General features: G+C 39.8%; 5 protein-coding genes and 1 long non-coding RNA gene across 11 annotated transcripts in view; 4 read left to right on the top strand and 2 right to left on the bottom strand.

The window, feature by feature from the left end:
* Nucleotides 1-2255, top strand: part of LOC117958504 — an 11453-nt gene extending 9198 nt beyond the window's left edge. The window contains exon 4 of the long non-coding RNA XR_004659743.1: nt 2187-2255. This is a non-coding gene — a long non-coding RNA (uncharacterized LOC117958504). The remainder of the gene's footprint in view (nt 1-2186) is intronic.
* A 1595-nt stretch (nt 2256-3850) lies between these two features.
* On the bottom strand, nt 3851-24425 carry fus (FUS RNA binding protein). 2 transcript variants are annotated; one of them, XM_034894461.1, is made up of 15 exons: nt 24244-24425; nt 22097-22121; nt 21590-21759; nt 21297-21480; nt 19351-19574; nt 17833-18034; nt 13555-13589; nt 9927-9962; nt 9662-9771; nt 8014-8143; nt 7261-7362; nt 7003-7156; nt 6605-6702; nt 5993-6128; nt 3851-5499 (listed from the first exon to the last, which is right to left on the bottom strand). In XM_034894461.1, the coding sequence occupies exons 1-15, from the start codon at nt 24254-24256 to the stop codon at nt 5460-5462; spliced, it is 1659 nt and encodes a 552-aa protein (XP_034750352.1). In that variant the 5' UTR covers nt 24257-24425; the 3' UTR covers nt 3851-5459. The 2 variants fall into 2 exon arrangements, with proteins under 2 accessions (XP_034750352.1, XP_034750353.1); XM_034894462.1 differs by lacking the exon at nt 5993-6128.
* Nucleotides 24426-24973: 548 nt separating this feature from the next.
* On the top strand, nt 24974-29997 carry LOC117958704. Its single transcript, XM_034895270.1, has 5 exons — nt 24974-25359; nt 27375-27546; nt 27627-27797; nt 28156-28348; nt 29252-29997. Exons 2-5 carry the CDS (start codon nt 27397-27399, stop codon nt 29362-29364), a joined length of 627 nt encoding a protein of 208 aa, XP_034751161.1. The 5' UTR covers nt 24974-25359; nt 27375-27396; the 3' UTR covers nt 29365-29997.
* Nucleotides 29998-31977: 1980 nt separating this feature from the next.
* arl6ip1 (ADP-ribosylation factor-like 6 interacting protein 1) lies at nt 31978-39327 on the bottom strand. Its single transcript, XM_034894960.1, has 6 exons — nt 39082-39327; nt 38076-38209; nt 37611-37730; nt 34464-34581; nt 33802-33886; nt 31978-32473 (listed from the first exon to the last, which is right to left on the bottom strand). Exons 1-6 carry the CDS (start codon nt 39232-39234, stop codon nt 32355-32357), a joined length of 729 nt encoding a protein of 242 aa, XP_034750851.1. The 5' UTR covers nt 39235-39327; the 3' UTR covers nt 31978-32354.
* A 2169-nt stretch (nt 39328-41496) lies between these two features.
* Nucleotides 41497-55378, top strand: srrm2 (serine/arginine repetitive matrix 2). 5 transcript variants are annotated; one of them, XM_034893562.1, is made up of 15 exons: nt 41497-41738; nt 42838-43089; nt 43464-43559; nt 44198-44383; nt 44964-45047; nt 45138-45206; nt 45286-45312; nt 46403-46519; nt 46713-46851; nt 48060-48217; nt 48554-50125; nt 50837-51523; nt 51686-51760; nt 53688-53795; nt 54864-55378. In XM_034893562.1, exons 2-15 carry the CDS (start codon nt 42842-42844, stop codon nt 54922-54924), a joined length of 3627 nt encoding a protein of 1208 aa, XP_034749453.1. In that variant the 5' UTR covers nt 41497-41738; nt 42838-42841; the 3' UTR covers nt 54925-55378. The 5 variants fall into 5 exon arrangements, with proteins under 5 accessions (XP_034749453.1, XP_034749452.1, XP_034749450.1 ...); XM_034893561.1 differs by having other exon boundaries at nt 48060-48397; nt 48446-50125; XM_034893559.1 differs by having other exon boundaries at nt 45141-45206; nt 48060-50125.
* Nucleotides 55379-56867: 1489 nt separating this feature from the next.
* si:dkey-16l2.16 (ras-related protein Rab-35) lies at nt 56868-68242 on the top strand. The gene is made up of 7 exons (XM_034893563.1): nt 56868-57110; nt 59066-60020; nt 62188-62238; nt 63222-63345; nt 63446-63570; nt 65206-65330; nt 66847-68242. Exons 2-7 carry the CDS (start codon nt 59966-59968, stop codon nt 66994-66996), a joined length of 630 nt encoding a protein of 209 aa, XP_034749454.1. The 5' UTR covers nt 56868-57110; nt 59066-59965; the 3' UTR covers nt 66997-68242.
* The last annotated feature ends 2714 nt before the right edge of the window (nt 68243-70956 follow it).

Genomic DNA, 70956 nt, shown 5'->3' with positions numbered 1-70956 from the left:
AGATGGAGCCTGACCATGAAGGGCTTTGTAGGTGAGACGAAGGATTTTAAATTCTATTCTAAATTTTACAGGAAGCCAATGCAGAGAAGCTAAAACAGGAGAAATGTGATCTCTTTTCCTGGTTCCTGTCAGAACACGTGCCGCAGCATTCTGGATCAGCTGAAGAGTCCTTCAACATCAGAAAAATGTACTTGAATACAGTGACAAAGTATTTGTATTTTGTTACTTCCAATCTTTGTAAATGATTAACGATAAACAGAAAGAGTTAAAAGAGTAGAAGAGCAGAACATTTTCCAGAGAAGTGTTCCTCACAGATTATTAAGGCCCTACATGAACATTCTGATCTACCATAAAAAAATAAAAAAAAATCACAAGAACAAACACACACCAGACTGCGTCAGCTATAGTGATGTGTACCTAATAAACTGGCAACTGAGTGTAAATGACAATTAATTAATCTGCTTATTCATTATTACTTGTTTTGGTAAGGACGAGAATAATTTGATAACAAGACTAAAGGAGTGTATTTATTTATCAGAATCATTTATTTGTCATCATAAATGATTCTGATGAATGAATGCAAAAATAATAATCTAAAATTGGCCATCATAATGTCGATGCCGTTTGAGAAATGATGGTTGATACTATCAACCCACCAATTTATCAGTCGGGCCCTTATGTATTTAGTCAACAAAAAACAGTCAATGGTGACATTTAGTTTCAGACATGACAGAAACAAACAAAACATAAATGACATGTGGAATGACTTAAGAAAATGCTGTGTTACTATTTTCAGTGATGCCAGGTATTACAGTATATTACAGATATTTGGTCACAAACAACTGTAACACACATACTGGATAATCATCCAGTCTTTTGTTTTCTCCATGTTAATTTTCCTGCAGCTGCTGCACACATCTTAAACGCACGCAACCACTGTCAAGCTACTTTTTCAGTAAACAGGGTGGATAAAAATAGTTTTTGGGATCATTTGGGGCAATTTAACCTGATGGAAGGTTAGGCTACTCCTCCTTTAATTAGTATGATGGAGACTCAGGATGCTGAGTTCAGGGGCTCGATATGCAGTGACCGACCAACAAATGTCCTTTTAGATGAGGATGAGGCAGGTTATAATTCAGTCATAGTAAAAGAAAAAACGAGTTCCTTTAAGTGAATACTTTCTATATGTAACGTAACAATGGGAAGATCATTTTTTAAATTATTGTTGCATGGTTTTGAATTAATATAAATATATACTAATGAAATAGAAGACCAGAGGTACCTTGAACACCTGAACACCACTAGACAAACCCCAAAAGGCTGATAAGTATTATGCTACATTTAGTGAGTTGTTAATTTTTGTCTAGGTGCAGGCGTATTTGTGAGCTAGCTTTGTGTATTATGTAAAGACGGTGAAAGACAAGAAATCCAGTTATACTTTATTTTAAGGTATTTACATAAGACTGACATGACACTGTCATTAACGTTTGTGACTGTAAGGTTTAGCCCCATAGTGGAAGAAAGAGGAATGGACTCTGGAGTTTTCCACCTGGTGACTTGATTTATTTCTTCAGTAGTCACAAGGTAATGCAGCATTGCCAGAATGAATTATTGAAAAAACAATAATTAAAATAAACAAAACATGAAAACTAAATACTAACTATTGAAATTACTATCACCAACTAATATCAAACAAAATAAGTTAATTGGAAATCAATCAAACCCTATTGTGTTAATTCAGCATTCCCAAACCTTTATGGCTACATGACTACACGCTATATCAACAATAACATCAAAAATGAAATGTTACATGCTGAACAAGTTCTCCCAACAAAACTGTAGACATTCTGTACACCCCTCTGGACTGGCTGACACTTGGGCCATTCCAGATCTTCCCCTCTATAAATTACTCCATAATCTATCACTTCCTGTTTGCCAATCCAACCCCTGCTTGCAATGAGACAGGTGAATGAAACTAAAATAAATTACTTGAACTGAATTATGTATGTGTTGCTTTTATCCAAACATAATTCTTAGTCATTTGACAAGTACTGAAATAAAATGACAAACCCATTGCTACTGCTCACAATAACCATTCCCATTTTTTGGACATAGAAAGGTTAGCTTAGCATGATACCACATGCTACCCCAGCTTTACATGAAGGCATGGGCTAGCCCCATGACAGTGACATAATGCTTCTTCAAGTAAGTGTCATTCGGTTCTGTCATGACAAGTTAGGGGTAGGGTGAAGGTTAGGGTTTGTGTCATGACTGTGTCATGTGTTCATAACTGTGTCATGTCAATATGTTGAACACTTGAAGTGTTACAGAATATCCTCTTCCAATTGAATTAAAATTATTATTTTTTTAATTAAAAAAAAAACAACTTAATTTTGCTCTGTTTGGGCTTTTTAGTGTCAGTCAAATCTAGCAACAGTCTAGGCAGCGCAGCTAAACTAAACTTCAGATATAGGCGTATGATGGTGCATTCTCTGGACTGAACATGCTCCACCTTAATCAGGCTTGAATACACACACAATACTTGTCAGCAGGACAGATTCATTGTTGGTTTGTGTCTTTTGAGTTTGATGATAATTTAATTTAATAATAACTACTGAGAAACTGAAACACCAGTCAGTTGAGCCAAAACGCCCTGAATCATTATTTTTTTATAGAAAGTTTTAAAAAAAACAATCATTGGGAGAGAAAGGTTCCTACATTTTCTTCTTGTGGCAATTAGAAGAGCTTGAAGATGCTAGAAAAGGTCATTATTATGGTCATTATTATATAAGGAAATAAATATAATATAAATAAAATATTTACTAGTAAGTGTTGTGGAATGCTGAAGAGGAAATGCCTTTGAAATCAGTCTTTCAACAAGACAGTGACCCAAAACACACCAGTAAGCGAGCAAAGTCTTGGTTCCAGATGAACCAGACTGTTATGGAGCGGCCGGCCCAACGCCCGGACCTCAGTCCCATAGAATACTTGTGGGGTGACGTCATAAATGCTGTTTCTGAGGCAAAACCCGGTAATGCAGAGGAATTGGGAAATGTAGTTAATTTGTCCTGGGCTGGAATACCTGTTCACAGGTGTCAGAAGATGTGAAGCAGTTCTCAAAAGACATTGTTCAGTTTATACAGTAAATGTTTGAGTTTGAAAAGAAAAATGCAAATACTGCTATTTTTTTTTTAACAGCCTAATATTCCTTTTTCTTCACTTTCTGTAAAGGTAGAACACAAACTTGATCAATTTTGGTCATGTTTTGATTTTGAATTGAATGTGCAGTGTTCCCAACGCATTGATATTATGGAATCAAAAGCTATTCTAAGGCTTTTGAGCATTATTTACTTTTTTTTTTTCAAACACACTATTATTCTGAACACAACGGTAGCTAGTTGTTGTACCAGAATCAAAACACCTTTTAAATGTGACCCTGTACCTAAAAGAGATTTAGGACACATTCGTTGTCAGGGCAGCAGCTGTACTCAATCAATCAGTCTCTTCTTTGACTGTGCCAAGTTTTAAACAAGAGAGGTAGCCAAACTAAAAGTTAACGCCTCAGATCATAAAAATGCAGGCAAGATTAAAGACGTTATACAAATTAAATCATTAAAGTTGTTAGGAACATGTTTGACATCTCAACAAATCAAGATACTCAACCTTTCTTAGTATTACGAGGACTTGTCTATTACTGAGAAACAATATTCATAGTCAAGCTTTCACTGTCGGCCTGTTGCCTCGTCTTTATGTCTGTAGGTTCTGGCCTCTAAGCGCCATTACAAATTTCCTGTACAAACAGATGTTTAAAACCTGCATGAATCAGTAAAAACCACAGATGCATTGTTTGATTTTAAGAAACTCCTTCATTTGAAAACCAGCACATGTACAATACAAAAACACATAAATAATAATAAATACACTAGTTGAGTTCTGTCTCAACAAAAACATGTTAAATACAACTGCAGAGACATGATGCCTTAAGATCTTTTTCCATGACATACTTAAACTATTTAAAACCAGAGTGTACAGTGTTACTAAATGTTGGCATCTTGTATAGTATTGGTATTCAATGTGACAGTTGCAATGAGTAATTAGTTTTCGACAAGTGCCTGAAGACACCGCCTGTAAAAAGAAACCTTATTTCCTTATTGGGTTTTCTTGACTGTAAACCAGCACCAGCTTCATTTGTTTACACGGCTAACATGCAAGCATGCAGCCACAGTAACAGCTACAAATTAATAACAAGCTATCAGACAGGTTTTAAGTGAACACAAAAACATGTATAAAACAAAGTTATAATCATCCATTATTTTTAATGTGTCCCTCTATGTTAAAAGCCACATTTACTTTTGTTTCCATTTCCAAACTACCACAACCACTTCAATCTTCTAGATTTTAGATGATAAATTAGTGAATGTTTATATTCACAAAATGTACTATAGTTTATAGGATACAGGCGCCAGATTTGTTTAATTCTGCAAGCGCTGCAGGTCTTGAGAAAGTAATAATAATGTTGACACATTTATTATTTTAAAATGTTAGGAATTCCCTTTAAAACGTTAATGAATCCACAACAAAGAGAAGAATTTCCCAAACATTTCTTTAAAATCTGAGACTGAAATAAGATCTGAAACATAATCTCCTTGCACATGTAGTAAGCAGTTTAGATAATATGGTTAAACTTGTCTGAAAACTTGTTTAAAAGCTGGGGTAGGCAGCAAAAAAAAAAACCTCAGCCCTACTTGTGCAGCTTCCCCCCCTACCTTTGTCCTCACATTGCAGGGATAAAGCCTGTCCCTCCCCGCTCACTATCTCCACTATTGGAGTTTCCTCCACAACGTTGTGGAGATAGCAAGACTAACTTCATCCGGTTGAATGTTGTTATCTAGCAACAATTCTATGAGAATTACTGTACTGATTTCTTTGTAAAGCCCTTTGATATGACATAATGTGTTCTAGGTTATACAGTAGCTAGCTAAAAAAACATTAGCTTAAGTTAGCTGCAGCTGTGGGCCTTTGACTACGGTTACCAGGATGCTGAACTATTAGCGACTCTCTTTTAGACTTCTTTTCTTCCATGGGTTAAATATTTCTAAAGCCTGAAAACAAAGCATAGAAGTCCAGTTTTTCACAATACACTTGTATTACAAAAATGAAGAAAAAATGTTGTAGCGGTTTGCCCAATGACGCACAAAAATACGTCCTACCCCAGATTTAAGTCGTAGGGATGTGTGCAATGAGATTGAAATCTGAGCAGAAGAAGGAACTGTGGATGGACGTCAACGAGTCACATGAACAAGAGCCAACACAAAAACAGGGATATTCACAATTTTCTACACACTGAATGTAAAGGGTCAAAGTTAACAGAGTAAAATAAAAGGTGGAAGGACAGGGGACACACAATGGTCTTTCTACTGGAGGTGGGACAGTAGAGACTTTGTCCTATGGAGGATGATCTAGTAGGGGCGGCCCCGCCGCTCCTGTCTGTGGTCACCCCTGTAAATAGATTACATTATCAGCCTCAGACCAATGAACAACAACTACAGGGTGGACAGGGGTGTGTGTGTGTGTGTGTGTGTGTGTGTGTGTGTGTGTGTGTGTGTGTGTGTGTGTGTACACAGAGTACAGGCTTTTTATACACATAACAAATGCAAAAACTTTGGATAACATGGGCCTCTAAACCTCCTCCCTGATGGCAAGATCTGGCACTTAGCGTGTTAACAGGGAATTTGGCACTGAAAAGACATTGACTTTGGTAGACACCCAGTTCTTTTGTCTGTTTTAGACCAATGTGGACAGGATTAACAATTACACCCACCTAAAACTGTTTAATTATGCAAATGGTCAAGGGAGTATAAAAAACACCCATCCTTTATAATATTGTGTGTGTTGCCAAAGTATAGCTTATATGTGGGAAACACTGTATTATGTGCCTTTGATGTGGAAACAGTTTTAATAAAAGAGAGTCGTTTGTTTGAGTGTATCTGACCTTGCGTCCATCTTTCCAGGGCCGTATCCTCCGCGGTCGCCCCCGCGGCTCCCTCTGAAGCCCCCGCGGTCGCCGCCTCGTCCCCTGAAGCCGCCCCTCTCAAACCCACCTCTGCGCTCTCCTCCTCCATAACCTCCTGACACCAGAACAAGCAATTTGTTGACAATGTATTAACTGCTAACCAAAAGTATCACTTTTACTATGTCTGACCACCAAAGAAAAAGTTTACACGGCAGACAAAAGTGTCGGCAATCTGACCCGGAGGGTTAACTGGCAGTGAGTGAATGAGTCTAAAGGAAAAACAAAGTAACATGAGTCCTGTTCAAAGGATATGCACTTTGTAATTAATCAATTACAAATCCAATCATTTATATCATAGAAAGTGTGGTAAACTGTTTTTATAGGGACTATATCTGCGGTAGAAAGTAGTTCCAATGAAAACTGGACAAATGGACCAAAACTATCTGTGAGTAAGTTATAAAAAAAACAAAAAAATGATTCTTTGTAATTTGGGTGAAAAAAAACGTTAATGAAAAACCTTCTGTTCAAGTTTACATCATAAAAACTATTCACTTCCAATAACAGACAATGTAAAAACTGAGGAAGTCTAACCTCTTTCCATTGGGGACATCCCACCAGCATCCTCAGGTTTTGGGGCCTTGCACTGGTTACACTCATTACGCCATGAGAAGTTCAAGTTGCCACAGTTGCTGAAGAGAAAAGTGCAGAAAGGACAGAAAACAATAAACAACCCCAAAATAAAAGTGATCGTTAGACTTTTCTCATGCATTCTTAATGGTCTTTGCATTTACATTTAAATTATATTTTTGCTTACAGCTTCAAACTAAAACAGTATTTGTATGAAGCTGTAATATGAACTATGAACACAATAAAATAGCTGAGATTTCACCAAGATCCTCAAACAAAAGGACAATACTTTTTAAAAATTATTTTGTAATATAAAATGTTTCTATCCAGATCCCTCATGAACAGATAGATCCTGAACTTACGGATTTGAACACTTCCAGTCTCCTGCTCTCTGTTGTCCTCCACCTCCCCCATTGCCCCCATTTCCTCCGTTGCCTCCATTGCCCCCATTGCCTCCATTGCCTCCTGGGAAACCTCCCCCACGACCACCTCCAAATCCTCCACGACCCATTGGCCCTACATGGAGCACAGAAAAAACCCACAAGATCTTCTGTCAGAGTAACAGTGAAGCCTTCCCAGCCATGATCAGGTGTTCATTCCCTTAAAAAAAACAGACTCACCTCCTCGTCCTCCTCGGCCTCCCCTCATGCCACCTCGGCCTCCAAAGTCGGCTCTACGGGTGGCAAAAGACACCTTGATAGGATTTCCATTGAAGTCCTTACCTGTCAAAGAAAAACAGACCGACATCATTCTTATGACATCTGAGTCAAGAAATGGGCATGCTTTAAATCCCAAAATGAATAAAAGACAAGCCCAGAATTAAAGCTATACTGCGTAGTTTCTGTCTCCCCCATGAGGAATTCTACAGCAAAACTGTTGGCGCGTCCACATGATAAAAGCCTTCTGCACACCACCCCCACCCCTCCTGCATGCAGTTGCTAGTAGCAAAGGAGGACACAGACGATTAATAAAACATGATGGACTCTTCAGAAGAGTTAGTTATCTTCACTTGAGTTTCTGCGAGGGAAAGTTGCCAGACGGCACAATCTTCTGAACATAGTGATACTGAGAAATACAGAGAGAGTTATGTGGAGCTGATAGTCTCAATTAACTTTGTAGCAACTCATCTGGTAATGGTTCAAATGTAACGGGCGTTCGTAAAGAAAGATTTCAACCCGCTCTAGCTGCATAGTCCACTTCTCTGCTGTCTAGCTCTAGACTCCCTATGTTCCACACTCTCATTTTAAAATCAAAGTACTGCTGAATACACTTCCTCCATTACATTCCTAACTGCAACCTCATTAAAAATATAATGCTGCCCTGTCTTACTTATTTAAGCGGTCAAAGATTAAACATTAAAAGTTATAAGTCACCATCAAACCAATCAATGGCAGCCTTAGCTGAAGGGGGGTCATCGAAGGACACGGTGGCTTCCCCCTTCAGCTTCCCTGTTTCTCGGTCTGTGTACAGGTTGATCATTGGCAGGCCAGTCTTCTTGTTGATCTAAGAGCATAAACGAGATAGGGACAATGCAGTTACTTAATTAGGTCATATGCTGGGGAGAAACAAATACTAATCTAGTTGCATAAAGGTGTTGAATTTGAGCTGATACTGTTATGTATGCAATTGTATAAAAATCTAAATTTCCCATCAAGCTTTGAAGTTGAATTTGATCAGTTTCAAGCTTTCTGAGACACGACATTCCCACTCAAGTTACAAAGCAACCAAATACATGTTGCACTAATTCATCAGCCTCCATTTCAGATTTAATGATTAAATCTGTGCTTGTGTTTCCCACTTTCCTGGAAGCAGTCTCAGTCTAATTCAGGGGTTCTTAATGTTTTTTTAAACCAAGGACCCCTTAGCTGAAAGAGACTTGAAGAGCTTGGACCCCCCACTACAAATATTGTATTAAACTGAGCTGTTTATTAAACTGGGTGGATGGATGGACATTCATACTTTAAACATGTATATTTTTAGACATTTTAATTAAAAAGGATCCCACCAGGGGGCTCTCTTACCAGGTTCCAAGGGTTTTTACTGAGCTGGTGAAGAAGCCTTCTCTTACTTAGCTCTATGGTCTTGGAATAACTTGCAAAAGTTGTGTGATGCTTGTTTGTTTGTTTTAACTATAATCTATTTCTGTTTAAATTGTAACTGGTGAGCTGTCTCGGCCACGTCTCCCTTGGAAAAGAGATTTTCAATCTCAAGAACCTCCTTGGTAACCTGGTTAACCAGGTTAACCAGGTTTTACCAGGTTAACCAGGTATTTAGGTCAAAGTGACCCATTTCCGTGTACAGTTTTAGTACCTGAAAATCAATGGCCTTGCCTTATTTTCTGTGATAAACATGTATCCTGACTAAATTCAGAAACTTATTCTGGATATGACCACTTATGTTTTTTCCAAGATAAGAATGATAACATAGTGGGTTTTAACATGAATTATAACCTTATGACAAAAAGCAAGTTACACTTCCATTTTTAATTGTGTTCTAGTAGAGACTGATTGCGTTCCTTAAACATATGTGTTATCGCAATTGTTTGAAATTGAGATAAAGCCAATAATTGTTAATAGATTATGAAGTAAAATCTTATTTCAGAATTGTTTTAAATAACCTATATAAGTCACAGGTCAATTTGACCCGAGGGATACGAGAGGATCCAGAAAGTGAAGACAATACATGGGTTAAATAAAGGTTAAATTAAAACAAAAAAATTAAAAAGGAAAAACATAAAATTAGAAAACAATAATTTGGTGGCCCCACTGAGCTTAGGAGCTTGTAAGGTTGCGGACCCCTATTTAAGATCCATTTCTAAGAATTCTTTTATTTTTGTTCTGTTCTTCATATTTGTCCCAAGCCAACAACAAATGTGGGTAAAACATTTCTAATTTTGAAATGACCTAATTCCATTCGATCCCAAGAACAAGGCTCCAATATCATTTACGACACTGAAGGATCACCCTACCTCATTCTACTGTACTGTTACTATAATATACACTTTACACTAACATACACTACCTTAATGATCCCAATCTGCTTAAAAAAGTCTGCCACTGATTCAACGGTGTAGTCGTCTCCCAGGCCTTGAACGAAGATAGTGTTATTATCAGAGTTATCCTGGTCTTGCACTGTTGGAAGATAACGGGAAGAAAATCAACAAGAGGCAAACAGGGAACTGATGTCTCACCCGGATGTCACAAGATGGTGAGAGATGTGATGTCATGATGGTTATAATATGTCCGGTGTGGAGTTATAATTTAAAGAAAAAAAAGAAAGAACTTACTGAAGCTGGGTCCTCCATGTCTCGGCTCTCTTGGTCCTTGAGAGGGCAAAAAACTGAAATTAATTTTTGGAAATGGATAAACGAGACATACATAAACAACTCACAGTGTAACTTCTCTCATTGTTCCCACCAAATAAAGCATCTAGCCACTTGGTATGTAGGGCTATGCTCTAAGAGGCTTACCAAAGAACATGTATAGCATATTTGTCATAAACAAAACAAACTTTTTACCACCCTGTCTCTCAACCGTGTCATTATAACATACCCTCTTTAAACATTAACACTTAAACAGATAAGAAGTCTTATGAACAAGTGCACAAAACAAGATTTTGCAGTTGATTTTGTGCATCAGAATAACCACCATACCTGTAACAGCATTGCATTTCATTGGTTGGGTTGTATGTTGAGTAAACAAGTACAGCCTTGTGTAACTCTCTGACACGGCCTGTCACAGTTCGGGCTATTGAATTTCATGTTTAAAACAAGTCAAACCTTTGTGTTGATGCATTTCTTGACAAACTATGAATACTTTTCTTTCACACAGACATTACCAACTTTTGCAACCAAGTCCAACATATTGCAACACAATGCCCTTATTGAGTGTTGACCTTAAGGTCATTTTGCATTCTCTCATTCATTCCTTTGTCTACCACCTTTTTTTTCCCCACAGCTTCACAGAGGATTCTTGGAAATTGCCCAAAACATACATCTTCAGAGTAAGAACACCATGTTTGTGATTTAGAGAAGTATTTAATCTATACACATTTTACCTATTCAGAAAACCGACTTCCAACGTTAAAGTTTTCAGAGGTTAATTGAAACACCTTAAGACGTTCTTTGGTGTGCAAAGTCCTGTCACTTTTTAGAAGATGGTCTGAAGTCTGCGTCATTGGCAGCTTGATTTACCAGAGTATCTGAAACTAAGATGTTCCTTCTTTAGAATAAACTTTGCATTGTATTAAGAAGCCAAAGCCAAACCCCTTCCGTCAACAACTTTTGAACCACTTCAAATCTGATAAGAAGTGACCGTGAAACCAGGCGAACACAGAGGTTACCAAACTCATGTTTAAGTACATTGACCAAACTTGGCACTACTTGTGGATGTCTCATTATGTAAAAAAAAAAAAAAAAAAAAACTCCATTTCAAAAGCTTCCACACCTTGATCATGATAGCGCCAAGTCACCATGACTAATGTGTTCAGGTATCAGCGTCAACAGCGAAACTAAGATTTCAAGTCTCAATTTCACTTGAGACTGAGTGATTGGTAAATGTATTCCATGTAGTCAACCGTACATTAAGTATACAAACAATGAGATGCTTTCAAATTAGATTGTGTGGATTCTATTTTTTAAATCAACATTCTATTTATGTGTTGATAACAATGGCACCTTTCACCCATAATTTGTGTGCATTACACAGCAACTAAAAACCTAGAGTAGTTGCTGTAAGGTGTTTTTACTCTTACAAGCAATATGTCTTTGTTTCTGTGGGTTATGTTGTAGCTTTTTATTGTTGTTTTGTGAGATTCATATTATTATTTAAGGTAAGATCATCTTAAGTGGGGGGACCTAGAAACCTATAGAGAGTGGTGGACCCTAGGATCTACACTCACCACTTTTGAGGACTTGTACACCAGAAGGGGCAGAACCACAGCTAGTAGGATTATAAACAATCTGCACCACCCAAGCAACAAACTATTCCAGCTCCTGCACTCAGTTAAACTCCTGTGTATCCAAGACAGAGTCAGAGAACCTCTTTTTCTCAGACCAGGACAATGAACTCTGACCTCTGGAAACCCTCGGCCTCGTCTGGCACATTGACCTTTGAACATTTGCATATTTGTTCTTGAGCATATAAAACATTTCATGGCATACTTTGCCTCACAACTGTGCCATACTGTGTCTACAGTTCACATTTTATCCATTGAGGAAACTGCCCAGTCCACCTAGACACGTGTCAAATATGCACATATTTTATACTAAATTAAATGTAGCATTTTATAGTTGAAATTTTGTTTTTACTATTCACTACAAAAATATAAAAACAAAACAGACAAACAGCTTAATAAACTTCACTGGTGCAATTTAAAATTCCAACGGCGCAGAATTTTTTTCCATCACTGGGCCCTTCTGCACTTCAACTACATAATAATTATTAGTACATAATCCACGTAGTATAATCTTATTTATACTAAAACTCTTCCACTTAATTCTAGATTAGAATAGCAAGTGCAATCCGTGGGATCTGGGAGAGACACTTTTTGTTCTATTGTCTATTATTTCACAATCTCTGACACATGCTTCTCCTTCAGACGTCTGCAGAATGTCAGATTTTTTATTTAGGTCTGAGAAATACATACCTCAGTACCATTTTACAGACCTACCTCAGTATTTTGTTAGATGCTTACCAACAGTGTGGGAGGGCGTGTTAAAGGTGCCTCTTTGATAGCTGTAGGGTTGTTTGTATTTGCTTTGACATTGTTACTTGCACTTAGTTTGACATGAAATTAAGTGTATTATGTTTGTTCTTTTGCTCTTTTTTGTTATTGATCTTGTTGTGTTTTTAGTGTGTTGGAAGCCCATGTGGACTGGGTTCCATTTGGTGACTTTGACAAATTACTACTACTACAGTATATTCCTTAAACATTGAAATTAAAACATGCAAAATCCACTGCCTTTGGTAAACATTGTATTTTTTGATGGTGAAGCACATTGTGTTATCACCAATAACATAACTATTGTAAATGTCAACGGCACTAATGCAACTGCATCCACTCTGCTGCTTTATATTAAAAGAAATCATAAATTAAAAAAAGCAACTTCAAGCTGGATAATGTAAATACAAAGTATCTCTGTCCCCACCACAGACCTGAGAGTGAGCCTGAAGTTCACCAAACCAAGTCCAAGCTTTAATACCAACTGTATAACTCTTCTATTGTTCCAAATGAATGACCAAATTACTGAGAAACCAGACCTTCCTTCCATTTACAGCACAACGTGTACTGTATCAAGTTACTGTTGCCTGACGACTTTCCACAGTTGTGCAATTAAATGAAGAAAAAAAAGAAATAGTTAAACCGAAACTTCCCCTTGTTGATAAGTCACACTACCCCATCAAACACTGCAGGTTTCCATAAGACCCAAACCCTGTGAATCTTCCAACACCAACATAGAGCAGAGGAGGAAGAACTTCATGTAAAGCTATAAAGTGACTCCCTCCGCTGGACACTTTCATTCATCGAGTAAGAGTACACTCACAGTACCTGAGATTATTATCTACACCTAAGCACACTGAGTGTTCTTACCTGCCAGGCTGTGCTATGGAACATTATTCATCACACTACCTTGTGTAGCATATTGCTTAGTTGAAATAACATAAAAGTCTTAATAAGTTTGACAACCCTGGTCATATTTATGTTTTTTAACATCAGTATGCTATTGTATATTCTGTTTATGTGTTTCTGTATTAATCAGATTAGTAGTATAAATTGTACATCTCTAAAGTACTTAGATTATTTCAAAAACCACACACCTGCTTCATGCTTTAAGTGTACTGACCTTCCCTCCTTTTACCTTTGACTCTTCAAACTCAACAAACCTTTTAGGTGTTTTACTTGTTGTCACTTACCACCAAACTTATTGAATCCTCCACGATCGCCCATTCTGATGAGGAGGAAGAGAGAAACGACACGCATTGAAGACTGGTGCTGACAGCGATTGCTCTCAACGGGTTGTGGATAACCTTCACTCTCCCAGTCTCTCACTTAAACCCACCCCTCTTCAGTTGGCACTTGTCCTACTGGACCCCCACTTAACCTTGTCCGGGATCTCTTGAATATACACCTTGAGGACAAGAGGCCAGTTTAAAGACCTTGTCATTCTATGTTCACAAGCAGCGGAAATTTGCCAGTTTTACCCTGAAGTCCTATCAAGTCTAAGTGACTTGTATGCACCCGTTTTATTTCATCATATAACTTGGTTTTGTAACAATTAACCAACCCAAACATTAACACTGTTGACCCCTGGATGAGTTTTTTTTTAGGTCTCTGGCCACCTTTACTCTTTACACAAATTGCAGCATCTCCAAAACAGCTGTTCTTTGAGGCTTTTCCTATGATGATTTCCTCTACCTACAAGAATACTCTGCCTGCACTGCCTGTAGAGTTCCCCCTTTTTGCAATTTCCCAAATAATGGCTTAAGAGCAGAAAGCCAGCCTGGAGAGAAGGTAAAAGCCTAGGAGAAGATTCAAAGATTGATTAAAGCAGAGTATGACACAGTGGGGGCTGTTAGGGAAAGTGGTGATAACAGGTGAGTAAGGCAGGTGATGGTAATGTATTTTTGTGTGAGTGTGTGTGTGTGTGTGTGTGTGTGTGTGTGTGTGTGTGTGTGTGTGTGTGTGTAAAGACCATATTTTACGTGCCATTTTTGCAGACAAAACAAGACTGGCTTTGGACTTCACAGAGCGTCAAATCTTACGGGCCAACTTACAATATGTAGAGGAAAAACCTAAAATGTCAAAATAATCGCTGTTTTGTTGTGAGCAAATTTGTCTTTCTTAAAGTTCTGCGTCTGCAGTTAGAGTACACTGCCTTTTATTAAAAATTACAGACATTTCATTATACCAAGATGTCACATCTAGTGTGGTAGGACACAAGCGCTAGTCCCTTTTATGTACTCACACTTACATGTTCCTCCATTCTCAAATCTTAAACCAAGATCACTCAAAAAAACATTTTAACCTCCTCAAATATGAAAAGATAAAAATATGTCATTATTTACCTATGCTTTTGTTGAACAACACTGGAGGATATGAGACAAAATCTACCTAATTTCGTGACATGGAATTCTATTCTATTAGTGCCTATTAGTGTGATACTGCAGTGGGGATTACGTTCCAGATATTGTAATGGTGGGGAAGGAGATTGAGATATAGTCTCTGATAGGTAACACAATTTACAATGAAATGTCAAATTAACTTCTCAATGAGTGACAAAAAAATACATGAAATATAGTGCAACCTCTATAACAAAAACATCAACTTACCAATCCAGATCCTGCTCCATAGCTTCTCTATTTTTGTTAAAAAAAAAGTGATTTGATTCTCTTCTGTACTTGTGTAAAAAAGCCATAACTTATATCTTATATCTTTCTTAAGTTTGTCCAAAAAATCCAGTTTAGAGAGTAGTGACAAGCAACTTTGCTAATTGGAAACTAGCTTGTGTTGCATTTCTGGGCTACGTACAAACAGCCACCACAAATTCCTTCTCAACTCAATGCTAATTTTCCCCTTTTTGTGTTTAACAGAAATTCCTCCAAGCAAAAATGGCAGTTTTAAAGAGGTACATTGACTTTGGTATTTCTGTTTATAACCTGAATTTTGTGTAATGTGGAGTGGAGTGTGATCATACCATAATTTCTGTATTAATGATGGAAAGTTTTGGACCAGAAATGTTGTCTTTTTAAAAGAAAATAATTTGGATTAGCCTACTGGTAGTGGAATAGTCTTCAGAGTCTGCTGAACAATTGTATGGTTTTTATAATCATGAAAAAATGAAAGGCAACAAGACCATAAAGATTTTGTATTGGATTAGGCACCACCACCATTTTAAAAGTATCAATTTAGCACCAGTATCGGGAAGAGGAAAAAAATGATACCCCATCCAAATCTCAATGGGTTCAGGGTGCCTCCCAACCTGTGATCAGATCACTCAGGACAGATTACAAAACAAGTTGAAAATGAAGCCGGACAAACAAACCTAAAATCTGCTAGCCACGGTCAGCCAGACCCAACAGCAATTTATCCTGGTTCATGTTGTAGCACTTTCATTCGAGGATCCATAGAAAACTCATTATATGAGCCACTGGCATGTGCTTCCTTGCTTTTGGTGGTAATAATAATGTAGTCATTAACATTAAAATATGTTTTCTGACCAGCATTCAGCCACAAGGACCTTAAATCCAAACCCCTGTTTGATATGATGTCAACTCTGAATTTCACCCAGTTTACAAGCGCAGCTCATCATTTTAAACGCTAATTTTTGTGGGCAATCATGTTTGTTTTTTTGTGATCAAATGTTTTTATTTTTATATATTTGTACAATTTACTTTTGTGAGCTCTGGCCATTTTATGTTTTCTGATCAAACACATCGGAGGTGCTTTACAATGATGTGGTTTAAATGAATCGTTAACTTTATAGCAAACTGAAAAAAGAAAGAAAAATCCCAACATTAATTACTGAAGGTTGTGCTTCACACATTCACACACACACACGCCAAATTAAATGTATGAGCAGTGCACAGTGGAGCACAGTTCATTGTATGAACATCAGTTATTTTATTTTAGTTACACTGTATATATTTTATTGTAAAAATGTTCATTTTAATATTCAGACATTGATTTCTATCATAACCACAGCATCGCAGCAATGATTGGTTTGTGTTGGGTACCATACCACCAAACCTAAGCCCTATTCTGAGTTTTTTGAAGCAATATTAGTGATTTAAAACAAAATGGATCTGTTAGAGGACACTCTGGGAAGATAAACACTCTTCTTAGCGCATGCACTCTCCGTGTGCATGCACGCAGCGATCACTGTGCTAGAGAATTCACACAATTAATCATATTTGTCATTTAAATGCTCTTGTGTTTTAACATGCTAACTAAATACATATTAAGTAAATAACAGAGTAAAAAGAAATGCCAATCTGAGTAAATCACTCAGTGGGAATAAGAATGTATTCCCAAGCAGCCTATTGCTGATCCACCCTACAAAAGCATGACACATTGTTTCTCCCTCTGTCACTGTACAGTGGCAGCTTTAATTAAGAAGTATCAGGGTTGATATTAGAGCCCAACCGATTAAGGATTTTCAAGGCTGATATCGATACAAATATTTGGTGATTAAAAAATCCGATATATATTGGTTTTTTTAAATCCAGAAATGTGTAACAAGAAAAACAGATTTCCCTAAAATTTGTTATTTGTAGTTATTTATGAGTCCTCATTAAAATGATATGATAATGCAGTTTTAAAATAAACTTGTTCGATTTATTGTCACAACAGAACAGAGGAACATCAAAACATATTAAAGTTCTGAGAAATGAAATTTTTAAAAAATACAAAATTAAGATATGAAACTGTTTTGAACAAAAACACATCAACACCAAAAAAATTTAAAGAGTTGCCAACAGGGACATTGTAGAGTGCCATCTGGTGGACAAATGCCAACACTCATTACATGGTTGAAGGGGGTTTAGTCCGTTTTTATTTTATTTTTTAAATATGAAATTATCGGCCATAATAAATGCTGATACCAATAGTTTGGAAAATATAATGTCGGCACGTTGATATATTGGTCTGGCTCTAATCGATCTTAGCAATTTTTGCCCTAGTAGCATTTGAAGCATTTTATTATATTATTGTAGTTTTTTTCCCAGAGCTGCAGCACAGGACTTTGACTGTATCTGTCCTCAGTTTAACTCAGTGAGGGGCTATGAAACACAGATGAACTTTTAATCAGATATTTTTTCACCTAAGAGTGGTGCATGTATGGCATACAGATCTGAGAACACACCAAGATCCTTGCAGTTGTCACTGCAGACTCAAAACGTACCAATTGCTTTGTAGCAATTTAAGAATCCCTTAGACTCAATTTCCTTAAAAGTAAGTGGTAGGGAAAATTTATCACAGCACCTCTCAATTGCTTTAGCATGTAGCTACAACAGCACTGGAACAGCACTCTCTCTATCATTTTATAGTCCTTAACATAGTTCCACATGTATTCCCAGAAGAGGAAACATTTACATGCATCACAGTAGATTCAGATTGCTTTCATGAGTCCAGGTGACCTACTACACTAGACAGGACTGACAAGATGGGCACTAGATGATTTTTTAAACACTCACCCCATGCCTCCTCTTCCTCTTGGACCACCTCGGCCACCTCGGTCAAAACCACGATCATATCCGCCACCACCGCGACCTCCAAATCCACCCCCGCGTCCCCTGCCACCGCGGCCATCCTGACCTCCATAACCTCCATCGGGACCAGCGTACCCTCCACCACCTCCCCCTCCTCCGCTCATCGGTGGGCTTTCGTCTCCATATCCTGAGAGAGTTGAGACAATCAGACTTCAACAGATTTAACCGTTTGAGTGCACATCACACACTCTAAATGTCAACACTGTATTTAGGGCTGCACAATTAATCGAATTTTAATCACGATCACGAGTTTGACTTCCCACGATCAAATTTGCGTGATCGAGCGATTATTTTCTTATTTTTTTAAAGCGTCATTTCATAGAACGCTCCGTTTTCTTTTGCATAGCGCATCTACTGCTTCGTAAACCCCTGTCTGGTCATGTGCCAGTCAGTTGTTCCCTGCATCGCGCAGCTTAGTTTCTAGATGTAGACAGTCACAGAGGACAGAGTAACGGGAGGAAAATTCAACAGATAGCAGTTGGTTATACATCGGTCTCAAGGTTTACCAGTTTACCAGTAAACGCAACATTTTGTCCCGTCTATGTTGTTACAACAGCAGTGACCAGCGCAAGTCGCTGCTAGTTAGCGTCTGTTAGCTGTTAGCTTCTCTAGGACGCACCGGTGCTAATGTCCTCGCATCCACTGCAATGTAGTTATATTGATATGGTTTACTTTTGAGTTACACGACACATTTCTTCTGTAAAGCCGTGCCTGGGTCTCTCCTCTTTCTTGTCTTACTCTCCGCACAGCCCCGCCACACAGCGCCGGTCTACACTTCTGACATTTGTACACAGTTTTAATTGTTATTAACACAGCTGGATATTGTTAAGTATGAGGGGCAAACCTGTATTTGTACCAGTGTTGCCACGGGTAACTCTGCTATCGTGGCAGCCATGGTGAAGAACACAGAAGAAGTTATTGAATGCAACTTACTTCAGTTGGTAGAGTAATAGCGTGTGAGATGGAGCTTGTTGGACTTGCAAGAGATGTGACACATGGCCAGAATATCATAGTTCATAAAAATGCAGCGCAGCAACGATACAGACATTTCATACACACAACGTGTGTATCCGCCATTCGATCCGTGCTGGACCCCTTCATAATGAGTCAGCTGTCTCTCTGCGAGTACGTCCATCGCACTCGAAAAACTTAAAATCAACAAATAATCGTGAGAATTATCGTGATCACAATATTGATCAAAATGATTGCGATTATCATTTTGGCCATAATCATGCAGCCCTATCTGTATCCAATTCCCTCAAGAAAACTTTGGCTATGGGACACTCTGGACACAGTGTATGTAGAGGTGAATGGAATGTGTGCTCAAACTACTGAAAGAAATGACATTTGAAAAACTCAACAGCAATGTGTTTTCACAACAATCACCCACAGACGTCACTGTAAACTGTAGTTAAAAATAGTTAAAATAAACCTATCCCTTACCTCCACCTTGACCATACTGGCTCTGCTGACTGTAGCTCTGCGGCGGGGGCGAGTTGTAGCTCGGAGGCTGGTTGTAGTGTCCTCCTCCATGTTGGGATGATTGTTGGTGGCTCCCGCTGCCCCCATAGCCACCAGTCTGACCTTCACTGTTGCCGTAACCGCCTCCACTCTGTCCACCACTCGGTGGCTGGTTGTAGCCAGAGGCCTGCGGGTTACCTTCATAGCTGTTGAAGGTTGGGAGAAAAGAGGCATTAAAAAGCAAGAAAACACATCCACCAAAGCTACACAACTGTGGCACCAAAGCTTGCTGAAGTAGAAACTTAAACTGGTGCTTACTAGGGCTGTAACGATACACCAAACCCAGGGATCGGTACGTGTCAAGATTTTTGACCCACAAATCGATACAAACCTCGATTCTTTTTTTTTTCTACCATATGGCATTGTTTTGTCATTGATTACATCCCACTTTGCAACACAGTTATACAAAAGATACCTTATTTATTGACATTGATGGATTTCAATATGGATGGATCCAATACCAAAGATTCTTTTGTACCTTAAAATAACGTTTTCTAAAATCGTTTCAGTGGTTCATTAACTCGTTTGATTGAGACATAAGAATAATGGTAATGGTAACGATAACGGACAATTCCGCTCCCAACCTGTAAAGGGAACGAAGGGGAAAAGTGCTTTGGTGCCATCTGTATAAGTGCTGGTTGACAAGTAGCTATCTAATGTAATGTTTTGACCACGGTTCACAACATTGGGCTAAAACACAAATTCATCATTGACGTTAACTATATAGATAGACGACTAATCTAATGGTAATTTAGCTAGCTAGCACACCCCTGTATTCTGCCTCAGTCTCCCGGTGCTGCCTTCAGTCGGGATGAGAGCTGACAACAGCCCCGGGGACACATCCACAGTCAGCCCCCAGCCAGCTAGCAACCATCCACCATCATTACAGCCCCGGCCCAGGGACACATCCACAGTCAGCCCCCATCAGCTAGCAACCTTCCACTATCCTTACAGTCCCGGCCCAGGGACACATCCACAGTCAGCCCCCAGCCAGCTAGCAACCTTCCACTATCCTTACAGCCCCGGCCCGGGGACACATCCACAGTCAGCCCCCAGCCAGCTAGCAACCATCCACTATCATTACAGCCCCGGCCCAGGGACACATCCACAGTCAGCCCCCAGCCAGCTAGCAACCTTCCACTATCCTTACAGTCCCGGCCCAGGGACACATCCACAGTCAGCCCCCAGCCAGCTAGCAACCATCCACTATCCTTACAGCCCCGGCACAGGGACACATCCACAGTCAGCCCCAGCCAGCTAGATGCCATCCCAGTTAGCACTTAACTCCGGTGCAAAGGACGCTAACGGCAGTTTACTGAACCGTCGGGAAACAGACCCAGGCACCCGAGCCAGAACAGCATTTAAACCGTTACACCTCCGATAGCGTTACCTGTACCCCCCTTTCACTTTTGGCCGTCTGTACAGTTAGCTAAACTTACCAGACAAAACAGGGATAAGGCTACAAAAGGACTAATATTACTTTAAAGATGAAGTAGCATTGGATCTCGATGAGAAGGATAACTGTGGGAGTTGGAAGGGGTGTGTCACGATTCTGCCTTCTCACTTTGCGACACAGGTTTGTGGAGCTCACCAAACACCTGCATAGTTATGGTTTGAGCTCTATTTACAAAGATACATCTTTCTATCAGTTTCACAGAAATATCAGACTATTGTGGACCTGTAAACGTACATGTCAGAAAGGATGTTTTGACTGTGAGCTGTCTAAGCTGCAGCATAACTGCATATTGAACAGGGTTTTAATATGGTGATTTCTATGCTTAACCCACGATGAAGAGGATGCTTCCTGCACAAATTAGGCAGAAGTCTATAAAAATAGAGTGAAGACGCAAAAGCTGATGAAGACTTACCCTGCGGAGGATGAAGAAGGAGGCTGCTGCTGGCTATACCCAGAGAAGGATGACTGCTGGTTGTAGCTCATGTTGGAGGGCGGGTTGCTATTATAGCCTCCAGGGCTATAGGATTGACTATAACCACCACCACCACCACTACCACTACCACCACCACCCTGGTTAGAGGGTGGAGAACTATATCCTACAGAGAGAAAAGAGGAGACTGAATCAATGGATAGAATGGAGTTAAAGTTGACTACACCATGATGTGTGACTGCTAAAATGTGTGGTTTTGGAGAGTCTTCCTCTACCTGACTGGGATTGACCATAGCTGCCAAATCCTCCCTGATTGTAAGAGCCGGGGCTGTTGTCAGAGCTCTGGTTGTAGCCCCCGTAGCCCTGCTGGCTGTAGCTCTGTCCAGAAGACTGGCCATAACCCTGGTTAGCAGCACCACCTCCACCTCCGCCATAGGACCCATAGCTGAAATAGGTTAAAAACAGACACATCCAACATTAACACAGCGCTTAAAAAATGTAATTCAATCATAGTATGAAGCATTTTTCCATAATTTTCCAAGTATGTACAGATGAGATTTCCTAAATTATTTTGTTAAGTGCAGCGTTTCCTCTTACTTTTCTTGGTTTAACCCATATTTTCAACCTCATTGTCAGCTCCCCAAAATGATATGTGTTTCTAGTATAGGTGTTTGTATGAGAATGAATGGAGCTCTTGATAGATCATAAAAGAGTATTATTAATAAATCTGGTCCCAATCCCAAGGTTGAGTAACTCTAGTTTATGATTGAGACATTACTTACCCCTGGCCAGATGTTTGGGAATAATCTACGGAACAAAGAAAATCGAGTGTTATCAAAACAAAGATTTTAACAGTATATATCTGATATTACTGATCCAAATGCTACAAAGCATCTTTCACATTGAAATCCCCCCTCAATAACAGTGCATTAAAGATAGTACAAATAAATCAGTGTGATGCTGGTTTCTGGTTTGGCAAATATTTTGGGCTGCCGTCTAACCTAACAGAAATAATATAACATGTTGTTATGCCCATTATTAAAACAATAGCATTATCTTCTAACACATAACTACTAGGGGTAGGAAAAATAATTGATTGCTAGATGCATCATGATTCTCTCTAGAACGATTCTGATAAGTTAAAATGATTTAAAAAATATGTTTCTTTTTTTATATGTTTTTTTTCAATATGTTGATTTTTGTTTAAAGGTTACAGTGTCCAGACAAGTCAAAATCAGAAAACAGAGTGACTGAAACAGGATGGGATAATGGACAACAACTTAGAATTTAGGCAAGAGTGCAGAAAAACATATGGCCAAAAGAAAAAACTAAATAAAGTTTCTCATAATCCCATGCAGTGGCTTGCATAAATTTACACACCCATTGAAAAATCCAACCTTTTCTTTGTGAATGAATAATGTATGGAAAATAAATAAATGTTCTTCCTTTAAATAGAGGGAGCATAAGTATACACAACCCTATGTTAAATTCCCAGAGGCAGGCACATTTTTATTTTTAAAGGCCAGCTATTTCACAGGTCTAGGATACTATGCCTCCTGATAAAGGCCAAGGGAACCCTAAACACATAAAGGCTGTTCATCTACTTTATCCCTTTACATCTGACTACCTTGTGTTTCATGTTCTAAGAAGCCAGTTCTCCAATTTTAAACATGACTGAGCCTCTGACATAGAAGATCGCTGTGAGAAAAGGTGACTTTCACATGGAAGTTTAAGGCTTAAGCATGGAAGGACTACAAAATAAAAAAAACAGTAGACAAAACATTTCATTTAAACTTGTGTGTGACAAATACTGCACATGTCAAAATCTAACAAACTCAGATTTATATGTATATATTTTTTAAATCATGCATGGGATTGTACATAAAAGAATTGTTGCACAGACATGTATCAATATTGGGTTTAGAATGAACCAGTGTAATAGAGTAGCTGAAGCGTATAGAAGATTTGAACTGTTAAACAAGCAGCTTTTAAAAACATGTCATTTGTTGTGGGGGGATTTTATTAAAAAGAAAAAGACATGTATTAAGTATAAACAAACATCTAACAAGTGTTGTACGTTTACTCAAGGTTGGCTACTACTTTTAATTGTAAGAGTATTTTCTGCTACTTTATACATTTACTCCACTACATCTCAGAGGTTAACATTGTATTTTATACTCGACTACATTTGTCTGAAAGTTTAGTTACTTTACAAATATGTGATATTGTAGAATATGATCCATTGCGCAACAGCAACAAATGCAAAACACACATTAATGCAGCAGTAACATTTTACTGCACAATGATAATACTTTTATAATTTTACTTAACTAAGTAGCGTTAGGGACTTTTACTTGTAGGAGTATTTTTACAGTGTGATATTAGTACTTGTATTGTAGTAGCTAAAGGATCTAAGCATCATGCTAATACCATTACGCCTAGGTTAGTAGCGTCTACACTGCCATAATGAAGAAGAAGAAGAAGAAAAGGAAGAAGTGCATCTTGCTCTACAGGTTTTTAAACCATGGGCACAAGGGAAATAAATAGCTGGCTAAAAGCAAGGAGCTAAACAGCTAGATATGCTCAGCTAAAGGGTAGCTAGCTAGATTTAAGGTTAGCTACAACATGTAGCTAGCTAGTCATGTCAGTGTTAGCTAGTTAGCCTTCTTCCGATCGGAGAAGCGATGAGATGAGGTCCTTTGATATTCTAACCGAGTAATCTCAGAATCAAAACGTCTTTAAGCAGTGACGTTCATTTAAAAAGATATAATTAGAAGCTTTCTAGCTCAAGACACCAACATTTACCACAAACCGGCGTCTTGTCGCTAGCTAGCTAGCTAACGTTACAAACGTTAGCTTGTTAACCTTCACTTTTTAAAACATCGATAACGTTGACGGTATTCAAGCACAAAAGAGAAGGTTTTCTTACCGTTAGACGCCATTTCGACGAACGAGAAACACCCTAACCTTCAATACAGCCAAAGAAACAGTGTGTTGTTAACCGAACCCAGGAGGAGGAGGGTGACCAAGAGATGAATATTGATGCACTAACGTCGTTGGTTTCCCATTCACAGTCCAACTCTGAATTTCCTGCTGCGACTGCAGGGGGGCGAGAAGCAGCATCAAGCAAACAAATAAAATAGAATATTATTTAATTTGTATCATTTGTAATATAAAAATAATATAACTAGGCAAGCAAATGTATTTATATGGCGCCATTCTATCTATATATCCATCCATGTACATATATACAGCATATGTGTGTGTGTGTATATATATATATATATATATATATATATATATATATATACTGTATATATATATTTTATATATATTAAATACATATTTAAATATATATATATATAATAATAATATATAAGAAGTTATAAACTAAGTAAACTACTTAAAGAAACTAAGAAAGATATAAAAAAAAGTAGCCTTTATGTATCAAAAGTACACTTTATGCAGAATCACCGGTGTCAGTGTTACACACTTATATTATTGGATTATTGTTATTGGATTGTTATTGATGCATTAACATTTATCTTGCTTGTTGTGGAATTCATTATAGATCCTTTATAATACCGGTATACTATTGGTTACTTATTCATTGACAATGCATCATATTTTATAATCTAATCATTTTTATGTTCAATCTTAATCTCAGAAACTAGTTATTATATCTGGTAATTTTCCTCTGTAATATGGTGGAGCAGAAGTATTAGTAACAGAAAATGAATCTACGCAAGGACAGTATGTGTCCCTCAAAATTGTAAAGTAAATTAGTAAATGTATTTAGTTATTTTTTACCACTGTTAATGATTAGCCTGCCTACATAAAGATTTTCCAATAAGAAAAAAACAATGCAGTCTTTCAGAATGACAATGTTTTTGAGGGTATGACTGATTAACAACCATTTTAAAATTAAACTTGGGCTCATTTATAATGTGTATGTGTGAATGGTGTAAATTGACACTACAGCAGCTTCCTTGTTTTCTTGTCACCATGACAGCAATGTTCCCACAGACGCAGCCTGACTTATCTGGTAAGTAACAACACAGCAGATGGTAAAGGTATTATCATTGATTCACCTAATTTCTTAATTGTTCTCTTTATTTTTTGGACGGTTAGACATTTCAACAGAGATTTTATTTTGACTCTCAAATGTTGCATTCGAAGAAAGGCACTGATCTCTGTCATTTGATTTCTATTGATTCATATTGGTAAAGCTTTGATTATACATATTAGCTACATTAAATTAGATAAATTAAATGTCAGCATTTTGCTCAGTAGTCAATGATTAAATGCAAAATATTTAGAGACACCTATAGGATCTCCACCTTTGTGCTTAACTTAAGATTGATCACAGAAACAGTGAATGAACTGCATCTACATGTTTAAGATCTACAGTTAAAACCAGAAGTTTGCATACACTATATAAAAAGACACATGTGTTTTTTCCTCACTGTCTGTTATGAAATCAAACAATCACTATCCCTGGTTTATGTCCGTTAGGATTACCAAAATTGTTTATATTTGCTAAATGCCAGAATAATGAGAGAAGGATTTATTTAGACTATTTTTTATGACTTTCGTCAAAGTCCGAAGTATACATACATTTCATTAGTAGTTGGTACCATTGCTTTTAAACTGTATGACTGGGGTCAAACATTTTGGATATCCTTCCACAAGTTTCTCACAATAGTTGAATAGAATTTAGAAGTGAAGGCAGGAATTTTGGCCCATTCCTCCTGACAGAACTGGTGTAACTGAGCCAAGTTTGTAGGCCGCCTTGCTCGCACATGTCTTTTCAGCTCTTCCCATGAACTTTCAATAGGATTGAGATCAGGGCTTTGTGATGGCCTCTGGAAGACATTGACTTTGTTATCTCATTTGGAATATCCATTTGCCCCCCACCTTTAACTTCCTGGCTGATGTCTTGAGATGTTTCTTCAGTATTTCCACATAATGTTCTTTCCTCCTTATGCCATCTGTTTTGTGTAGTGCACCAGTCCCTCCTGCAGCAAAAAGACCCCATAACATGCTGCCACCCCCGTATTTCACAGTTGGGAAGTTCTCAGGCTTGCAAGCTTCCCCCTTTTGTCCTTCAAACGCAACAATGGTCAATATGGCCAAACAGTTTGATTTTAGTCTCGTCAGACCACAGGACATGTCTCCAAAAATGAAAGTCTTTGTCCCTGTGCGCATTTGTGTAACTATAGTCTGTCTTTTTTATGTTTCTCTTGGAGTAATGGCTTCTTCCTGGCAGAGTGGCCTTTAAGCTCATTTTGGTACATGGTACACTGTGGATAATGACACACTCTTACCAGCTTCAGCCAGCATCTTCACAAGGTCTTTTGCTTTTGTTCTTGGTTGATATGCACATTTCGGACCAAAGCACAGAACCCGTTTCCTTCCTGAGCGGTATGATGGCTGGACTTTCCCATGGTGTTTATGCTTGCTTATAATTGTTTGAACAGTTGAACGTGGCACCTCCAGGCATCGGGAACTTGCACCCAGGGATGGACCAGACATGTGCAAGTCCACAATGACCCATTTCCCATGATGTTACACAAAGAAGCAGTGTGTTTCATGTATGTCTTAAAGAAACACCCTCAGGTGTGTCTCTAATTAACTCAAATGTTGTCAATAAACCAGAAGCTTCCAAAAGACATGACATCATCATCTGGGCTTTCTGAAATTGTTGAAAGGCATAGTAATCTTAGTGTATAAGTAAACTTCTGACTTTGAAGAAAGGAATACAAAAATAGTCTAAATAAATCCTTCTCTCATTAATCTGGCATTTAGCAAATGTAAATAATGTTGGTAATCTAACAAACATAAACCAGGAAAAGTGAAATGTGTCTTTTTATATAGTGTATGCAAACTTCTGATTTCAACAGTATGAGATACAATGTATGTATATGTCTCTCTCGCTCTTGCACTCTCTCACTCTCTGTTACTGAGATTCCAGTAGGAACTGTGCACCCATTCCCTTATCTACTGTATTAGAGACCATAGTAGACATATTATTAGAGTCTATGATTCAGATAAGCTCAGAAGCTTTGGCCGAGGTGTCAGCATGAACAGTCTGATGAACGGTGACCTGAGGTTGGCCCATCACGATGGGCAGTGTCGAAGGAAAGCCAAGAACTCCAGAGTAAGACATCTGCATCAGAGCAACTTAATCTTGGGTGACACAGCACCCTGCTACACCACGACCCACAACCAGGTACAGCCCACTGCTAATAACTGACAGATTAATACATTTTCAGTAGTCTTTTCAACTTTTTGTTTCTTCATGTTTGTCAGAGTTATTCTGGAAGGTCGGCTGATGGACGTCCTCGGATCTTCCATCTGAGAGAGCCCAGCTTCCCATCACAGCATCGGACCCAGCTGGATCTTAGTAACACCTCCACACCGCTGCAGTGTGCGCTGCAGTCACACACTAAAGACGTGCACAGGCACAAACACATCCTGCTGGTAAGGTTACAGTGAAATACAAAACTGCAAACAAACACATCACAATCACTTCAGGCATAACCTTTCATGTATCTTTATGGTTTCTGACAGCTTGGGGTTGTTTGAAGGTGGTATGTAGGTTCTTTATATATGCAAATATTTACATGATTCTATTAGACATTTCATAATCTGATTATTTCTGATTATGTGGCATTTTTTAATTTATTTGTCTTTTGTTGTTTGTCTGTAAGACATTGTTGAGGACACTCTTAAAATTGTATTTGTATTTTTATATGATTAAATACATGTTAAGTATTGGCTCTGGTGCTCCATGCTGCAAACAAGATATGCATCAATCCAAGCCACCATCTTGCTTCAGAGAACCGACCCAAAGGTGGAAAACTGGGCTAGGTATCGCAGTGGCCAGGCCGTCAGAGAAATAACCAACCCACAGGATCCATTTGATTCCTGGACCACCTACAAAGCAGGGTACACACCCCCAGTAACTGACGTCTCACCACAACTGGCTGGTGGCAGACCAACACATTGGCACCAACACAACATACTGACAGGTAGGGTGAACTCTTGCATAAATGTACATGTCAATTTTGATCAACAGTTTATGTAATCCCTCTCAGCCAGCTACATCAGAATACAAATCAAATTGCTCTTGACTCCTAGTCTGTGTCGGGTCTGTGTAATGCTCCTAATCAACTAATTCATTTCACATGAGTTTGTGATGAAGCAGTGTATATCCTTAGCATTCCTCCTCATGGATCGCTCGGGTTCTGCAGGAAATTCCGCCAGATGCATGTATTTCCAGTTTCCTCCTGCTTTCTTTGTGTTGGGATTTTAAATTTGGTGGATTTCTAAAGGACTATGGTTAACTGCCCCTCAGATCTCTGCAGGGAAAATCCAGACAGCTAGCTAGACTATCAGTCCAATCTGAGTTTTGTCATGGACAACTATTTTGCAGCAGCTCTGTGCAGAGTTTTGCACCGTCCATTACGATTCTGATTGGTTTAAAGAAATGCCATAAACCAGAGCACATTTTCCTCCCATCCTGAATGCTGTGTGGAGTAGCCAGACTCATTGCATGCTTTGGGGAGGCTTTGGGGAGGTTTTGTGCAAAGCGAGACTAGTTAGTTATTAAGTACCTAGATCCTTGTATTTTTCTAGTTCAGCAAATGACACACTCTCATCTGGTCATTGGATCCAAGAGAACAGAATATTTATGGCTTTTCCTTAAAAGATCACATTTAACTAAAACAGAATGTGATATATCACATACTCCTGGTGTTACATGGTGTATCCCTCTTGTTGAGTGGACTAAAATAATTAATGTTTGCGTGCAAATCAATCATATCTACCTCTGTTATTCTACAAGGCAGTGGAACAGTATTGTTTGGACCTAATGCTTCTGTTTGATCGTATTAAGGTTGTTTTTGGAAATGACTGAACTAACCTGTCTTCAGGTGAACAGAAGCAGACGAACGGTCCAGGTGAGCCTAGGAGACGGTCAAGAGACAAGCTGCTGTGGGCAGCGAGGCGCTGGGAGACAGACTGCTGTGCACTCCGACTCTCCTGACACACATTACAACTATACAGTGCACAACACTCCAACATTAAATATATGATCCTGGCATTTCCGTGACTCCTGTCTGGTTTGATGATGTTTTACTTAAAGGATGAACATAGTAATGGAGATAAAAGTGGCTCATCCGTCCTTGATTGTCTGACTTCCATAAAAGAACTGATTTCTCCTGTGTTATACAACTCAGTGGACATGCATAATAACCTGATCATTTGAAGTATACATTTTAAATGCAGGGTGTGTCAGACTTGCTGCACATTGCACACATTACAGTGTGTTTAGTTTGGTATGTCACCAGACATCTTCCTCTAAGAACTTTGTGTGAACACTGGGAACAGCCCTAGAGGGAAACAACAGAGTTGCATAGTCACATAAGATATGCAGAAATTAAAAAGACATTTAAAGTCTCGGTCTTAGGGAGGAAAAGAAAAGCAATCAGAGAACGATTGGACTAGATCTGTGGACAAGCTCAAAACGTAGAAAACCACATAAAACTTGAACACATATCCTTAATTTGTTTGGAATATTGTTGTACTGTAACACATTGAGAAACATAATCAACACGTCTGTACAGTCTGCTGTCTCTGGGGTGTCTTATTTATGGAGTAGGGTGACAGGTTATACCTGGGTTAGTAATTTTTTTAAAGGTCCCATGACATGGTGCTCTTTGGATGCTTTTATAGACCTTAGTGGTCCCCAATACCATTTTTGATGTCCAAAATTCAGCCTTGGTGCAGAATTACAGCCACTAGAGCGAGTCCCACAATGAGCTTTCCTTAGTATGTGCCCTTTCTGGCTCAGTAGCTTTTGAGAAGATGGTGAGGCCAGGTGGAGGCTGGGGGTGCGGCCTTGAGCAACTGCCACTTTGCACGTTTGAAAGCCTCTTTCTCATGGGTGGGCCAAATTGTCTGGGCAGGCAAAGCAGAGAAAAGGGAGGAAACCTTATCCCTTATGAGGTCAGAAGGGGCAAGATTCCAGATCGGCCCATCGGAGCTTTCATTTTCTCAAACGCAGAGCAGGATACCCAGGGCTAGGTTTACACCTATCTCTATTTCTAGCCACTGGGGGAATCATAGGCAGGCTGGGGGAACACATATGTAAACAAAAAGGAGATTTTCATGCCATGGGACTTTTAAGAATATATTGTTTCATTTTTCATGGTTTGTATTTTAGCATCTTGGGACTGTGTTAGAAGTGTTCACACTTTAAAACTGCACTATAAGTTCCTGTACGGTTTCAGCGCGATTTCATTTTTGTCTCAAATCATAATCATCTGTCCTTGATCCGCTAGCTGCCTGCCCCCTGAATACACTGTGAAAAAGCCCGGTCTCGGGAGACAACACAGGGGTTGTAAACATCATACAAACGCTAGGGGCACAGCCTGTGCCCCAAAACACAACAGACCACTCCAGTCAATGACCGACAAGATGATTGGGGAGGGGGTGGGGGTTTGTACAGTCAATGCATCCTAGCCAATGTATAGTGCACGAGCAGAGGCCGCACACCAGAAGACCACTCTCTTTAACAAAAAAAGAGAGTGGTCTATGTTAAGCCGTCTATGGTATCAGCCAGGTCAGGATTTCCACACACATTTTAAACCTTTAATAGTTTCTCAAAGACAGCGAAAATAAGTTATAATCACAACATGACATTTTTACCAGATAGTTGCTTGACACATCAGGCAGACACAAAGCAACATGATAAATTAGTCTCTCCACCAAAAGTAGTTTTCTTTGATTGGCCTCTACCTCTTTCCTGAGGAAATATTGGTCACTTTAGTTGCTAAATGCTCATTTTAGCAGTTCACCAGCTGTTCTTTAATGGTGTCCGTCTGCTGCTGAGCAGGTAGTATAAAGTGAGTTTAGATAAAAATAAATAAATAAAAAAAGCTGAAAGATGCTGACCTTCTGCAGATGGCAGGGTCTGAGAAAATGTTTGTAAGTTTGAGAAACAGATTTTTTCATCACTACAACAGAGCGTCAGGCCAGGCCAAATTTCCATACAATAATAAAAAACTTCCAAGTCATCATGGCAATGCTGTTACTACATCTAATACACAAGCCAGCTTTAACTAAGAAACACTACAGGCCATGCGAAATTCATTTAAATCACACTTTATTTGTTTTCATAAAGAACTCCAATAAAGACAAAAAAAATGAAATGAGTTGAAAGACCGTAATTAAACTAGAAACGATAAGACTGGAGGAGGACAGAACACAAATAAGAACAGAAAAGGAAACTGACAGGGACAAAGTGATAAACTATTTACACAGAGACACCCCATACCATTAACACACTGTGGGGTTTTATAGAAGAGCTAAAGCCCAGAGTCCAGCTAGCAGCAGTAGGCTTGTATCAAGAAACAGTTGCACTTCTGACAAGCTCAGCTTTTATTCCAGTTTTCTGCATTATTTTCAAATACAACCACAGCAGAATAAGCAAAAATAAAAGTAAAAACGTACTTGACCTGTCCTGGAGGCGAGGAAAGAAAAAAAAAAAAAATACTGCGAGGAATTCAAGGTTAAAATGATGCAGTAATGCTACAAAAACTGCTCAGTAGTCACTTTGTCCAAGTAGAGGGAATGGCTTAAAAGCATTACTGACATCTTAAAATGAAGCACACCTGAACAGAAGGAGGGTTTTAAACATTGTGTATGGGGCCAGGGAGCATGTGTTGTTGAACTTTCAGTGCTGTGTACAAATGAGTGACAATATCAGATAACTTCATGTGGTGACTGCATGCATGGCAGATAAATTCAAAATAAACAACTAGTAGGTGATGTGGGGTTTGAATGTCAAATGGTGAAAGAGAAATTAAACTTATCCAATGTGTGAATAAAGGGTGTCTTGCTCTGTGGCAGAGACGGAGGAACCAGGGGGTTCTTTTTTTCTTTACTTTGTTGCTCTCCTCTCTTTATACTATTTCCTTCCCATTCCATTTTGTCATGGTTCATCTTTCAGAGACTTCCTCTTCATACTTCCATCTACTCGTTCTTCTTCTCCTTCTGTTTGAGCAGTTTGTTGATCTCCCTCTTGGCCATGGATGCGTACTTTGTGATGACCCCGTGCTGGTTCAGGCCAGGTAGCAGCAGCAGGAAGTTCACTGCAGAAAGAAAGAGGATGGGAAGAAGATAGAAAAATAAATATATCGACTACACTGAAATCCAATTTCGTTTGAGTTTTTACATTAAGAATTGAATGAAAAGCTGCTAATGAGTTGTATTGCCAGTATGATCCCTCCCCCAAATTCATATTTGTATTGATCGTGACAGACTGGGTTTCTCTTTTACACATTGGCACTTTCTTCATAGCAATAACAGAACCACTTGAATATCTGTTGGGATTAAGAAGTTCCTCAGATACATTCAAAACAATTGTTGACTCCTCACAATAAAAGAAATCTTAAAGCCAAATACCCTGTGCCAAACACGAAGCACACTGAACAGTTTACCAAATGCTTCCAATATGAACTCTACCTATTTTTTTAGTAGCTCCAGAGATGCTATGGCCTGTGGGATCCTTAAATTGCTGCCTTTAAAAAGAAACTTGAGTTGTGCCATAGTATTGATCACATGGACACAACAATTTTGTTGGCATTACTTAAAATTCCTCATGGGGGAGACAAATTACGCACCAAAGCTTTAAAATAAAAGAATTACAGTTTCAGAGTTAGCGCCCTTTGAAATAATAATAATTTCTACTTCATGGTTTTCCCATCAGATGAATCCTTGACTTGTCTCAGCTTATTTGACAGAGAGTTGGCTTCCACACAGCCAGCAGAGCTGCTCATAAACCAACTGTCACTTTCCCCGAGGCACCTCTGTGCCGCTCTAAGGCTGACAGGAGTGTTACTGGCTGTTGCCTAAAGTTGGACATTGTTTGGGTTTTCCCCCAGTACTGGTGCAAAAAAAGATACTTTTAAAACTGTGCCCATGCCTTAACAGATACTTTGGGAAAAACAAAAAGGAAAAAGATTGTCTACTCCAGGTAAAACATGCATGCAAAACAGTTGCCACAGAAGTCTTTAAAAAAATAAAAAATAAAATAAAAATCACATTACTCTGACTCTAACCTGGCCAATACCTAGTGCCCAGGTATTGGTAGTAAAACGGTTGGATTGGTGCATCCCTATCTAAAATGTTTTATTTACCTTTTAGTAAATGAAGGGTAGCCTGATTCCAGTTTCATCTCTCACTAGATATGTTGGAACGTATTTAGATCTAAGGTCAGGTGTCACATTTAGCCTCCAACTAAACTGCATGAATACATCAAGTTACTCAACGGCCAAAGACTTCACTACCTGCATCAATATAAATCCCTTATTTAGGGTGTGTTTTTTTTTTTTTAATCCAGAAAACAAAAGGTGCCCGACAAAGGATATAAAGAATTAAATAAAACATGTAGTTGTTGATGCGTGTTGTAACTACTCACCAATCAGGTAGGTGAGGAAGAGGTTGTGCACCTGCTGTCCAATCCAGGCCACTACCAGCAAGCTGCTGATCACTGAGGCAAAGTACTGTGGAGAACAGGTCGTATCACATTTCAAACAGCAGTTCAGCTACTCAAACTGCATCTTGACATCATTTAATGAGTTTTAAAAAAAAGTCACTCTTTACATGTACTGCAATATAACTCAATTTTGTTTTCTCAGCAGAACATGCGCTGTCATTTTAAAGAAAACAAAAAGGGGTCACTGAATTACAGAAGGTGATTTAAGAGCATGTCTAACGGTCTTCAATTACGCTGTGAAGAACACTGCTATTAACACAGTACGTAACCCAGTTTGAGGTTTGCTAAGTGGAGCAGCAAAGCCAAATCAGCTGAGGATATTTTTATCTGGAGCACAGAGAAAGCTCACCATAGTAAGATACGACTAGGTAGGCTCCATTTACTGCAGTTCATGCAGCACTGCAGACAGCTTTTAGGCTGATGTCTACAGTATGTAATGGCCAACGTTTAGTGACAGATGCCATGTGTGTATATATATATATGTATGTGTGTGTGTGTGTGTGTGTGTGTGTGTGTGTGTGTGTGTGTGTGTGTGTGTGTGTGTGTGTGTGTGTGTCGGATTAAACTTTGGTATTGTTATTTACCATTTTAGGCTTCTCCTCCTTGAGGGCACAGAGACGCTTCCACCAACCCACGATCCGACGCTGGGTCTTCACCAGGTTACCACAGATCTCGTGAAAACGCTGCTGCTGCTCGGTGGTCCTGCGCACAAGGAGAGATTGAGGAAAAGGACGTGATTAAAAATACAAAACAAAAAACGCTAACCTGGCAAAGTTCTTGTTCAGTAAAAGCAGACAAATCGTCATCCAACACCTCCTTTTCTGGTCGTCAAGAGGAAGCTGGTAAATTCATTGTGGGTTCTCACATCAAGACAGCTATCCTCACATGCCAATAGCTCTTTGATAGAGAAAGTATCAGTGAATATTTGTAACACTCCATTCATGGGGACTGTAGAGTTAGTGTTGTCGCCTGAATCCTTGGTTTAATCCCAGGGGTAAGCCTCTCCTCTAAGCGTAGCTCCCATGGCGCCATTTAATACTACGGAGCCATCACCTGCCGTTAGCATCCCAATAACTGCCATTTTGGCACCACTTTTACAGTGAATAACTTTACATCTGCAGAGTTTTAAGACTGTTGTGTTTCTTTAGACATGAACAACGGACAAACAATGTATCTTAAAATGCGCCATTACCTTGTACCTCACTATATGGCTCTGTAGCAATTATTTGTAAAAATGGACTAACAGATGTCTCATAACCACACGACTTGCTGTTGCATAGTTGACAAATCACCATATTGCCAGGAGAAGCACGCAGACACATCAGCTGTTTAGGTTAACTAGTATGTTAGTTAGCAGTAATTAGCTTGTGTCTCAGTTATCTCCCAACATCCCTACGCTCTGAGTCTCTGCTGATTGGGAATGATTGAAATTTCTCTTGGCACAGCTACCAGAAGACTTACAACTTTCAAACACGTTGCCCACTTAACGCCCGTCAGACACCGCCTACCAAGAGCCTGGGTCTGACCGAGGTTTCTTCCTAAAAGGAAGTTTTTCCTCACCACTGTCGCACTGTTGCTTGCTCTGGAGGAGACTACTAGAACTGTTGGGTCCTTGTAAATTCCAGAGTGTGGTCTATCTGTATAGTGTCTTGGGATAACTCTTGTTATGAATTGATACTATAAATAAAATTGAATTGAAAAATTAACAACTACGTCGTCAAGCCTCAATTGGAGACTGCACAGTAACGCCTAGCCATCACTGGAAAAAAAGCTTCCATTTTACACCACTTGTCTCCGTCCAGAACAGGATCTGTTGGTCCATTTCTTTAACTGTATATGGTTCAATCAGGCAGTTTACCATGTGTAATCTCCCTTAGTCAAGTATTACGTTTTTTTAAGCAAAAGCACTGGTTCTGCCCCCAGCTGAATATTTGTTGGCTCTCTTTGTTATGTTTAACTGCCCATTTTGGGGTTTTGGCCCATTTTTTTGGACAACAGGCTATTTAGAGATTTCCACTTTGGCTCTGGGAAAATGACTAGAGGCAAAGATTTGATTGAACCCATACCTCGATACAAAGACACAAAACATTTGGTGCTTGTATATTATAGTGATGTAAGCCTATTGGGAGTAACACTGGCAAGAGCGAAAGAAGGGCTCGACTATGGAGGAAAGGAGGGCAGCTGGAAAAAGGGGCCTTCATTTTCTGCTTAGCCATCGTCCCCTATTTTCGTCCCTGTAGTCATGGAGCCAAACAGGGACCGTGACCATACTTTGATAGCCCCGATTAACCGGCCCTCACAGGCAGATTGTCTCGTGCTATCTGGCAGACTCTGCTGACCTATGAAGCTGCAGGCTAAGCAGCAATCCGTGCTGCACAGCATGTGCACAATGAATCAGACTCTACAGATCAATGGCTACTTTTTCCTGGCCTACATCTAGAAATACAAAGCTGCCTTTTAAACCCAGGCACGCATGTTTGCACCCATCCCCCCCACCTCGAGTTAATTTCCTCTGTAACTACAACCCTGACAAAAGGCTGGTGCTTTTAATCCACTCAGGGTGTTTAAATGCTGCACATTATATTCAGTGGTTTCTGACATTCTTCACTTCCCCATTTATCTAAATAATTCACACCAGTACTAAACTGACCCAACATGTCTCCTGCCTCGGCCTATGGAATGTCCAGCAGTGTAAAAGGGTACAGGTCATGCTGTGCTGATGCAGGGTTATATATTGAGAGATTGAAGGAGTCTGGTGGAGCACAGACGTCCAACACACCGCGCCAACTGCAAGCTGTTACTCTATCCTGTCCTGGGTGTCTGGTTCTCACCATCAAATACACGTAGCTGAGTCAAGGGGCCGTCCGGTAAAAGAACTGGGTAACGTCAAAGCACCACTATATGGTTGTACACCATGTAGGACAAGATTCCTATTCTGTACAGCAAAACCAGACAACTCCCCTTTCCAACCAAAGTGAAATGGCTCTGACTGATCGAGGCAGGTTCTGCTAGGAGGTTTCTGCCGGTTAAGAGTTGTGCGTTGCCGTCACATCAAATGCATGCTCTTTTGTGAATTGTTGAGTATCTATAAATTATGATGATAACTGCTATTATTTGTCATTATATAATATTTTATTGAATCAGCCAAAGAACCGACTATATATCCAAGTGATGGTTTGGTTCTAATTTAATACCCCCTTTATTTGCATTGGCCCCAGCTAACAAGAAACCCTGAGTTCCAATCCTTGGTTCATTTACAATCTGACGCAGAACTACATAACTTTTGTCAACATGCTCTCTTAAGTTGTTCTTGTTGATTTTCAGTACATTTTCCTATTCATGCAGATAGGATTGGATGCAGCTGCTAGAATATGTTATTCGGTTGAGGATGTGCCTCTTACAAGTAGTATTTACAGCCAATATTACTCCTTATATTTAGCAGCTGCCATGATTCACTTTTGAAAATTAGACACTAAGAAACAATGGCACCCCATTGAGTGGTGCATTTGTCCAGCCAGGTGTAGGTTCATGGTATTATGCAAGTGCAATACTGAAAATCCCATAACTAGCACAAACTTCTTACATAAAACCACAGGAGGAAATGACTTTAAAACCCAAAACCGAAGAACATTTAAATTAAAAAAAAAAAAAATTAATAAAAAGACGAAAAATATGTGGAAAACCCACAATTGTTTTCCCCGCCAATGTGACTTTCATCCTCATGTGCTCACCACTTATTGGAGCCAAAGACTCTGGGTGCGAGTGTGGGTACCAGGTAGTCTGCTAGGCACAGCAACATGACAGCGCAGGAGAGCCCAGTCAGCACTGATGGGTCCAGGTAGTAAATCAGCCTGGAGGAGGAAGACAAAGGAGTTTGTCAGTTAAAAACTAGTTTCATTTCAGGTGCTCTCAATGAAAAAATATTTGCATTTTGTATCATCCATGCAAAAATTTTGTTTTCTTCATCCGGCTTAATGTGGGATTCTTATCCAGAGCAGCTGAGTTAGTGTAGTTACTTCTTGTTCAAATCTGTCTTAATGTTGAGCAGAAGGAAATGTGTGCAATGCAAACTATGTGCCCTGGTGTGTGTGTGTGTGTGTGTGTGTGTGTGTGTGTGTGTGTGTGTGTGTGTGTGTGTGTGTGTGTGTGTGTGTGCGCGTGTCCCTGTGACTCAGCACACAGTAAGATAGACTCACAGAAAGATCACAGTGGAGGCAGCCATCAGAGCTCCAGGGAACCAAGGCTTCTCCCAGCGCACAACGCGATCCCCAGCCAGGATCACTTCACCCCAGCCCTGCAGCTGCTCCTCCAGTTGGGCCGTTTCCTGAGCCTGAACAAAACATTGAACACATTACAAAACACCCACATCAATGATGAGTTTGTTCTTGAAACTTAACATTTCCATAATATGACCATGATTATAGAGACCAGAGATACATCTACAAAAAACGACAGCCCAGTTTCCCCTGGGCCAAGCAACTTGAACCCTAATGTAAAATTATATTTAAAAAATAAGCAAATAGTTTTATTCTACAATATTGGGTAATAGACGTTTGTGGAAACTAGCTGGTAATGTTTGCAACAATGCAATGTATTTTGAATTTAAAAGAATTACAATTTATGTAAGTGCCAAATCGAGGGTGTGGGGGCCAGTGGTAATAAGGAAGGACACGATAACAGTATTTCCTACTAACTTGATATGACTTTGCAGTACTGCCTCAATGCATAACGGGAAATTGACTACGCTAACCACACGTTTATCAAGCTACGCAGAGGTAAAATTTCACAACTCGATTTCAAGATTTAAAATTAGCGTTAGCAGTCGATGGCAACGTTACAACCGGAATCGTCTCAACTGAAGCTAACTGGAAAGCGTAGTAACCTTAGCAAGCGTTAACTAGCTAGCTAGCTAAATAGCCAGCTAACTGATATAAGCTAGCTGCAGAGAGCCGTGACATCGTAGCTAGCGTTAGCTGCAGATAGTAGGTTTAGCTTTAATTCGCTAGTTGGGTTGCCTTGCCACTTGGCGGTGCAAAGTTCACGATGATTAAACAAATCTACAAATAAGGGCCATCGTCGGCTGTGTCGAACGCCACCAGATTAGCAATTAATGCTAACCTTACTGTTAAACACACACAGAGCAGACACAACCCTTTTATATTAACTAACCGTAGTTAAAGAAAAGGTGTGGTTTATACTCACTAGCATATTTGCGCTTTTGTTGTCTCCGTCAGCCATCGTTACTGAACCACCGTCGGTTAGGTTTCTATTGTGTATTTGGTTATACGTTAATAGGGAAACGACCCCGCAGAGCAGTAGCACACACGCCTCCTTTACTGGTTTTCGGCAACACATTAACGGTCGAACTCTGGCAGGATGTATTTATGTCAAAATGTGCGTCAAAATCAGGCCATGGCATTCTGGGAAATGTAGTTTTTTTTTATTTGTTCCTAGCAGAATCAGGTTAATAAACAAATAAAATTGCCAAGATTTAGGTGCATTACAATAAACGTAGTAAGAAGAAATAAAAACAAAAGCAAGTACTGCAAAAGTCAATAAAAATAAATACAGAATTGATAATAAAAATATTAAAACAAAAACAGGTTCAAGTTCTTTATCTATCATCACAACATTCACAGAGACACAGTCGAGGACAATTGAAATTAAGTTAATACTAATTGATTTTCTAATTATGTGTAATTAATGGTCCATGATAAGATGCTATGACTTTTTCATAGTCTGCTTTGTCTGCTTTTTCAACTAAATACGACGGCATAAAGCTTGAAAAACTGATTAATGGTAGCAGAACGTTTTCACATTTCCTCTGACACTGTTATATAAACAATTAAACCTTTTCTATGTTTTGCTTTATGATCACAATATGGTACATAAAGGCATATTATTTGTAATTCAGTTTTTTATTTTACTTGGGAAAACACACATTAACAAAAACTTTACTATCTAAATTGTATTTTTTTGCCGGTAGAAAATATGACTCTGACTCTATGTGTGTAAATGTGTTGTTCATTGAATGTCTATTGTAATAAATTCAAACAAACAAAACTTGGACACCAAAACAAAAATACCTTTTATTTTGATTTCAGATTCATATTTCTTGTTGACTCAAGACCATAGTGGAGTATAGCCGTATAGCTACTTAACAATAATAACAAAACAGTTACAGGAATTTTGTGCAAGATAAATAACTTTAACGTCGTAGAACCCTTTTCAAGAAGTCACAGAATTGCTTATCTGATTGTTACAATTATTTTGGGCAGTTCAATTAGTCATTTGGCTGTTTTCTTAGCCAGTGCCTGTTCTCACCCAGGGTAATTTGTCCACTGAATAGTTGAACAGTAAGTATTATTAAATCAGATAAATTAAAAAAAATTTAAAAAATCAGTTTGGTTAATGGGTTACTGAAGGTCATGAGTTAATGACCTTCCTTTATGTTTCGCAGGAAGATTGAATTGCAGTTCACAACTTTGCCACAAAGGGGCAGTATTTATCAACGTAAGGTGAACCCTGAAACACCCTACAAACCTGCTGAAACTTGTAACCTAATGCCAGTTGTTTTACATAATGACTTTTTTATGAGAGGAAAAAAACCTTTTCATAGTGTGGGGTAAGAAATTTCTCCGAACTCTCCTACATACACAATGTTTCCTTGAAAAGGGTGCATTTAAAGGCCTATGATGCCTCCCACGACCAAATCAAAATATATATTGGATAATGCTAAATAAATATAAGGACAGTAAATGTGCATAGCCTATGCCATATCATCAATGTGTAAAGAATCACAAACAAGCCATTTTTTCTTTGCTTATAACATGTTGGATTAATGTCATGTTAATCACAAATTTCATTTTTTTTAAATGAAAAAAACGTTCAAATTTATAAAACAACAATTTGGTGGCACCCCCATGTCATACCCCTCTCTCCCCTTTCTCACCTAGCACAGCCAGTCACTTTATGCTCCGTACTGTGCGCAAGGGTCTCAACTGACCCAAGGGGGGCTCCAAGGGTTTAGATAAAAACAAACTTGTTTAAAAACAATCCACTTAAAATAGGTCACTGGTCTCTCTGAAAGAAAAGGAGATTACGTTAAAATAGTACAAGGACTGGAAATACACTAATGCCAATGGTCTTGAATCACTGCTATTGTTAACTGTGACAAATGTAACACACCTTTTAATCAGTTACATGTATGACATTTACTGCTAACCTGTTTGCAACCTGTTTTCTTTTTTGGCATGTGTACATTTGGTTTTTGCACCTTGAATCTTGTTGTTTGCGCCTTCATTTGTTTGTTTTTTGTACTGCACTGGGACCAGGGAAGTGCAATTTCCTCTACTACTGTTTTTTCCCCAATTTAATTGGAGCTTTGATCCTAACAGAGACTCAGATACTCAAACAACTAAAGAAACTACAAAGTAAAGAATTGTCTAGAAGATGATGAAAGAAACATTGCAATAAAGTATTTAACAAATATATGTATTGCTGTTGAAAATTTGCAGACTAGAATAATATGGTAAAACTACTTCCACCACTATGTGTATGTATGTATGTATGTACTGTATGTTTTTTTTTATTAAACCGATTTTGAGTTGAACCCCTGAACGCATCGCAAGTTAAACGTGCATCCCATGCGTATGACGTCACTTGGTTTTCAACTTGTTCCTCCTTTGGTTGGAGATCAAACCAGCTAGCTGATAGTAAACCAGCCACATTTCTTTGTTTTTCATTGTTCTAAGACCCAGTTATTATAAGGCGTGTTTTATTGTCTGATTCAACAGGATATTATTTATCGCCAAATTCCTTCGGACACCGTTTTCTTTCCGCTCCGGGAGAAAACACTGGTACGTAGCAAATACGTTAGCTTGCTAACGTTAGCTTAAATGGGAATTGTTCGCTACGCATAAGTGTGGTTGGGCCTTTAGAAATGTGTAGCGCTAAACTCACCGCGTTGCTTATTAAACTTAGTATAAAATCAGTGACTTTCAGCCGTATTAGCTGTATCCCCTCAGTTTCATTAATGGAATTCGATGGTTTGTCTTAGTCATCATAGCTAAATTTACTGATCAGACGAAGCAACAGGCCTATTCTGGCGCACGTGTTAATGCGTGACAAAATGTAATTTATCGTGAATGTATTCTCGACTAATGAATGGATATTTAGATTAGACAAGATCCATACAAATCCTCTGTGTTTCATAAAACTGTGATACGTTGCGAGAAACCTATGCCACACTTACAAAATGCCGCCTGCTTAAACGATAGCTAGCTATTTGACTTGTAGTGATTTCATGAATCAGCTAACGTTTCTTAATTACTGTTTCTGCTATTTTATCAGCCACCGCATAGTGTACGTTGGGACTAAAAATACGGCCATATTAGCTATCTTGAATGATCACTACTGGTTAATTTATGTCAGCCATCTTAGAATACAGTCCCTCAGTATTTTTAAACGCTTAAAATGGCAAAGTGATAAATTGCAGACGCCTCTGCAAGATCTTGGAGATTCTTATGGCTGCAAGTAAGAAAAAATATTACCAAATGCCGGCCTCGGAAAACCTCCCTACTTTAATACACACTATCAACTGGATAGTTTCTTTAAATCCCTATTCCAAGGAAATTTGTTGCTACAGGCTGAGCAGAGTCTCACATAAATACAATATAAGCCATAACATGGCTACATGAAAGACATCAGATACATCCACATATACCTAAATTTATAACTATACACTATGCACCTACACACATGACAGTTATTGCTGTTTTGTTTAGTGATACTATGGCAGAGGGGACCAAACTGTCCCATGCCTCTTTCCAGGCCAATGATCTGGATCTATTACTTTATGCTAAAATGAAAATACTGGATCATTTTGGATTACCAGTAGTTTTTATTGGAAATGGTCACATATTTTTTTATACAATATTTAATTATCTTTTATTCCAGAGTCATGTACAATGGGATTGGCCTGACAACTCCGCGGGGCAGCGGCACCAATGGCTATGTACAACGCAACCTATCGAGCCTGCGGGTCAAAAGGCCACGGGATGAGCGTGGGGGTGAGCGGGATGACAAGGACCGGGAGAGACTAGAGAGTCAGCTCAACAGGCAGCCTAATGCCGACATCCTGGAGCACCAACGGAAGAGGCAGCTGGAGGTCAAGTGTGCCGAGCTGCAGGATATGATGGAGGAGCAAGGGTAAGACAAATATTGTATTTTTTACATCACGCATCTGGACTACACAGGGTTTAGCTAAAGTCCCTGACATACCAAGGAGATAGTTGGTCCAAGTTGGGCTGTACAAGTTGTTACTGCATCAACTAATTGTTTTAGCACTACTTACATTTTGTGTTTATATTGTCTTTTCTTTGCAACCGTTTGACAGTTTCTTTTCATTTAGATCAATATATTATCATACAGGTAATGAATTTTCTGGTTGCACAGGAAATGTAGACTACTGTATAACAAGGAACTACAGTAGCTTGCTGCAGTGGGAGAAAAATAAGAACGGGGCAAGATTGTTGCTTTTGATCTGTACAGTGTTTAATACTCTCTTCTGTTTGCATGGTCAGGTATTCAGCTGAAGAAATTGAGGAGAAGGTGAACAGTTTCCGTATGATGCTACAGGAGAAGCAGGAACCCCCTCCCGCCACCACTGAGAGACCAACGTAAGTACGACATAAACGGGCAACAATAATAATTAAAAAAAAGACAACAACATAAAAGACATGCCATTTTGATAATGACCATCAACAATCTTATTTAATCGTAGAGATGCGTACACCACATTGATCAGCCCCTCCTTGTCCCTTTTGCCGTTTGTGAGACTCTCTTACACACACATTCAGGCCCGTCACGCTCACCTGCAACTCCCAAACCACTAGTAAGTCTGTAGCTAGTTGTTGTTGTTTATGGCCAACTTTAACCAGCCAGGTTCTTTATGAAAACAACAACAGAGAGGAACATGTCTTAACTTAACGGGCTTGCTATCTGGGAGTTCAAGGTGAACTCATGGAAGACAATACTGTATGCTAGCTGTGTGGTGATGCCAGACTTTGGAGAGGGCTGTGGGTCCAGAAGACCTGGCGTTGAACACTGAAAATAGTGATATAAAGAAGAAAAAAATCTGAATAATAAATGTGTTAAAATAAAAGAAGGTAAAACCTTTTTTTTATTTTTATTTTATTTATTTTTTACTTCATCTGACATCCACCAAAAATATACTCTACACACATTTATTACCCAGAGCATCACATAGTCCACATTGCAAAGTGTCAGTAATAAAAAGCGGTGTGTTTTCTCTCAGGGCGACAGAGACTCATGCTCTAGCTGCAGCCAACCAGCAGAAAAATGACCGTCTTCGGGCGGCTTTTGGCATCTCCAGTGAATATGTGGACGGGTCATCCTTCCACGCTGACCGCAAGGAGAGAGAAAAGGAGAAGAAAGAGCAAGAACGCCTGGAGAGGGAAAGGCAGCAGCAGCAAAAATATACGTGAGTAGGTCAAAAACCACCCACATTGCTGGAGTGCAAATCCAATTTATCTCTCTTTTACATTTAATTCTAGCAAAGTAACAGAGCTGGACATTGTGGCTTCAATATTTTTCAGTATTTTCCAGCCTTGGTAAAACAGGTTTGAATAAGGGACAAAATTGGGGCACCTGGGTAGCTCACCTAGTTGAGGGTGCGTCCCATGTACAGTTTCTTAGTTCTTGCCGCTGCGACCAGGGGTTCAATTCCAACCTGCGGCCCTTTACTGCATGGCCTTTTCCCTCTCTTTCCCCTTTCATCTTTTGGAGCTTTACACACAGCTAGAGGTAGAGGTATACAAAAATATATATTCAGACAAAAATTAACCTCTATTGTTAGTGAGAGCACACAGAGTAAAGTTTCTGCAGCATAAACATATATGCTGTTAGCATATGTTTTTTTAAGACATTGCAATACATTCGTTTGCATTCTTCAATCTCAAAACCACAGTTACTATGGTCACTTACTACAATGTAATAGGTTCACTCATCACTCACCATTGTTTCTGTTTCTGACCTGGGGTATGCTGCCTTTGCTCTCTCAGGTTGGTAGAAGACTCAGACAATTCAGATTCTCCTCCCAAGAAGCGTAGTCGGAAGAAGAAGAAGAAAAACAAGAACAGAGACAGGTGAGAAAATGAACTTGATAGGAGCAGAAAAGTTCTTGACAATAAAGTAAATGTCTGACAATTTTCTGTCAATTTTCTGTCTTTGGTCAGCAGCTCAGAGAGTCCCTCCCCATCTCCTCCACGAGAGAAGACGAAATCCAAGAAGAAGAAAAAGAAACGGTATTCCATTTCTGGATTCTTACCTTTCATTTAAACGTTTCACATGGATCGTGATTGATTTTAAAAATTTGTGTTTCAGTGATGCATCAGAAGATGAAGAAGACAGGTAGGCGTTTGTGTCTATCATATCTGTCTTCCTGTTTACCAGCAGATCATTGTTGCTTTGTTCTTGACCCAAGTGGCACAGTTCAAACAGTAAATACGAAATTTGACTAGAATAGGAATTTTTATGAACCTTTAATTGTTTCTTTAATATTGTATTTAATGAGGAATACCAAACCTGCTTTCGTTTTTACACTAGTGCAGTGCTTGTTTAAACCGTGCCTGTTAGGAATGGGCCAATTGCTTGGCCTTGGCCATGTCATAGTCGCGTTACACAACCAATCTACTCATGTTCAGAAACACCAGGGAAATACATTCTAGTTTACTTTATAAACTCCAAGAGCAGACTTTACCGGTAGGCATGGCAGGCAGCTGCCCGGGGGCCTGAGATGAAAGAGCCTCGAAGTAAAATCCTTCCACCAAGTTGAGTCCTCCAGGCCGCTCGGTGAAAATGTTATCGACAAGCGGGTGTTATGTGTTATGTATTATTATTTACTGCTATTATACATTAATGGTCCAGGCAGCTTTGGAACTGGACTCTGGGTGAGTCTTAGTGAGGCGAAGGCAGCTGCCCGGAGGAAAAGGCTTTGCCTGGCTCAGAGAGTACACTGTCTTCTACTTAGGACGTTTTTCCGTTAATGATACCTGCTCGCCTCAACTTGACCGCGATGCCCCGTCCTCCTTTTTTCCTTGCAGATTAGTACTGCGTCATACGTGAGGCGAGCGTGGCTGGTCGTCATAGTAGCAAACTTCCGTAACCTAACTCGACACACACACAGAACGTTGGAGGTGTGTTTTTGATTCTTGGCATGTGGCAGTTGCCACAGCCAGAAGGCAAATTAGTTTCCAAAGAAGCTGCAGCAAAAAAAATTGCTGGCTAAACTTTTCAAACACACACTCTGTGAATTACAGCTCACCTCAACTTAATACGTTATAGTCGCCGGCTTTTGTGTGATATCTAGTGTTGCCAAAAATGTTGTTAGCGAAGTGTAACTCACAGACAGAGACTTCTGCCTTGTTAGTAGTATTTAGAACAGATACACTGAAAATATAGGTGTAAATAACTGTCTCCTCTGATCCTCACCCTCTCAAAGTTCATCAGATGGGAAGCAGAAGGAGTCAAAAAAGAAAACAAAGAAGAGCAAAAGTGGGAGTCCTTTGAAAGCAAAGGCATTGCGACACAGGAGTGTCTCCTCCAGCTCTGTTCACAGGTATGAGATAAGATGATATAATGATAAAAATGGGTTGTCTGGCACTTTGGAACAGCTATAAACACTTTTGCCTTTTAAGACTTTCTGATGGCACTTAGTTCAAACTAGTTTGTTTACACATACTGAACTCTTTGTTTGACTGTATTGGACTAAACCAAAATTGTACTTATTTTTCTTTTTCTGATATTAACAGCCAGTCTCCAGCCCCTGTAAGACCACATCAACAGGACCAAATTGCAAGAAAAGCTGATGAAGGTAGAAAGGGGAGATCGCCAGACAGGAGGAGACGTGGCGATGAGGACCACTTTCCACAACATCAGGGAGGCGAAGGGGTAAGACTCGGGCTGTTGCATTGGACTTAACCTTTAACCTTAACCTTAGCTTGGATATAGGGCTGCACGATTATGGCCAAAATGATAATCACGATTGTTTTGATCAGGATTATTTGTTGATTTTATCAAAAACAAATGTTATCGTCACATAGGCTATTTATAACTGCGAGAGGGAGTGTCATGGACGCTACTCACCGAGAGACGGCTGACTCATTATGAACGGGTCCAGCACGGGTTGAATGGCGGAAACACACGTCTTGTGTATGAAATGTCTGCATCGTCACTGCGCTGCATTTTTATGAACTATGATATTCTGGCCAAGGGTCACATCTCTGGCCCAGGTCCAGCAGCTCCGTCTCACACGCTGTTACTCTACCAACTGAAGATAGTCGCATTCAATAACTTCTTCTGTGTTCTTCGCCGTGGCCGCCGCGATAGCAGAGTTACCAGTGGAAACACTGGTACAAATACAGGTTTGCCCCTCATATTTAACAATATACAGCTGTGTTAATAAAAAATTAAAACTGGACAAATGTCAGAAGTGTGGACTGGCGGCCGCTGTGTCGCCGGGCGCCGAGAGTAATAGGAGAGAGAGTAGAGGAGAGAGACAACACAGGCACAGCTTTACAGACAAAATGGGTCATGTAACGCAAAATTAAACCATATCCATATAAACAGCATTGCAGAGGATGCAAGGACATTAGCATCGGTGCGTCCTAGAGGAGCTAACAGACACCGACAAGCACTGGTCACTGCTGTTGTCTGAAAAAAAACACACAGACGGGAAACAATGTTGCGTTTACTGGTAAACTGGTAAACCTTGAGACCGACGTATAACCGACTGCTATCTGTTGAGTTTTCCTCCTGTTACTCTGTGACTGTCTACATTTAGAAACTAACCTGCACGGGGTGCAGGAAACTACTCTGACTGGCCCATGATCAGACGGGTTGACGGAGCGGTAGATGGGCTATGCAAAAAACCCGGAGCGTTCTATGAATTGATGCTTTAAAAAAAATCACTCGATCACGCAAACTACATGAAGTCTAAATCTGGATCGCGATTAAAATTTGATTTATTGTGCAGCCCTAGTTGGATATGTTTCTTTTGCTCATAGTATCTCAAACTAAATTCAAACTAATTGATATTATCATGTATCTATCGTGAACATACTATTTAAAATGACACCAATAAATCTTTCTACATGTAGAAGAGGCCACATTTTGAGAGAGAAAAAGAGCGGCCATGTTCTGTGGAGAAGACTTCCAAGAGGAGACATGACTCTTCATCCCCTTCTCCACCACCACAGTCCGAAAAAAGCAGGGAGAGGGTGAAAGGGAGGCGTTCCAGGAGCACAGAAAAGGAGAGGGAGAGAGAAAGAAGCCCTAGAAGAAAAGAGATGGAGAAAGGAAGGCGTTCAAGGAGCAGAGACAACGAGAGAGGGAGACGCTCAAGGAGCAGAGAAAACGTGAGGGAGAAAGTAGTGAGCTCCCGAAGCAGAGATATGGAGAAAGGGAGGAGGTCAAGGAGCAGAGATGTGGAGAAAGGGAGGAGGTCAAGAAGCAGAGATGTGGAGAAAGGGAGGAGGTCAAGGAGCAGAGATGTGGAGAAAGGGAGGAGGTCAAGGAGCAGAGATGTGGAGAAAGGGAGGAGGTCAAGGAGCAGAGATGTGGAGAAAGGCAGCCTTTCAAAAAACAGAGACGTGGAGAAAGGGAGGCGTTCAAGAAGCAAAGAAAAGAGAGACAAAGGAAAGGAGGGCCTTCCTCAGAGGACAAGACATCACTCGTCCTCATCCCGTTCACCTTCTCCTCCACCCAAACAGGAGACGAGGACAGAAAGGAGCAGAGACACTGAGTGGGAAAAAGAAAGTAATAAACAGGGAAAAAAGAGGCATGACTCCTCATCCCCCTCGCCTCCCCCAAAGAGGGAGAGGAGTGGAGAGAGGGAGCGCAGGACTGAGAGAGATTTGAACTCAAGGGTGCCAAATGATAGGGACAACAGGAGAGACACCGCTAGGAGACAGGAGAGAGAGGTGTCTCTTTCCCAACAGAAAAATGACAGGAGAAATGAAGGACAACCATCCCACAATTCCCAGTTACCCACCTCTCTCTCTCCTGTCACAAATGGGCGTCAAAGAGAGAAGGAGGATGAGAGGAGAAGAGAAAAAGAAAGGGAGAGCATTAAGGAGAAAGACGGGCATCTGAAAAAGCTGACTGAACAAGACAGAGAGCGAGGTCCAGAAGGCGGCAGAAAGAGAGATGAGGCTGTCCGTTCGACTGCCGAAAGTAGGCGAGATGGATCGAGACCTGCGGAGAAAGGCAAGAGCGAAAGACCAGAGATGAACGAGAGGGAAGAGAAGACAAGAAGCCTGCTGACGACCAAGAGAAGTGAGGACAGGGAGAAACAGGCTGAGAAAAAAAGAGAGAGCAGCAGCAGCAGCAGCAGTAGTAGCAGCAGCAGCAGTAGTGGCAGCGATAGTGACAGTGATAGCTCCTCGTCCTCCTCTTCATCTTCCTCTTCATCCTCATCTTCTGAAGATGAAGGCAAGGCAAAGAAGGCGGGCTCAGCAGGGAAAGAAAAAAGTAGCCCCTCGAAAAGTACACCGTCTGCCATTGGAGCTGCAGTTCAAAGGTATTTAGCCAACGGGGGAAAGGAAAGCCCCGTCCCTGCTTCTGAGGGCAACGAGCCTCGACAAGCCCAGAAAGACAAAGAGGTTGGAGGAGACAAACGTGAGAGGGAAAGAGCTTCCCACAAAGCCCCTGCAGAGACTCACCCGTCCCGGAAAAAAGGTCAGGAACGATATAGCCCCACACAGATGGACAGTCCGAGTCCACCTCTTTCCCCATCCAACAGAGCAGACCCCAGCAGAGGCAGCAAAAGGTATTCTCCCGCTGAGGCCAAAGAAGAAAAAACTAGAGTGGAGGTGAAAGTCGGGGAAAGGGAGAGAGGCAGGGAGAGGGAGGCAGCCAGGAGGCCTGCAAGGTCCAGCCCCTCAGCTAGGAGGTCACGCTCGCCACCACATAAAACTACTACCTCCCCAGCACGTCGCACTCCACCAAGGCAGTATCAGGAACCACCATCCCGATCCAGGAGAGCTTCTCCTCCTCCGGCCTGGTCGGACTGGGACAGAGAGAGACAGAGAGACCGAGAGAGGGACAGGGACAGAGAGAGGGACAGAGAACGCGAGCGGGTCGGCAGGAGGAGCAGGTCCAGAAGCCCAAGAAGGCGTAGCAGGTCCAGGTCTAGAAGTCCAAGGCGGCGAAGCCCCCCTAGCAGGTAAAAAGAAAACATACCTTTATGTACATATGCTCAGTCGTTGCGCTTAAAGAGTGCCGTGTCTGAGTAGGGATGAATCGGTTTGACGGGAAGTTTACTATTACATTTTACTCCCCAAAATGACACATAGGAGTGTGAACTGTTCATACTGTTCGGACCTTTGCATAAGTCGGTAAACAACACAAATTTCATTTGCATTTACTGACCTTTTATGCAGCTTTATACCAGAAGCTACTAAAGGAAAGAAGAGTAAGTAGAGGTTTTTTAATGGCAAACAGGGCCACTGCTTAAACAGATATAAATTTTAAGTGCTAGCGGATCATTACAGATTAAACAGTTAAAATTCCATATAAAATGTGAAAGTGAAAGTGCAAATGGTGTTCTTGAAGGAAACTTACAGCATTTTTATTTTGACTTTAAGCAATTACCCACTTGTTAAACTAGTGAGTATTTAGTGATGTATGCTTGATGTATGTACTTGGGTAGACAGACACTTGAGAAGATAAATCATTTATTTTTTGTTTGTGAAAATACGGGATGAAAATTGAATGAACCAAAAGCAAAAAAGAATTTAGGAGCATCAATTTCTGAGAATAATTTTTTTAATATTTTAGGAAATAGGATAATAGATTAATGCCTTGGTGTCACATTAACATGGTTTACTCAGATGACATAAGGGAGCTTGTTTTAATGGCTGAAACCATCTTCCAGGTCCCGTCGTTCTCCTTCTCCACAGCGGCGAAGGAGGAGCAGTCACTCCCTCTCCCGAGAGAGAGCGAGACAAAGGGAACACGAGAGGATCAGGCAGAGGGAGGTAGAACAAGAGAGAGGACGGGTCAAGGAGCATCTGCCCCCAAAAGATGTCCCCCAATCCCACAGGTCATCCTCGTCCTCATCATCTTCCAGCTCCTCTTCTTCCTCTTCGTCCTCACCGTCACCACAGCGAGAGATGAAAGACACAAAAGCACTAACAAAGAGAGACAAAAGAACGGAGCGAGAGGACGAGAAGAAAGAGGACAGACGGCAGAAAGTTAGTTCCTCTTCTTCACAAGACCCATCCAGAGAATCGTCCCATGCCCCACCTTCAGGTAGGAGAGGCTCCCAGTCAGACTCGAGGCGCTCCGATTTGGCCCCCCGAAGGTCACCCGCAGGCAGCCAACCAGACACCAAACAGGTGTCTCGAGATCCAAGCAGGAAGCAGTCACCAGTGGCAACCCATCAACCTTCAAACCAAGCAGTCAGAAGTGAGAGCGCTGTAAATGGGAAGGAGGCAGGCAAGAAAGCAAACAGGAGCAGCAGCTCCAGCTCCTCTTCCTCGTCTTCATCATCATCTTCTTCTTCCTCGTCTTCATCATCCTCATCAGACAGCTCTGACTCTGAAGTGGAGCAGGAAAAAGGGTAAGCAAGAGATGGGGAATGTTGAGCTGTGTGAGCTCAATAAACATTCAATAAAGAAAAATTTGGGGTTGCAGCGATAATAAAACAATTATTCAATAGTTTAATAATAAACTACTCTCTAGTTAATTATTACCCTTGGTACTGTTTTTTTGTTTTTATCAGGAAGACAGTCAAAGCTCCAAGCTCTCCTTCTTCATCCTCGTCATCGGAGAATGAAAAGGAAATAAAGAAAAAGAGGTAAGAAGAGATACTGAAAACTTGATGTTACTCATAAGATGTGGTTACATCAGAGAACTTCATTTTTGGTTTGCTAAGAGTTGCTCCAACATTGAAAAGAAACTAATTACCTGGGTATGAAATAATGCTCCAATATTATCGGCCGGCACAATCTTCTCAGTGAAATATTTTGGAGGTAATTTAGAAACGGTCTTCGTTACATCCTTTGTCTATAAGAGAGCAAGAACAAGTTTTCACATCTCACACTGTAAAATGTCCCGCTTAAATGCTCTTTAACAACTATTTAACAAGAAAATGTAATGGATCCTTGTGAAAAGTGCTCAAGCTGAATCAACAACAGTCCCTTCTGTTGGTCAAACGTTAAGCCCTGAATCGGAACAAGCCTACCCACGGAAACCTGGAGACCGGAGAATCATCTTCCATGTCCACAGGCAACAAACCTTTCTCCCTCAACTCAGACTTCAAAGCTACCCTAATGTTGTCTTTAAGGCGTTTGTTGCCTACCACTACCGAGAGGTGCTCGGTAATCTTCAGCAACTACTCCTTTAGTACAACGCCACAACCGACGGAGTTGCAATAAACGCGTCACACTCTGCCATTACAACAAACTACAACTGGCAAAACTACAGCAACAGATCCAGCAGAACAGTGTAACTTCCCCATGCGCAGTAAGAGGGCTAACCCTCACCTGGTAAGGAGTTTCCCCGCTATCTAGATTAACCCAGCCAAATAACTCATCCCTTAATGCAGCTACTTGCGGAGGGTATGTATGCCCTACTGACCGCTGGCTTGGGACAGCAACTAGTACACAAGCAACCCTCCGAAAACCACGGACATGCTCCCTAGCCAAAAGCTTAACCCACGTTTGCCACAACACTACCAAGGATCAGCTCAACAAGCCCAAAAGTGGACCGTTGCTACAATCTACAAGTGAAAACTCCAACCACTTTAATCAGCAGTATGCACACGAGGACCCACACCAGCCACCTGAATTACATGTTGACTACAGCAACAACAAATAATTTGTAATAAAAATTTACATTACATGAGCTCAAAACAAGAGCTTAAAAGAAATTTATTTCAAATGCCAGAATGTAAGCTGCCACTCTCCCAACAAACTACAACACACACAAATAAAACACATTGCACCCCATACACAGTAACAAGCCACACAAGCCCACAGTGTGTTGATGCCTTACCAAGAAGAATGAGCTCACATCCTGTCAAGCTACCATGTTCCTACAAGAACAACGGACCCAATTCATGCACCCCAACTTACCAGGCTACAACAATACTAAGGCCACAAGCCCCCATTTTTTATTTGTAATGTGCAAGGTGTGTCTCTGTAACTTAAATAAACCCAAAGCACCATGTGGCAGTCGGGTTGATCAGGCCATGGTTGTATGGATACCAGTGAAGAGAGAAGAGAATGTAGTAGGACCAGGTGGAGCTTTATCAGGTGCCCCTGATCTGCCATCAACTCAAGACAAAGATAGTTAAGACCAGACAGCGTGGCATCACTGGATCACACAGGGGCCGTCGCAGGTCGCACGCCTCTGGAGCAAGGGTTCGGTGTCCTGCTCAGGGACACATTGGTTGATGTATCATAGTGGGATTCGATTCAACACTAAAGGAATGTGTCATATCCACAGCGCCATCACCGCCCCATCAGACGTCTTAATATCAGGAGTGTTTACCTTTTCCTGCTGTTTTAAGGATCCTTCCATGACAGGGTAGAAATGCTGATTGTTCAATAATTAAATTATGTTTTGATAACATTAATTATTGTAATAATTATACGACATCCCCAACTGTTATTTAAATACTAACTTTTACTTGAGATTTTAGTGAATTGCAAAAACTACACTCAAGTTCTACAGCATTGTTTTGACTTTGGGACTTTAATTGACAGTTGTTTTCTTCACAGCCCTGCAATGCCTCGGAGGGTGCCGGCTGATTCACTGAGAGATTCTCGCTCACTCAGTTATTCTCCTCCAAGGTACATGAGAGCAGCGCCGCCCTCGCCTAGCCGCAGGTCTGTAGCGACCACATTACATTTAAACTGTGTTTAAGAGTGTGCCAACAGCTTTAACTACATGTGCAAATGCTGGGGTCCGATGTTAAAGTAATGCCAGGAGTGAAAATCAACAATGTGACCCTTTTGGCCAATGTCCAATGGAGCTGTCTGCATCATGGCTATGGAGACCATGCACTGATTTAAATTTTACTTATAAATTTATATAAATGTCTTTATTTATCTGCAATTTTCTTAAAATATAAAGGTAATCATATATTTGATTTACCACCATCTCTCTAATGGTAGGGGGGTTGCCTCTCGAACCATTGGCTTGGATCGGTTCGAGCCCAGGCTCCTCCAGCCACATGTCAAAGTGTCCCTGAGCAAGACACTAAAACCCAAAATAAAAAATGCAGTAATTGAATTTAACTACACTGTACTGTGTATATGAATTAAAAATAAAGTTTGTTTTGTTACGCAGTTGGTTTATAATTCTGGTTTGACAACAACGTGTTTTATAGTCCTCCACACCCGCCCCCAGTGCACAAAGTCCACAGCCTCCAACATCACAAAATGGTGTTTGACTGTGACCTGCATCTTATCAAATAAGATTTATTGTAGGCTAGCTTGCTATAGTATAGGGATGTCATGTTCCACACACACCCAGTCAAGAGTCTATCATTAAACTGCTAGCAAGCTAGTTGTCAAACGTCTCATTAGCAGGCTAGGTATTTTGTGTTTATCTTTGCTGGTTCTGGCTAGGCTTGGCCTTTTTAACTCTGTCAGCTTTCCGAACTGGCATGTTCCTCTTTGTGTCATTATGTACCAAAGTTTTCATCAACCTTTGTCATTGGTAGTGGGCTATTAAAGTTTTGTTGGGGTTTATGTTGATAATGCAGCAATGTACATGAGTATGTAACGATACCTAAATCATATTCTAGTTCAGAATATGTGCCTCCTGAGGGCCAATCAATAGCAATTTATCAGCAATGAATATCCTTTCCACCAGTGAGAAAGTTGCGCTGTTGCACTCGGACCCTTTTTATTAATGGTGATATACTGTATGCTGTATTTCCTTTCTGGTAGGAGTGGCAGCAGGCAGTCACCGAGCCGCTCCTCAAGCAGCAGCAGCAGAAGAAGGAAATGAGCCGACAACTTGAGGCGCTTTACTTCTTTTTTTGTGTTTGTCTGTTCACTTCCGGCTGGTGTGAACTGGGACTATAACGTGGACTATACAGCCAGTGGTCAGTAGATATACATCTGCTAATGTCAGGGGACTTGTTTTGGTTTTGAGCCATCAAACAGTTATCAACAATGTGTTTGTTTTTTAAGCAGCGTTGACCTGAGGCTGGCTTGTACATTTCTTTTTATGAGCTGAATAAGAAATGTACACATTCAGACACGCAAACAGTTAAGTAAAATGTAACTAACAATGTTCCTCTGTACTTGTACTGTTTGTTGCGTTATACCTGTAGATATAAGCTGTCTGTATTTTTGGTTATTATGTAACGGATTCAAATTTCCATTTAATGTGAGCAGAAACTGAAACATGGTTAATTTCTTTGTTGAAAATAGTTAATAAAAGGCAATTGTACATTTAATTTCTGTGGAATCTGTCCATTTGGTTATTGTTGGACATCCAACTTGGATAGGTTTGGTGATATTTTATATTGTCCTTATTATCAAATCACATGAAACACCCAAACCAACAATGAATATATCTTCTAACAAGTATTGTGTGTGTCTCTAAGCCTGATGTATTTTCCTCTGTGCCACTGAGCTCCAGTGTTGTCGTAAAGCTATTAAAACACATCAATGAGCTGCACTGGGGGACATTTTGACTCACTCCCACATACCTCGTCCAGCAGCCCCAAATACTCAATAGAATACTAGGTATTGAGGTTAGCGTTCTCAGGAACCAAAGGTCATAGAGCTGGAACACATTTCGGGTTTTGGTCCTGGGATTTGTTAACAATAACCAAAATGTAGAATACAACACAATGGTTGAAGGTGGGGGGGAATCTTCTAATTTTTAAGTGACTAAAGAGCAAGACGGAAGTGAAAATCGTGTTAGAGGTTGCTGTTCCAACAGAGCTGTGTGTATATATACACAATGGCTTGCGAAAGTTAACAAAAAAAAATTGGAGATTGATCTTAATGCCTTCATTCAAAAAGTTTAGGAAAATCCAACATTTTAAGGACACCAATTTTCTTTGTGAATGAATAATGTATTGTAAATAAATAAATGTTCTTCCTTCAAATACAGGGGGCATAAGTATACACACTCCTATGTTAAATAGAGATAGACACATTTTATGGGGTTTGATATGATATGGGGGAATTTAATATAGGAGTGTGTATACTTATGCCCCCTGTATTTTAAGGACATTTATTGATTTAAAATACATTATTCATTCACAAAGAAAATTGGTGTCCTTAAAAGGTTGGTTTTTCCTAATTTCTTTTAATTAAGGCATTAAGATCAGTTTCCATAAGATGTTTTTTGTATTCCTTTTTTTTAGCATGGATGTGTAAACTTTCTCAAGCCACTGTAATTAGACATGAGGCACATTTTAGTTATTGTGCTGCCTTAAATCCTGTACAAAGGAGTAGATTATTACACAGTTTGGGTTTTATTCTTAAACAACAGTATACTCAGCTATTAAATTGTGATAAAAACAAAGTCCAGGACTACTAACTGACATTTTACAAGTTGTCCATGCTTTCCTTGTGGGGGAGAAACTGGCTGTGGAAGGAAACATTACTCAATGTTAACTGTGACCAGACACTGGTTTTGGCTGCTCTTACAATAATGAAACTGACATGTCAAAATCGCGGTTTATGTGTGTCTTTACTGATAGTTTAATTTCTCACAAATCTAAGATAATTCCAGTAGAATCTTCGATGAGGATGACTAAATTAAATTGACTAAAATTAAACTGCAGGGACAAAAAAAACATCAAAATTGTGGATACTAAGAATTTCTTGATTAATCACTTTTGTTACTTATTAGTTGCCCCCTGTTCCCGTTTGTTTTGTGTTCTTGTTTGAGTAATCTTACATGGAGTAAATTATAAAGTTGAAACAAACAGTTTTAGGTTGGAGCTAGGTCCCCAGGGCCGTTGGGGCACAGCAGTTTCTGGTTTTTCCTACATGACCTGAATGCAGCATCAGATGATGAGAGTGGGTCATCAGCTGCAGACAGTCAGGTGTGGTCGGCGGGGAGATATTCCGACCGAAGCAGTGATCCAGCGAACTTAAACAGGACATAAACAACGTCAAACGCGGATGTGTAAAAATGACCCAGTGACAGAGCACACCTCAACAACCAAAGTAAGTTTCTTTTCATAATTGTCTAGTTTAAAGTTTCTCCGAGGAGTGAGAAGTTTTCTGACGTCTTGGTGTCGGGAGTAACTAGCTAACCTAAGTGGCAGGCCAGGGTCAGGCCCAGAGACCGTCACTCCGGACTGGACAAAAAGATATTTCTTAGCTTCTTTTTAGGTTCTTAGCTTCTCAGCACATGTTATCCAACTTGAATCGCTATTTTTATGTATTGCTATGGTATCGTTGCTACTCCAGTTGAAGTAGTCTTCGTGTAAAATGAATCCGCTGTTTCATACCGCTCACGCAATACTACAAATGACGTAACTTTACGTTAGTAACGTTAGTCAAATATAAGTGACAATTGATATAGTTCAACGTCCACACAAGCCCACATTTGTGTTTTTTAATCTGTGCCGAATTGAAGAACGTGTTTTACGTTTTCCATGCAAGTAAATTATGGGCTTATCGTAGCATCATTCAATTAATGTTTCGAAAACAAAGGCATTTTCGTGGGAAGTTTGGCGTAATGTTGTCTTCAACGTGTCCTACAAGATTGATCAGTGTCACACACGAACCTCGCTTTATCGGCAAACTCCAACCGGATTAATACACGTTAGTGTCAATGCAGTTGCTGTTTTTGCAACATGTAACGCTATCAATTGTGTCGACCTTCCGTTAAACTAGTGCTGCTGTGGCTTTCCTTCTGTTGCCACTGAATGATGTCGCGTGTTCGTTAGAATTTTACGCCAAACTACGTACAAAATATTTGAAAAAAAGCATCAACTTGTCTATGGGCAAGTGCTTGCACCACATATGAATTAAGACTTTTATTCCCAAACGACTATGTGTTATACTTAAATTCGTATTTTCCAGAATGGTGCATTAAACTGAACTTTTACTAAACAATTTGCTTTAAGTTAGAGCCACTTAACACAGAATTACAAATGCAGCTTTGGGGGCTCAAACTAGGCCAAATTGAATGATGACTAAGACTTAACAATATTGTACTGTACAAGGTGTTAACCTGCGCTGATATAGGCCCTACAAATAATTATTTAACTCTTATATAGGCTTCTTCTTAGTGAAAAGTCCCGTTAATAAATAAAGACAGAAAATGCGGCGAGTAGTGTTTAGTACCCATTTGTCACTTTTGAAAGTCAGCTGCAGCCTTTCCTGTTTTCATGGAAAACTGGCTCAACGTTAGCTAGCAAACCTCCGCTGTTTCACTTCCCTATTTTGCCAGTTATGGGAAGGCAATGACAGCTAGACAGTTGGACTGTCAGCTAAGTAAAGTTAAGTTAACCCAGCTAAGTTAAAGAATGGGGGTGGGGGGGATAAAGCAGGATAAGGAAGTTATATTTAGTGACTCAGCTGTTTGAGGAGCAGTGAAGGAGGTATAAGGAGGGGCACACACGCCATACAGCAATGAACAATTAACTGGTAATCATAATGGAATAAGTATTCAGATCCTTCACTTTAGTACATGTACTAATACCATACTGAAAATGCTCCACTATACATCCAGTCCTGCATTCAAAACCTAATTTAAAGTGTCTAATCAGTAATTGTACCTAAAGTAAAAGTATGTTGCAATGTTCCCTGTCATCTACTATCCCTTTCAGTGTTTTCCTGACAGACTTATAAAGGAACACTCCATCCTTCAGTTTATTGCAAACATTACAAACAACAACACATCTTTAGATATAACTGTCATCTGAAAAGTAACTAAGGCTGTCAGACAAATGTAGTGGAGTAAAAAGTACAATATTTACCTTTTGACATGTAGCGGAGTAGAAGTATAAAGTCACATAAAAATACTAAATTACAAATTTGAGGTACTTGCACTACAGTACACCACAAATGTAAATGTACTTAGTTACAGTCTTTCACTGGACAGTGGTTATGATTCACAGCTGATTGATGTGTTTTACTTTAATGTCTTATTTTTCTCTTTCTTTGTTTAGCACCTTTTTAACCTGGGCTGAAGAATGAAGCAAGAGCCCTCCTCCTGTAATGATACAGGGAACAGTTGACTTTTCCCCTGTCCACAAGAGGAACTGAAGTGAAATTAAGGAATCGGCTCAAATAAACCGCAGCGGATGTAACCACTACTGAACTGCAGTGGAAAAAAAGAGAACATCTCAGGTTCTTGCATCTTAAAAAAAAAAGATGGAGTTAATAAATGAGTGGTTGAAAGGGTTTAGGGCAATAGGTAGATTCATTATCAGTTGTTAAGTCACCTGTCCATTCGGCTGTTAGAGCAACGACCACAATATGCCAAATTGCTGTAATCATTGAGCCTTAAATGTGTGGCTTTCCGTGCTTAAATAAATAGATCTCTGTGAAGACGTTGCATTCAACGTTAAACTTCATCCAAAGGAGAAAGTAGGTAGTGTCCACACGTCACTGACAGAACTGTGAATGCAAAAAATCAGTGCATAAAAATAAACGATGAGTTGTCACAAGTTGGAAATCCCCTGCTGGAGTGTCGGTGGGTGTGACTGGAACTAAGGTGGAACCACGTGGCTGCTCTCAGCCGTCAAGCATGAATCATAAATACAGAGCTCTTCAGAAACGGTCTGTCTTCTTCTGGCTGCTGTGGTTTCACTGTGAATCCAAACTGTATGATGTGAACTTCTAAACAGAAACTCAAACAATAAACCAAAACACAAAAGGTGCAGAAATTCGACTGGAATGTCCTCTTATTGGCTCAGGAATGCCTGTGATTTTTGGACAAACTCACGTGCTGCTTTGAGCTGGTAGCATTGGGAGGTGAAAAAAATCCAAAACACTGGGGAGATCAGGAATATCACCTCCTCCTATGAAAGAGATTTTACTTGGGAATACAGTAAGAGGCCTTCCAAATGGCAGGAAAGGACTACAATCATCTCTTCAAACTGCTCATCATTGGAGACTCCAGTTAGTACATCTTATTAAATCAATTAAAGACTTCTTCTGAAGTCAAAGCATGTAGAGTTCCACAAGTGACAAAGGGCATTAATAGGTTGTCTGCAAGTGAACACATGAATTCCGTGGTTCCTAAAGGTTTTCTGTAAAAAAAAGAATGCCTTTTTATCTGCTGGTAAAACAATACTTGGGAAACTAGTAACAAAAGAAAAAAAGTAGATTATACTATTATTATTTTAAGCATGCTTCTCATTATCTACACACAGAAGAAATGTATCATAACCTTTTTCAAATCAGACATTTTGACTTCTTATAGTAAGTGCACAGGTTTCAATTGTGTTTGACAAGTCCAAATGTCTACTGCAAAAATGGTTTATTTAACTCTAGTGTCACTCCTGACTCCTACTAGTCAGGCATGTCGCCCCACTACTAAGGCTCTGTGATATATATATATATATATATATATATATATATATATATATATATATATATATATATATCTCAGTGAAAGCTTTTGCCTGCCACACAAAGGATCACTAGTTTGATACTCTTGTAACCCGTGTGTGCGCATGTTTTCTGCTGATTTTCAAATTTGAGAATAATAACTCATGTAGGATACTATTGACCGAGGATTTTGATAAAGAAAGTATAAAAATAACATCCATCCATCTTAACATGTTTGTGCATGTTTCCCTCACTGATCAAGTCCCTGTTTCAGAATATAACAGAAATTGATGCTTTATGAACACACTTTAATGTGTTGGTCCGTCAGCCAACTCTAGGTTTATTAGATCTTAGGTCTTATTACACAAGATCTTAGGTAGATATTAGGTCTCAGTGAACCTTATTATAAAGAAATGCCCCGCAGAGGTTCAGGCCAGTTTTAAGCCGCTTCAAATTGCATCAGCCACGTGTTTGTTTTAAGCAAGTGTCAAACGGCAAAAGCTACACACTCTTCCTCGCTGTTCAAACATCAATTATATTCAACTTTCTTTATAGAGCGCCATCACTGCTTCTGAGCTTGGTTAACAGACGTAGGCACTCATTACTGTTGTCCACATCTGAGGTTGGCGATTTTATTTTACATTTTTTAAAGTGATCAATTCTAACTTTTATATGTATTCTAATACTTGACAAATTCTTGCTCTGATTGTTCTTGTTAGTCGAGTATATGAAGTCACAAAACATCAGCTTATTTTGGAACGCCGGCTGTTTGTTCTTACATGAATTGGGTGTTGCAGCATTAGCTGATTCTGTGACATAAATATGATTGGGAACATGTCAGCGTCATCAGGATTTTACATCCCCTTAGTGAAACAATTTGAAGTTTCTTTAAAGAATATTTTGTTAAATGTTTCCCTATAATTCCTGGTTTCAATGAGGGAGGGTTTTTATCATTTGTTTTGTCTGTTAAAAGCGCTTAGTGTCGTTTGTGGACAGGTAGGCGGAAGGTTACAGGTTTTAGTTTCTAATGATGGATGGATAAGCTTGTTTTTAACTAACTACTTGTAACTCTTATTTATTGATGTATTTCAAAATTACTTTGACTCATCAGGCAGCCTGTTAGTGGTGTATGTTGCTTATGGGACTCTATAGGATTTGTAACAAATGATCAATATTGTTTTAATATGATTTTGTTTCTCTGACACCAATGTGTTATTACTTTTTGTTGCATTGAAGATGTGTTTTCCTCTTTACTTGCATACGTTCAACAATTGCAAGACGTTTTAGACTTATTTTCCTGCTTTAGTTACACATATATTGCATTGGATTATAATTAATAGCTTGCATTCATTATAGGTTCTTTTAACCTTTTGCTGTTGAAGGTTATAATATTGTGACAGTTGTGGGTTATACTGTACTGTTTTCCCAGCCTGCTGCTGCTTTGTTCTGATTTGTCAAGTCTCTTTTGAACAATTTCCCACTGGTTCTCTCAGGGAAGCTTTCAGCAGATTATTTAGGCAGGCTTTTTTAAGGATTGTTGTCTCATTTTTTAATCACACACACCAAGCTTATTTGTCTCCCTTATGAGTTCAACCTTTGCCCGTATTTCTTACTTTGTTTCATGTATTGTGGAAACCTAGATATGACTGACTTGTCTGTTCCTGTTTGGTGACATTTCATTCCTTTAGAGTAAGTTTCTTGCTAATCTTTCCCCTCTGATCTTTTTGTCTCTCAGGTGTTGGAAAAAGCAGTCTTCTCCTCCGTTTTGCAGACAACTCCTTTTCTGGTGAGTTACCACAGTTTGCTGCCAGTCAAATTACAAACACCTCCATACTAGTAGAAAATCAACAAAAATCCCCAGAGTAACACACTCTAGGTTCTCACTTAGGCTGTTCTTTTTAAGTGAAAGCATTTTAATCAAGTCAAGTCATCTTTTCAGGGTAGGCAGAGCTGTCCTGACATGTCAGAAGCTTCAGAGGAAGGCAAAGTTTTGGACAACATGCAGACATTTTGGTGGAAGGGTGTACATATTGAACCTTTTAAGTAGGACTTCCTCAACCATTGATTTAATTTAAATGTCTGACATACAAAGCTATTCCCATTTTGCAGAAAAAACATTTATTGCAATCTCCATGTAAAGGCTTTGCATTCCACGCAGTTATTTTTCCTCATTAGACTGGGCTCTAGTTGAAGGTGAGTGGAGCTACACTGGGAGTTTGGAAGGTGTGACTAAACTAAGAGGAGTGTAAGGCAGATGTCAATCAGCCAGTGTACTGTGCAAATACTTTAACAGTCCTGACAACATCTGTGTGGATGGGGCATGACTGTGAAGGAGCCCTAATGGACAACAAGGGCCTCAGCAAGGATCACAAAGTCCCATTTTCTTTTTTTATTAAAAAAAAAAAAAAAATGCTGATGGATGCAAGCAATAACAATTAAAAATAATTTTTTTAAAAGGGGGGGGGGGGGGGGGGGGGGTGTTCACAAATTGTTAACTTCCTGGAGCCGTTAGTGTCATGAATATAATCGCACCTAACCTAGATCATTTGACACTCCTGATAATTTGATGGCATAATATCAACATATACAATTGATGATTGATGCACATTCTTTGCTGTGGCAATGTTCTAAAATTTGGAGGAAAACGTATGTTCTGTTGAAGTTGTTGTAGTTGTTACGGAAGTAAACGTTTTGAATATTAATGTTGCACAGAGATGCAGTAAAGGGGAGTCTGTTGTCTGTTATTCTGACTTTTGATGTCTCCTGCAGGCAGCTACATCACCACCATCGGTGTCGACTTTAAGATCCGAACAGTGGACATTGATGGAGAGCGGGTTAAGCTGCAAATCTGGGACACAGCGGGGCAGGAGAGATTCAGAACCATCACATCAACGTAATTATTCCACAGCCCAAAACTGGTTTTATCTTCAGGAATTTTCCTCTTTCATTTAAGCCTGGCAATGTATCACTCTATATTTCTTTTCTTTGTCCAGGTACTACAGAAACACCCACGGGGTCATTATTGTTTACGACGTGACAAATCCCGAGTCGTTTGTAAATGTTAAGAGGTGGTTAAATGAAATCTCCCAGAACTGTGACAACGTCTGCAAGATTCTAGGTGAGTCAACCGTATTAATGTGAGTTTTGTGTTTTCCTGTTGTCTGCATGCTGGAGTGTTGTTAAACGTTAAGACCGACACATTAAGGGTTGGACTGTCTCAATGCTTGCTCAAGTGCTGCCTAGGGAGCAGTGACTTTTTATGACCCACTGTGGTTAAAATAAAAAAGTTCCTGAGTAAAAAAAGGTCTGCAATTCCTGCTAATAAAAAGGGCTGTGTTCTTTAAATGTCTAAACTGTGAGATTCTAAAAACAAATGAAGTAGGGCTGCACAATTAATCAAATTGTAATCACAATTTTGGCTTTCCATGATCAAATTTGCGTGATATTTTAAATGTGTCATTTCGTTCATAGAACGGTCCGTTTTTTGCGGTTTTTTTTTCCCCAAAGCCAATCCACTGCTCCGTAAACCACTGTCTGATCATGTGCCAATCAGAGTTGTTCCCTCCACCACGCGGCTTAGTTTCTAGATGTAGACAGTCACAGAGGATAGACTAAGTCCCGCCGCCATTCACTCACAAACGGCTCCCAGCAACAACACAGCGGGACAGCGCTGGTCCTCACTTTTGTATTTGTTCCGGTGCGTCCGCTGGTAACTCTGCTATCGCGGCCGCCACTGCGAAAAACACAGAAGTTATTGAATGCAATTAACTTCAGTTGGTAGAGTAATGGCGTGTGAGACGGAGCTGCTGGACCTGGGCCAGAGATGTGACCCATGGCCAAGATATCATTGTTCATAGAAATGCAGCGCAGTGACGATTCAGACATTACATACACACGATGTGTGTAACTCTGCTGACCTGCCATTTGACCCGCGCTTGACCCATTCATAATGAGTCAGCGTTACTCTGTGAGTAGCATATGCACCCATACGTCGCCCCACCCCCCCTTGTCTCTTTTAATCAGTCTGTTACTGTTGTTGAAAACAAGTGAAGGAGCTTTCTCAGAGATCATTTTTTTAAAATATATCCTAGGCTATGTTTTCATTTCATTTCATTCAATTTTCATATAAACATGTATTGCGGGCTGTATATTTTCAATCTGGGAAGGAAACCCTTTTTTTGCTTTTAATTTTAATCCCAATCTGTTTTAATAAAAGAGCTTGTGAAAAGTGCCTTTGATCTTAAACTGAATATTTAGCCCACTTTCTAAAAGAAATATAGAGGTGTACTGTGTTTCGCCATTCAACCAAAAAATACAGAGATGAGATTTTTAGTCCTTGACTAGTAGAAGATCTCTAGCACAATATGGATGGGAAAGTAGTTATAAATAGCTATTTATAACTACTTTTATGTGACAATAAAATGTATGGTTAAAATCAACAAATAATCGTGACAATTAATCGTGATCTCAATATTGATACATTTTTTGTATCATTTTGGCCATAATCGTGCAGCCCTAGAAGGAAGTTCCTCTGGTTATTTTAATCAAAGAAACACTATCACACCCAAGTGTAAAAGTTTGACATTTAAGGAGTTTTAACACTTTTCGGAGTGGAGGTCTACACAGGACAGTAGAGTTGGTGTAGTGTTTTTCATGCACTTTGATTAAAAACAATAAATGGTCCGATTGTACCAGCCTGCGCCTAACCTGAAAGAGTAGAAATAAAAATAACTTTTCCTGCTTACTCTCTCAGTGGGAAACAAAAATGACGACCCTGCCAGGAAACAGGTGGATACCCAGGATGCTGTGCGTTTCGGGGAGTCAATGGGGGTTCGGGTATTCGAAACCAGTGCCAAAGAGAACATAAACGTAGAAGAGGTAAGTGTAATAGCATGCATATAAAATTCCCTTTAGATTGTATTTGAGATTTCTTATGCGCTTTTGGCATTCTGTTAATAATAATAATAATAATAATAATTCAGTTCAATTTTATTTATAGTATCAATTCATAACAAGCGTTATCTCAAGACACTTTACAGATAGAGTAGGTCTAGACCACACTCCAGAATTTACAAGGACCCAACAATTCTAGTGGTTTTGTACAATTATACATAATAATCCATTTTATTTAAAGCACCTTTCATGACACCCAAGGTCACTTCACAAACAAAAAAGGGACATTAAAGTTATAGTCATCTCATAAAGGTGCTGAGGTTCACACTATGACATCCATTAGGCCTGCTGAGAGGATCTCAGTGAGCAGGATGGGGTGTAAAACATCCAGTTCTCACGATAGAGCAGTGCGAGACCCCTCTCCTCCTGGGTGAGTGGGGTTCACAGATGTAAACAAATCCATACATGCGGGACTGCTTGTTTCAGGTGGGAAAAAAATTCTCGCTCAGCTGTCACACCTCCGCGAGACACAGAAAGCTCGGTCCACAGCAAAGTTGCTGACGAGAGAAGATCTTATGTTGACCAATCCAGCTTTCAGTCGGTTTGACTGACCATGCATATCCGATCTGGGCAGACAGTCAAGCACAGTATGGTCAGTCCAGAGATCGGGGAATATTTTGCCATCCTTGCGAGCCATGTAGATTCTTTGGGCATACTATGGGCGTCGGAGAATGTCGCGTTGACACAGAATCTCCGCAGAAGGTGCAAAGCTCCCCCATAGCCGGTAAAGTTCACTTATTAAGTATTTCCTCATCCTCCAGCAGATGTAGCCTATGCATGAAGTTATTGTGGGTAAGTAGTCCTACAGGCCTGGGCTGTGGGCTTAGGCTACTGCAGTAAACTTAACTTGCATCCTCCAGTCATCGGGCATCATGACAGACTCCAACCCCGTATAAAAACAAAATACAGTGGAGAGATTTTAAAATGCGTTGCTATATAACTATAACTATTGAAGTTATACTAAGTACAAACATCAACTAAAATTATTGACGTTTTCTTGAAATAAAAGTAAAATTACTGAAAATAAACAAGCCAGACGGACCGGCGTCAATCTCTTCAGCATTCAGCCGTTACTAGGCAACATTCTGTTGTCCTTGTAATGTTACTAAAGCATATTAGCACATGTTGATTTATGTTTCCTTTTGTTCAATTTTAGGGCTGCAATTAATTATTATATCACAGAATAATCTGCAGATTATTTTTGTATAAGGGAAAATGCCCCTCACATTTGGGTTTGGATGGCTTGTTTTGTTCAGCCAGCTGTCCAAACCCCATACTGTTAACTTTTCTTCTATAAAAAAAGACTTTTCCAAAACAAAACAAAAAATAAAACCGCTAATATTCACATTTGAGATGACATGTTTTGGAATTTAACCTTAATGAATTACCTGAACAATTAGTTTAGTTGCTGATGAATTGTATGGTTTGTTGCTTTGCTCAGATGTTCATGGCCTTCACTCACATGGTGCTCTGGGCCAAGAAGCAGAGCCAGAACAGAGCCGAGAGGGAACGGGAGCGGGAGAAGGACACCGTCAACATCAACGCCCACAGAGACCGAGACCGCAGGAAGAGAGGAAAGAAATGCTGTTGAGCCCCAAACAGACTTCACAGCCACATAGCGCTCTTCGCTTACACAAGAAGCATTCAAACAAGATTGGGAAAACGTGCCTTAGTAGGAAAGTGTTCTGTGTTTAAGCTGCAGATGTGAATGTTTGAAACTGTTGCAGGCAGTTCTGCCTAACTGCTGTCGTGAATGGAACTGAGGCAGAGGGATTTACAGTCTGTCAGCACTGACTGCATGTAGCAGCTGGGAGGTTACCAGAGTTAAAGGATCATTCTGGTGTTTTTGAATGTTTAGCCCATTTACTGCGAATCACATTTAAAGCATTCTGTAATGTTTTTTTTGTTTTGTTTTGTTTTGTTGCTCTGCTGGCAGTAGGGACTGATGATGGAGAGGTTGGTCGGTGAGTCATCTCTGCTACTAACTGCCCAGAATACTTTAAGAAGTTGAAAATGCTTCCCATAAATCTATAATATTTTCAGTATTCATTGGCCTTTTCATTAGTGCCGATCATGAATCGAATTTCTATTGAAACAAAAAAATTATGGGACAGGTGCCATGACATTAAGAACATATTCACAAACATTTCTAATTTTAATTCACAATCTTTTAGCTGAACTAGCTACTGTGGTTCCAAGATTAACTAAATTATTAGTTTGTTACAGGACTGCAACTGTTGATTCTTCTTTGATCTATTAACCAGGTGATTACAATCCATCACAAAACATGATAAAAGGGAAGCGTCTGCACTACATTTCAACAAAGGAGTAACATAACTAAAGGAGTCAGAGCAATCATGATGTAAAGTAACTCAATTCTTTTTGTCTCTGCCAGTATTTTAGTATTGTAGTGATGTAAACAACTGCTGCCTGTACAGTTGATTAAAAACACAATCTGTTTTGAGATGTAGAATTGTATGTGATTGTGGTGAGTGAGCTAAAACATGCGGACCCTCTGGTGCGGTCCTTTAACTTTGCACTAATGAACCACTGTTAAGTGCTAATGTTTTAGTTTTGTTTTTTTCATAATACAGTAAACCTAACTTACCACTGAGAGGGAACTGGTTGCAGTTGTTACTAAATTGTAACCTTGACACACTAACGGGTGTGATGGTGTGTACTCCGCCTGTTTGAGGCCAGTAATAATCCAAGACTACAGTATGGGTGTAACCTCAACAAATTACAAGCCCAAAATGTTTAATTCATTGTGGTTTTTTTAAATATAAATCTGTTGCTTAGCAAATGTGTCCAAGTCTAAATAAAGCAATACATCCAGAGATACTGTTTGTATCTATATATATATATCCTCATACAGGCCAGTTCCTTAGGTGGAACCATAATTCCAAGGTGTACTTATAAAGAGGATCAACCTGTTCCCAAAATTTAAAAAAAATAAGAGCACCAAGAAGCAGCTGAAGCTGCCTGTTTAAACGAAAATCAAAATGTAAATGGACTGGATTTATATAGCGCTTTTCTAGTCTTAACTTTTACATACTACAACAACCATTCCTACACTGTGCCTGAGGCTGCCATACAATGTGCTCATCAGATAAACACTCACACATTTACACTCCAAGGGTGCAGCATCAGGGTCTCAGTGTCTTGTCCAAGGAAACTTCGACACAGGACTGAAGGGCCAGGGTTTGAACCACCAACCTTCCAACTGGAGGCAACCGCTCAACCACTGAGCAAATTCTCCTGTTATCTCAGTCATAGGAATTATTGATTATATATAATTGATATTTACAACATGTACAGTACCTCCAGACAAAAACCTAAATTCTGAGGGGTGATAGGTGGCGGCAGCTGGAAGCAGAGAGCAGAAGCAACATGTAGCATGCACTAAACACACACACACAGACACACACACACAGAGAGAGAGGTCGGATAAAAGTTGAATGTAAAGAGAGGAAAAGAACAGTAACTACTATTGCTTACTACTCGGACATTGGGTGGGTGCACATACCATCGTGGGTCTCAGCACTCCTATTTCTGAAAGAAATTAAATGATTGTAACTGTAACTTAGTTATATTAGCTTATTTCTGCTAACATTACCTCTTGGCAGCATGTCAAGGCTATATGTGCTAATCGTTAGTGTTAGATAATGATAAGCATTGAAAATCCCTGTTTTGCATTTTGCTAACACTAGCTACGTTTAAATTAAGAAAACTAATTTCAATTTTGCAGAAAATTAACGGGGGCCATTTTAGTACAGTGAACTCATTTTCATGTTCAAGAGACCAATTTGAAATGATTTGAGCTTTGTGACATGGTGCATTATCCTGCTGGAAGTAGCCATCAGAGGATGGGTACATGGTGTCCATAAAGGGATGGACATGGTCAGAAACAATGCTTAGGTAGGCTGTGGCATTTAAACCATGCCCAATTGGCACTAAGGGGCCCAAAGTGTGCCAAGAAAACATCCCACACACCATTACACCACCACCACCAGCCTGCACAGTGGTAACAAGGCATGATGGATCCATGTTCTCATTCTGTTTACGCCAAATTCTGACTCTACCATCTGAATGTCTCAACAGAAATCGAGACTCATCAGACCAGGCAACATTTTCCAGTCTTCAACTGTCCAATTTTGGTGTGCTCTTGCAAATTGTAGCCTCTTTTTCTTATTTGTAGTGGAGATGAGTGGTACCCGGTGGGGTCCTCTGCTGTTGTAGCCCATCCGCCTCAAAGTTGTGCGTGTTGTGGCTTCACAAATGCTTTGCTGCATACCTCGGTCGTCAACGTTGCTCTTCTATCAGCTTGAATCAGTCGGCCCATTCTCCTCTGACCTCTAGCATCAAGAAGGCATTTTTGCCCACAGGACTGCCGCATACTGGATATTTTTCCCTTTTCACACCATTCTTTGCACACCCTAGAAATGGTTGTGCGTGGAAATCCCAGTAACTGAGCAAATTGTAAAATAGTAAGAATGGCCCATCTGGCACCAACAACCATGCCAAATTCAAAATTGCTTAAATCACCTTTCTTTCCTATTCTGACATTCAGTTTGGAGTTCAGGAGATGGTCTTGACCAGGACCACACCCCTAAATGCATTGAAGCAACTGCCATGTGATTGGTTGATTAGATATTTGCATTAATGAGAAATTGAACTGGTGTTCCCAATAATCCTTTAGGTGAGTGTATGTAATATAACTATTTATAACTATAAATGATGTAGGCTAGCTTTCAGCAGCAGTTGCATCCAGATTGGTATTGAAAGTATGTAACGTAATGTGAATAGGAAGAAGAGTGAAGCAGCATTGCCAACGCTTAGCTAACTTCACAGTCAAATAGCGCCCAACAGTCTGTGGCTCCTCCCTCCCTCACTCCTCCTTCTCGTCTAAAATCATCACATCCGCAACCAGGATGGCTGCGCTCATAACTGCAAACTTGACCACTTCTATCAAATCTCCACAAACCAATGGGTGACGTCACACACGAGCTGTCCATTAATAATGTACAGTCTATGGTCTAGCACCAACCAAAGTGCAGAAAAACTTTTACCAATACTATGTTCTAGTATGAGGGGCTGTTTAGGCCGTATATAGGCCATATATAGACCATATAGATGCACATAGAAACATTTCCCTTAAAACTTTTCTTTTTAGCAAAGCTTTTGATCCCCTTTAGATTTTTTTTCTCTCTTCTAAGAATAGCTTTATTTGTTTATTTTTATTTTTATTTATTATTCTTTCTTTTTTTATTTAAATTTTTCTCTTTTTTCCTGTAGTACTATGAGATCTATTGATGAAAAGTGCATTATAAATAGAATGTATTATTGTTTATTTTTATTACATAGGCCTACACAACTTTCACCTCGCACACACACAAATAAAGCATGCACATATACCAACTTTCGGGGCGGCTGTGGCTCAGTGGTGGAGCAGTTCTCTGCCAATCGGAAAGTTGGGGGTTCAATCCTTGGCCCTGCAGTCCCATGTCGAAGTGTCCTTGGGCAAGACACTGAACCTCAAGTTGCCCCGATG

The sequence above is a fragment of the Etheostoma cragini genome, chromosome 15, assembly GCF_013103735.1.
Source record: "Etheostoma cragini isolate CJK2018 chromosome 15, CSU_Ecrag_1.0, whole genome shotgun sequence".
Classification (NCBI taxonomy): domain Eukaryota; kingdom Metazoa; phylum Chordata; class Actinopteri; order Perciformes; family Percidae; genus Etheostoma; species Etheostoma cragini.
Note: the sequence above shows the minus strand (reverse complement) of the source record. Positions and strands in the feature narration are given on the sequence as shown.

Excerpts from the sequence above, each read along its gene's own strand:
- LOC117958704 (XM_034895270.1), top strand. The coding sequence starts at position 27,397 with ATGAACAGTCTGATGAACGGTGACCTGAGGTTGGCCCATCACGATGGG. Across the intron at positions 27,547-27,626 it reads ACACCACGACCCACAACCAG|AGTTATTCTGGAAGGTCGGC; the intron begins GTACAGCCCACT and ends CATGTTTGTCAG. Across the intron at positions 28,349-29,251 it reads CCAACACAACATACTGACAG|GTGAACAGAAGCAGACGAAC; the intron begins GTAGGGTGAACT and ends ACCTGTCTTCAG.
- fus (XM_034894461.1), bottom strand. Across the intron at positions 7,157-7,260 it reads AGGCCGAGGAGGACGAGGAG|GGCCAATGGGTCGTGGAGGA; the intron begins GTGAGTCTGTTT and ends TGCTCCATGTAG. Across the intron at positions 6,129-6,604 it reads GATGTCCCCAATGGAAAGAG|GAGGTTATGGAGGAGGAGAG; the intron begins GTTAGACTTCCT and ends TTCTGGTGTCAG.
- srrm2 (XM_034893558.1), top strand. The coding sequence starts at position 42,842 with ATGTACAATGGGATTGGCCTGACAACTCCGCGGGGCAGCGGCACCAAT. Across the intron at positions 46,852-48,059 it reads AACATCAGGGAGGCGAAGGG|AAGAGGCCACATTTTGAGAG; the intron begins GTAAGACTCGGG and ends TTCTACATGTAG. Across the intron at positions 51,761-53,687 it reads AAGGAAATAAAGAAAAAGAG|CCCTGCAATGCCTCGGAGGG; the intron begins GTAAGAAGAGAT and ends TTTTCTTCACAG.
- arl6ip1 (XM_034894960.1), bottom strand. The coding sequence starts at position 39,234 with ATGTGTTGCCGAAAACCAGTAAAGGAGGCGTGTGTGCTACTGCTCTGC. Across the intron at positions 38,210-39,081 it reads ACAAAAGCGCAAATATGCTA|GCTCAGGAAACGGCCCAACT; the intron begins GTGAGTATAAAC and ends TGTTTTGTTCAG. Across the intron at positions 33,887-34,463 it reads AGGAGGAGAAGCCTAAAATG|TACTTTGCCTCAGTGATCAG; the intron begins GTAAATAACAAT and ends TGTTCTCCACAG.
- si:dkey-16l2.16 (XM_034893563.1), top strand. The coding sequence starts at position 59,966 with ATGGCAGGAAAGGACTACAATCATCTCTTCAAACTGCTCATCATTGGA. Across the intron at positions 63,571-65,205 it reads CAACGTCTGCAAGATTCTAG|TGGGAAACAAAAATGACGAC; the intron begins GTGAGTCAACCG and ends TTACTCTCTCAG. Across the intron at positions 65,331-66,846 it reads AGAACATAAACGTAGAAGAG|ATGTTCATGGCCTTCACTCA; the intron begins GTAAGTGTAATA and ends TGCTTTGCTCAG.